The sequence below is a fragment of the Mesoplodon mirus genome (assembly GCF_964341445.2).
Source record: "Mesoplodon mirus genome assembly, chromosome: 6".
Taxonomy (NCBI): Eukaryota; Metazoa; Chordata; class Mammalia; order Artiodactyla; family Ziphiidae; genus Mesoplodon; species Mesoplodon mirus.
In genome coordinates this window covers 6006669-6078757 of record NC_138982.1, presented here as the reverse complement: position 1 = coordinate 6078757, position 72089 = coordinate 6006669, and the positions used below count along the sequence as shown (strand labels likewise).

At 40.5% G+C, this 72089-nt stretch overlaps 2 protein-coding genes across 2 annotated transcripts; one reads left to right on the top strand and one right to left on the bottom strand.

The window, feature by feature from the left end:
* The first annotated feature begins 21474 nt into the window (after window positions 1–21474).
* Window positions 21475–50552, top strand: COPB2 (COPI coat complex subunit beta 2). Its single transcript, XM_082625286.1, has 22 exons — window positions 21475–21566; window positions 25701–25838; window positions 29374–29460; window positions 29666–29792; window positions 30666–30814; window positions 32687–32833; window positions 33522–33621; window positions 34269–34411; window positions 34662–34861; window positions 36179–36289; window positions 39335–39423; window positions 39520–39626; window positions 40691–40834; window positions 41481–41611; window positions 41889–42096; window positions 46113–46223; window positions 47480–47694; window positions 49094–49186; window positions 49275–49455; window positions 49642–49710; window positions 49861–49932; window positions 50186–50552. The coding sequence occupies exons 1-22, from the start codon at window positions 21564–21566 to the stop codon at window positions 50279–50281; spliced, it is 2721 nt and encodes a 906-aa protein (XP_082481412.1). The 5' UTR covers window positions 21475–21563; the 3' UTR covers window positions 50282–50552.
* Window positions 50553–51179: 627 nt separating this feature from the next.
* Window positions 51180–70383, bottom strand: MRPS22 (mitochondrial ribosomal protein S22). The gene is made up of 8 exons (XM_082625287.1): window positions 70200–70383; window positions 63201–63364; window positions 61952–62116; window positions 59980–60123; window positions 59580–59663; window positions 58164–58309; window positions 52317–52425; window positions 51180–51308 (listed from the first exon to the last, which is right to left on the bottom strand). The coding sequence occupies exons 1-8, from the start codon at window positions 70369–70371 to the stop codon at window positions 51213–51215; spliced, it is 1080 nt and encodes a 359-aa protein (XP_082481413.1). The 5' UTR covers window positions 70372–70383; the 3' UTR covers window positions 51180–51212.
* Between the last annotated feature and the right edge of the window lie 1706 nt (window positions 70384–72089).

Sequence of the window (72089 nt, the reverse complement as noted above, 5' to 3'; positions counted from 1 at the left end):
TCCACACCAGCTGAAAAATGAGATGCTTTACTTTTACAGCAACAATAATGATAACCTAAAGGTTTACCTTCCCAAACTATTGACTGCTTGCCAGGAGCTGGGTAAGATGCAAAGAGCCACCAGAGAAGGCCAGTCTTCCATGGCACTTGGCTCTAGGAGTTGTCAGGCATAAGTGGAGAGAGAGCCATGGCTCCCAGCCTCCCAGTGACACGCTGAGCCCTGGGAATCAGAAATGGGAGGGATGCCTGGGATTACATGAATTTCTTGGTAAACAAAGGCTGTGAAGTGCAGAGAGGCAACAGGTCCCTTGGCAGAGAGCAGTACAGGCATTCAGGAGACCTGGCTTCTAAGCCCAACCACCCCTAACAGCAGCCTGCCTTCCTGGACCTTCCCCCCAGTGTATGATGGGGGATATGCCCAGGTGATCTCCACGGTTACCAAATATGACCTTATGGGAGGGCTCAGAAAAAAATGGGGCACGTGACAGGACACACCACCAACCTGAAGGCAACCCCATCGGCCAAAACTGGAACAAAATGAGAAATAAGTAAGGACTGTGTAATAATCCATAAAATAAAATAAACATCCATGATTCCATACTGATATAAATTTTCAATTGCATAAATAAGTAAATGGGGAAGAAAGGATAGCTCTTCCTTAAAGAATTCCAAGAAATAAATGTAGAAGAAATGAGAAATGTAAACAATCACGATTAGGCAAACACCACAGTAATAGTTATCACAGGCAAAACCTACCGATGGATGCTCAAATTAGTATGAGAAAGTTGGAGGAGAAACAGAATATTTGCATAGTTTCAAAGTATTTCCCCCGAGATGTTTATTAATTATAAAGGGAAAATAACAATTTTACAGTAGAGAAACCCAGCAGACACCACCTTAACCAACTGCTCAAGGTTAATTATCACCAGTAAAAAGGCATATTGACATCATCTACCCCCAATATGTATGCTGAGAAGGTCACATCACTCTGAGATATTCCTGCCAAAAATCCTTAACCTCAATCTAGTAGTGAGAAACATCCAACAAACCCCAATTGACAGATATTCTACAATATAACTGACCAGTATGCTTTAAAAACGGCAGTCACCAAAGATGAGGAAAGACTAAGAAACGGTCACAGGCTGGTAGAGACTAGGAGATGTGGCAACTAAATGCAATGTGAGAGCCACGTCAGTGGAAGAAGCGGTGAAATTCAAATCATAATAGTGCTAAGAATAACATTCGTAGTACCGCTGTTAATTTCATGGGGTTTTTTTTTGTTTGTTTGTCTGTTTTGTTTTGTTTTTTTGCGGTACGCGGGCCTCTCACTGTTGTGGCCTCTCCCGTTGCGGAGCACAGGCTCCGGACGCGCAGGCTCAGCGGCCATGGCTCACGGGCCCAGCCGCTCCGCGGCATGTGGGATCTTCCCGGACCGGGGCACGAACCCGTGTCCCCTGAATCGGCAGGCGGACTCTCAACCACTGCGCCACCAGGGAAGCCCAATTTCATGGTTTTGACCACTGGACTACGGCTAGGTAAGATGTTAACATTTACTTCTAGAGAAGCTGAGAGATGGGTCCTTTCGGGGCAACTTTTCTGTAAGTCAAATTTCATTTCAAAATAAAAAGTGAAAAAAAAAATACTGCTGTATACTTAAGTGAAGTAGAAGTTCCCCTAGACACTGCGGTCTGAGGGACACAGGTAGGAGTCCCCTGCTTTCACATTTTCCTCTCCAGCCTGTCAAGATGTCTGAAATCCCATCAGTCAAGACGCATGCCTTTCAACTAAGGTCCAAATAGTCATGCAACAGATATTTATTGAGCACTTTCTACATTCAGGCAACTATTAGGTACTAGGGATAGGTGGAGAAAAAGACAGATGAGACACCTCTTCCCCCGGAGCTTATAAACAGCCATGAACATCTTAGTATGAATTAGTTGGTTTGCTCCATTTTCTACAGCAGCCACAAATCAGGCTACTAAGGAGGGGGAAATTTCAACAAGTAAAAGAGGGAAGGTTTAGAGCATGGGGCAGGTGCCGTATGCAGAAGGTAGGTCTGCATAGGGGCTTCTAGAAGTTCCAAGATCGGAGCATGGCACTGAGACAAACCGGTTGGGGCACTGGGCGGCAATACAGCCCCTACCCTGGGTGTGAAGGCCAGCTAAGAGGTGAGTGCACGTGAGCCCTGAATTGAACCTGAAATAATAGGAATAGCCAACACCTGTAAGGCACTAACTATGCAGCAGGTACTGTTCTCATGGTTTGAGAAATGATGACTCATTTGACCCATCTAGCAACCCTATGAGACAAGGTACTATTACTATCCCCTTTTATAGATAAAGAAACTGAGGCACTAGGAATTTAGAAATTTGCCCAAGGTCCCACAGCGGGTATGTGGTGGAGCTGGGCCATGGACCGGGGCTATTTGGCTCCTGAGTCCATGCACTTAACATCCATGCTCTAATGCTTCTCCCAGAGCTAAGGGGAAACACTTTGGCACAGGGCAGGAAGAAGAGTGCCACAGAGCCAGGACAAAGGCCTTCTCTGCATCTAAAGGAGCAAAGAGAAAAAACCCCGAATCTTGTTTTGTATGAGTGCCTGCTATGTGTTAGACAATGCCCACGGCTTTTCATGTATTAGACATGTAACACTCTGAGGTCCTATCATTCCTTTTTTACAGATGAGAAAGCCGAGGCTTAGAGAGGTTAAGTATTTTGCCCAAGGTCATATAATTCTAGTATTAGGTGAATCTAGGATTTAGCGGATTTGTGGAAAGAGATTTGGAGGCTGTCAGTCTCACCCATGGCCTAGTACTAAATAAGCCCTCTCTCTCTCTCCCTCTCTTTCTTTCCTCCTCTCTTCTCCTCTCCCTCTCTCCCTCCCCTTCACACAATAAAGTTTATTATTTGATGCCCACAATATAGATCTTGAGTATGGCATTGTGCAGCCCCGAGCTTTAACAGTGCATGTTTAAATACATTTAATCCAATGTGTATTTCAAGGTAATTAATCTCCATGCAGTGAGAGAATGCTCAGGTTTCCCAGCACATCATAATACATCTGAGTCTGCAGAGGGAATGATTTGCTCACTCTGCAGTAGGTTGAGAAAGAAGGATTCACTTAAAGGCTTTTAGAGCTGACTCCCCAGTGTTAACAAGCAAAAATGCTGCCACTGAAGAGAACGAAAGCACTGTCTAGTGGCTGAAACTATTTATGCAGAGACAGAATATGGCTAACAATTGTAGGACAGGTTACCGGCTTCTTTGTTTGGGTTTTTTTGGAGGGGATGCCCTGCAAATATCTGAGAAAATAATATATATATGTATATATATATATATACACACATATATATATGTTATGTATCAAATAACATAACCACTTTAAAAAATAAATTTATTTATTTATTTATTTATTTATCTGTCTATATATTTATTTATTTATTTTTGGCTGTGTTGGGTCTTCGTTGCTGTGCACGGGCTTTCTCTAGTTGCTGCAAGCGGGGGCTACTTCTCGTTGCAGTGCACGGGCTTCTCATCACGGTGGCTTCTCTTGTTGCAGAGCACGGGCTTTAGGTGTGGGGGCTCAGTAGTTGTGCCTCGCAAGCTCTAGAGCGCAGGCTCAGTAGTTGTGGCGCGTGGGTTTCGTTGCTCCGCGGCATGTAGGATCTACCCAGACCAGGGCTTGAACCCCTCTCCCCTGCATTGGCAGGCTGATTCTTAACCACTGTACCACCAGGGAAGTCCCCATCACCATTTTTTATGGAGATGAGAGTGGGATGGGGATAAGAATAGGTGAGAATTATGGTCACACATCCACATGTCCCTGCCTGGATCCTGTAACCCTTCTGTGAGGTGTTGAAATGACTGTGTTTGTTGAAGGTTGAGTTTGAGGCCACAGAATTCCATGGAGTTAATAGACCTTCAGTGATTTCCAACCCATGACATTAGTAGTCGTCATAGCCGCCATCAACTGAAGGCTTATGGCTGTGACCATGTGTGTATATAAGTATGTTGTATGCCATATATATATATGGCTCAGAACTTAAGCAACTTGCCCAAGGTCACACAACCTGTCAAAGCCAAGCCTACAAACTCCTGAATGCATGTTATTAGCCTCCATATTACACTGCCTTTGTGGCACATATCACACTGCAGTGAGCTTGTGTTACTGGCATCCAATCAACTAATATTGTATATCCACTTGATGCATGGTACTGTTGAGAGAACACACACACACACACACACGAGTATGATGCCCATCCTTGAGAATTAAATAGTTTTATTGGATAAGGTAATGCATAGTTGGTTAAGAAATTAAGTAAAATCAATGTATATATGCATATGTATTCAAGCCGACAGAACAACCTTAGAAGGTAAGGCATCAAGACAGTGCTTCTTTGATTGCCAAATAGTATTGACAAGAATGGTCGTGATAAAGTTTAATTCAGGGGACGTATGGGGGGGGATTTGAAAGCTGGGTAAGGTTTAGGTGGGCTGGGGGTGCAGGTAGTGGTTTCCCAGGTGGAGGCTACCCCAGAGGGTCATGAAATGTGGTGAAGTAGCCAGAAAACACTGGGATGGGGGCTCAGAGACCCAGAGACTCAGTCACTGGCTTGCTGCCACGCTTAGACCAGGAATCCTTCCCTATTTGTGCCTCAGTCTCTCCACTTGTAAAATCTTTAGGGTGTTGGCTCCTCTAGGAACCTCCTTGGTCTGAAATTCTATCATTCCACAAGCCTGGAAGTCTGAGTCCCAGTCCATAAAGAGCTGCAGGGTGTTGGGGAGTTTTATTGGTGGTGAACTGGCTGAGCTGTCCCTCCAGTGGCTCATCCCTTGGGTGAAGGAGAGGCAAGTCGCCCCACCCACACTCATAAACGTGCTGAGGGCGCCCCCTCATGGTCAATGGCAGTACACCCTCTGGGGTGGTCTGGAGAACCAAAGACATGCAACACCATTGCCCAGATAGTGGGTATGGCATTTCATAAAAAGATGTTTTTCCTGGCATCACAACTTGGTGCGTTGCACCCATGTCACTGTGTAAAAGAAGGAACACAACACAGTATAGATAAGAACCCCACCTGCCAAGTACAGCCAAGTGGTGTGTACTTTCCCATGAATGGTCTGAAGTTCCCAAAATGTACATGCTCACTTCTAGCTCCAGGATTTGAACATGCTGCTCTTTCTGCTCAGAACAGACCACACACTCATACTCATTCATACGTTACTAGGCATATGCATATATATACCTTTATTCACAATATTCACTGTCATTTATTCAATTATTACCAAGGGGTATACAAATATTTATCCCAGTCTGTAGCTTGTCTTTTTATCCTCTTTACAGGGTCTTTCACAGAGCAAACAGTTTTCAATTTTGATGAAGTCCAATTTATCAATTTTTCCTTTTATGGATTGTGCTTTCGGTGCCAAGCTTAAGAACTCTTTGCCTAGCTCTAGATATGAAGATTTTTCTCCTATTTTTCCTCTGTAGTTTCATGTTTTACATTTAAGTCCATGATCCATCTTGAGTCTATTTTTATGCAAAGTATGAGACTTAGTGTGAGGTTCTCTTTTTTCCCTCTATGGATATGCAACTGCTCCAGTACCATTCGTTGAAAAGCCCATATTTCTTCAATTGAATTGTGTTTGCACTTCTGTTAAAAATCAGTACAGCATCTATGTATGCATCTATTTCTGGATTCTCTGTTCTGTTCCTTTGATCTATGTGAATATCCCTCTTCCAATACCACATGGTCTTGTTACTGTAGCTACATAATAAGACTTAAAAAGACCATTCCTCTCACTTTTCCTTTTAAAATTGTTTTAGTCATTCTAGTTCCGTTGCCTTTCAATATAAATTTTAGAATAATCTCGTCTATATGTACAAAATACTTTGCTGGAATTTTGATAGGAATTGCAAATATGTACAAATCTTTGCATCAATCTGGGGAGACTTGACACCTCTACTATGTTGAGTCTTCTAATCCGTGAGCAAGAGATGTCTCTCCACTTATTTTAGATCTTCTTTATTTTATCAATGTTACATAGTTTTCAGCATACAAGTTTTATACATGTTTTGCTACATTTACATCTAAGTATTTAATTTTTAAAGCAATTGTAAATGGTATTGTATTTTTAATTTCATTGTCTACATGTTCATTGCTAGTATATAGCAACAAATTATTCTTGTATGTTTATCTTATATCCTGCAAATTTGCTAAACTCACTTATTAGTTATAGTTATATGGAGATTACTTGAGATTTTCTATATAGACACCCATGTCATCTGTAAATAGGAATAGTTTTATTTCTTCCTTTCCAATATGTATGCTTTTTATTTTTCTTTTCTTGCCTTATTGTATGAGTTAGAACTTCTATCACTATGTTGAATAAGAATGATGAAAATAGACATCTTTGCCTTGTTCCTGATCTTAGGGGGAAAGTATTCAATCCTTTGCCATTAAGTATAATGTTAGCTAAAGGTTTTTATAGATGCTTTGTATCAAGTTGAGGAAGTTTCCCTCTATTCCAACTTTTCTGAGAGAGTTTATCATGAAGAGGTGTTGCAATTTGTCACATGCTTCTTCTGCATCAACTGATACTATCATGTGATTTTTTTGGCCCATTCATGTGGTGGATTACACTTTTTTCAAATATTGAAGCAGCCTTGCATTCCTGGTAAATAAACCCCACTTGGCCCTGGTGTATAATTATTTTTATGCATTGCTGAATTATATGTGCTAATATTTTTTGAGACTTTTTGTTTCTAAGTTCATGAGGGATATTGGTCTGTAGGGTTTTTACTTTTATTTTTGGTACTATCTCTGCCTAGTTTTGGTATTAGGGTAACACTAGCTTTATAAAATGAAGTGAAAAGTTCTCTATTTTCTTTTTTCTAGAAGAGACTGTGTAGAATTAGCGTTAACTTGTCGTTAAACATTTGGTAGAATTCTCCAGTGAAATCATTTGGGCCTGGAGAGTCTCTTTGGAGAGTTTTAAAATTATAAACTCAATTTTCTTAATAGTCATAAAGCTATTCAAATTGTCTATTTCATATTAGATGAGTTGTGGTAATTTATGTTTCTTTTAGAAATTGACCCATTTCATCTAAGTGGTCATATTTATGTAGAGTCATTTGTAGTATTCCTTTATTATCCTTTTGATGTCTGCACAGAGTCTGTATTCATTTCTGTTATCGGTAATTTGCGTCTCCTCTCTTTTTTGTTCCTTCGTCAGTCTTGCTAGAGATTTGTCTGTTATTGATTTCAAAGAACAAGCTCTTTGCTTCATTGATTTTCTCTATTATTTTTCTGTTTTCATTTCACTGATTTCTGCTCTTATCTTTATTTCAGTTGACCCCTGACCAATGCGGGGGCAGAGGGCGCTGACGCTTCACACAGTAAAATATCCCCGTATAACTTTGCAATCGGCCCTCCATATCTGGGTTCCACATCCACAGATTCAACCAACCACAGATCGCGCACTACTGTAGTACATATTAATTGAAAAAAATCTGGACCCACGCAGTTCAAACCCACGTTGTTAAAGGGTCAACTTTTTTTTCTTTCTGCTTAAGCGTTTTGGGTTTATTTTGCTCTTCTTCTTCTAGGTTCTTGAGACGGAAACTTAGGTAATTGATTTGAGATTTCCTCTTTGCTAATGTAGCCATTTAGTGCTATAAACGTCCCTGTCAGCACTGCCTTAGCCGTGATCCACAAATTTTGATATGTTTTATTTTCATTTTCATTCCTTTCAATGTATTTTTGTCTTTCCCTTGAGATTTCCTCTGTGATCCATTGATTATTTAGATGTGTATCATCTAGTTTTCAAGTGTTTGGAGATTTTCCTGTTATCTTGCAGTTATTGATTTCTAGTTTGATTCAATTGTCATCAGATAACACACTCTGTATTATTTAAATTCTTTAAAAATTTTTTCTTTAGAATTTTTGTTCTGTGGCCCAAGATATGGTTTATCTTGGTGTATATTCTGTGAGCATTTGGAAAGAATGGGTATTCTGGTATTGTATGGTAGAATGGTCTATATATGTTGATTAGATACTGTTTGTTGATGATGTTCAGTTCATAGAGTTCTCTTATGTCCTTGCTGACTTTCTGTCTAGTTGTTTTTACCAGTCGTTGAGAGAGGGGTGTTGAAGTCTCCAGCTATCATTTGTTTAATTCTCTGTTCAGTTCTGTCACTTTTTGCCTTACATAGTTTGTGGCACTATTTTTGGTGCATACACATTTGGGATTGCTGTGTCTTTTTTATTGCTATAATCATTATATAATTTCCCTCTCTGTCTCTGGAAACTCTTTGCTCTGAAATCTATCTAATATAATGTTGCCATTTATGCTTTCTGTTGACTAATGTTTGTATGATATATCTTATTCCATCCGTTTCCTTTCAATCTGCCTGTGTCATTATATTTGAAGGGAGTTTCCTATAGATAACATGTCATTGGGTCAGTTTTTAATCCACTCTGCCAATTCTTGTTTTTTAACTAGCGTTATCTATATTCAGACCATTTACATTTAGTGTAACTATTGATCTGTCAAGACATAAGTTTGTCATTTTATTTTTTGTTTTCTATTTGCTCTGTTTTTCACTTGTTTCCTTTTTCCTGCCTACCTGTGGGTTATCTAAACTTTCTAAAGAATTCCATTTTAGCTTATCTATAGTGTTTTTAGGATACCTCTTTGTATAGCTTTTTTAGCAGTTGGTATAGGTATTACACTATATGTATGTAACGTCAAAGTCTACTGATATTATTTTACCAGTTCAAGTGAAGTGTAGAAACTTTATCACCCTTTACATATTTTCACCCTCTCTCACCTATGATATTGATATAATTGTCTTAAATATTTCCTCCACATTCATTAGAACCATATTAGACAGTGGTATACTTTTTGCCTAATTATCAAACATAGTTAGAAAACATAACAGGAAAAGGAAAGTCTATTGTATTTACCCATATTTTGCTTTCAAGTTCCTTTTTTTCACCCTGATGTTTCAAATTTCCTTCTTTTATCATTTCCTTTCTGTTTAGAGAATTTCCTTTAGCCATTCTTTTAGAGCAGCAGTCCCCAACCTTTTTGGCACCAGGGACCAGTTTCATGGAAGACAGTTTTTCCATGGAGTGGCTGTGGGTGTGGCGGAAATGGTTCAGGCAGTAATGCAAGTGTTGGGTAATGATGGGGAGCGGCAGATGAAGCTTTGCTTGCTTGCCCGCTGCGCACCTCCTGCTGTGCAGCCCGGTTCCTAACAGGCTGAGGACCAGTAGCAGTCCATGGCCTGGGGGTTGGGGACCCCTGTTTTAGAGCAGGTCTACTGGTGACAAGTTTTCTTAGTTTTCCTTCATCTGAAAATGTCTTGAGTTTCCCCTTCAATCTTGAAGGTTAGTTTTGCTTGATACACTGTTCTGAGTTGACAGTGCCTTCTTTCAGCATATGAAAAATATTATGCTACTTCCTTTGCCTCCATGGTTTCTGATGAGAAATCTTCCATCCAGATGGTTTTCCCCCTATAAGTTGCATTTCTCTTGCTGCTTTCAAGATTTTTTTCTTTGTCTTCAGTTTTCAAAAGTTTGACTATGATATAGTCTTGGTATGGATTTCTTTGGGTTTATCATGTTTGGCATTCTCTCAGCTTCTTGAATCTGTTGGTTTATGTCTTTTGCCAAATTTAGGAAGTTTATGGTCATTATTTCTTTGAAGATTTTTTCAGCCTCATCCTCTTTTTCCTCTCCTTCCAGGACTCTGATAACACAAATATTCTTCTTGTTATATATTTTGTTTCTTTGCTGGGACTTTCTTTTTACTTTTCATTTATTCAAGCATATTCATAATCGCTTGTGAAGCATTTTTAAGATGGCTGCTTTAAAATCCTTGTCAGGTCATTCTAACAATTCTGGTATCTTGGTGTTGACATCTACTGATTGTATTTTCCCATTCAGTTTGAAATCTTCCTGGTTCTTGGTATGATGAGTGATTTTCCATTGGAATCTGCACATTTTGGGTATTATGTTTGACTCTTGACCTTATTTGAACCTGCTGTTTTAGCTGACTTCCTCTGACACTGCTCTAGTGATAGGGGGAGAAGAGGGGCATCTCATTGCCAGATGCAGAGAGAAGTTCAGGTTCACTATGTAGCCTCCTTTGACACCTAAAAGCAGGACGGGGGGAGCTCCCTGTTACTGTTAGGTGGAGGGAGGCCCCACTAAGCCTCCACTGATACCTCTCTATCTGGGAGGGGTAGGAGTGTCTCATTGTTTTTCCCCACGTGGCCTCCACTAACATCCTGGGGGGGGGTGAGGGGAAGGTGGTCACCTTACTGCCAACTCTCCACTGATATCACTCCAGCAGAATGGAGGGGTACCTCCTTACTAACAGGTAGAGAGGGAAGTCCAGGCTCCCCACATTGTCTCCACACTGTGGAGAGCTGGGCCTCCTTATCATCCAGTGGGGACAAAGGATCCAGCTCCGTGCTGGCCTTCTCTGACACCACTGCAGCAAGAGGGTTGGGACACCTCATCATAGTCTGACCAGGGTGGAAGTCTAGGCTCACTACTTGGTCTTTGCTGGCATGAGTGGGGTGGGGCAGCATTTTTTTCTGTGGTGTTTGGCTAGCGTTGAGTGTTTATCATCTAAAATTTTTCTGTCTCTCTAGACTGCCTCTTTCCTGGTCCATTGATTAGTAAGAACAGGCTCTTATTTGGGCTTTTTTGTTTGTTTGTTTGTGCCCATCAGTGTTTCCAGATTGCTGGCTTCTTCAGCTCCAATTCTGGGATGTATAGTAAATACAAAGAGAGAACACAGGGAACTCACCATTGTGTCATTATTTGGGTCTTGGGGTCCCTAGCTGGTGTCTTATACTTAGGGGGACTAGGGAAAAATCCATCTATTTAATTTTCCTGGAAGTGGAAGTCAAGTACTGATATTTACAAATTTTAAAACATCCAAATTGTTGAGTTCTATGGTCTATGTCCTGTGTCCTTTCTTTTCTCACCTACACCTACTCAGTGACTAAAAGGGACTTCTGTTTTTATACAGTACATCTCATCCCTGTGGTAGTAATCATAGAATAGTTGACCATGAAAAAGGGGATGGGGGTGGGGAATTTTAGCACACTCAAAAAAAGGAAACATGAGGTGCAAAAAAAATGAGTTAATATTTTCAAAACGGTATCCTCATTTCAAATGTATTATCTTTATAACTCTTGCAGCAATCCATGAGTTAGGTATTATTATCAGTTTACACTGAAAAGGCTGAGGTTGCTAGAGGTGGTGAACTCCCCCAAGTTAAGAAGAAGATATGAAGAGACTGAGCCAGCTATGTCTGTCCCCTTTATTAGTAAAAGCAAAGGTTTTCCCAGAACCTTCAGAACGTGGCAGACTTCTATTTGCATATCACTGGTACAATAACTATGTAACATGGCCGTTCCTCACTGCAAGGAAATCTGGAAAATCTAGTCACTGTTTCAAGTGGATGGCTATAAGGAGAAGGTTGAGAATGGCTGTTGGATCCACCACCCTGCAGGTTTGCCGAAATCCATAACTGTTAACCAAGGGCTTCTCCCTATGCTAGCTGACCCAAATCTCCAGGGAATCTACTTCATTTCTAAAAGGCATAGTCAATATGCTTCCATATTTGGGAAGTTTTAAAATAAATGATAGGTTTAAAGAAAATTAAACTTAACATCTTCTTCACATCCAGGAATCTGTGAAAGATGTAATGACCAGTATATGGTATGGGAGAATTTTTACATTGAACCAAAGAGGGCATGAATTTAAGCAGGTTAAAAAACATGATGTCAGGAAGTGAGCACTATGGGCACTATTAAGAGACACCACCTGTATTAGGGTTCTTCATGAAACAGAACAAATACATGTGTGTATATATATATATATACATAAAATGAAATTTATTATGAGGAATACAATTATGGAGGCTTAGAAGTCCTGTGATCTGCCATCTGCAAGCTGGAGACTCAGGTGAGACAGTGGTGTAATTCAATCTGAGTCCAAAGGTCTGAGAACCAGGGAAGCCAAAGGTCTAAGTCTCAGTCCAAAAGCAGGAGAAGATTGATGTCCCAGCTCTAACAGGCAGAGAGCAAATTGTCCCTTCCTCCACTTTTTTGCCCCACACTGGGGAGGGCCATCTGCTTTACTTAGTCCAACTCAAATGTTAATTTCATCTGGAAACACCCCTGCAGACACCCCCTCCCCCCAAGATAATGTTTAGTTAAATAGCTGGGCACCTATGATCCTGTTAAGTTGACACATAAAATTAACAATCACATTATCCTACCTTGAAAGTTACAGGAACTCTAATAGCCATATACAAAGATGAATTGACTGCCCTCTTTGTCAGCTTCAACACATCTATTGAAAGGGGCCAGTGTGTTCTCTGGATCTGTCTAGAGTCAAGCTGCAAGCTGTCACAAATAGTTTGGTGACAGGGTCACCTGTTCCTAAAGTGCAAGGAAGATCCACAGGGGTAGGGAGAAAAGGAGACACATGCTGTCAACCATGGCCAGGGCTAAGTGCCTTGTTTGGCTATGTTTTCCTTCAGGGTCACTTGGCATAGAGAATAGTCAAGCCCAGGATTTGAGGAAAAGCTCTTCCACTCTACATGATTGCTAATTGTCCAAGGAGAAAATCACAGTAGAAATAACAGGCAGATACAAGACTCCAAATGTTGGTGATAACTGTATTTAACCTTTCCTAAAGGAACATTAGAGAGGCTTTAATACTTTGGTTGGGGGAACCCCAATGTGTGAAAAAAGAAACAGCAATTGCTGACAGAGTCACTTTCCACCTGAAGGAACCATGCCAGAATCAGTTTCTAATGGGAGGGAAGGGTACTGAGAGTGCATTGTGGGTAACAGTCACATTCGACATCACATTCTACATCTCTAAAAGCTTCTCTGGACAGACTGTAAATTACTCTGACCTTAAAGAAAATGTTCAAACTAAGGCTTTGGTTTTTATGAACATTCCACCTGGACAGTCTGACCTGGCTTCTGGTAAAATAAGAAACCAACCAAGAACTCAGCTGAGCCCCACAGAGCCAAGGGTCAGGCCTGGTTTGTTGATTGATTCAGACTATTTCCTTACCACCCATATATCTAAGAGAGAAAAGAGCATAAATTCCATAAATGATAACCAAACCCAGGGCTAATGTGGAATGGCTACTTGCTACCCCAAACTTGCTTTGGCTATTGTTAAAATCAGCGTGACATCTGGGGCTTTCTTTCAGGTTTCAAAACTACGGTTGAGAGGACCATACCATCTTTTGTTTGTGGGCAGGTTATTGGATACTGTACTACGCAGGGCTCTTGATTGAAAACAACAGACACTAACTCTAGGTATGTATCACATGCATATTTGCTGGGGAACAAGGCCCACCCATGATTCCACCGAGGATCTGTGTACACAGCATAGTGCCATGGGCACTTTATGGGCATCATGGTCCTGCATCCTGTCCATTGGCGCTACTGCAGCTTATCACCCTGGACATGCCCTCTATACTGTTGGATTCCACTGTGAATTATCACCAGCTGACCAGTCTCTCAAGATTCAGCTCGGGCAGGAACACCTTACAGTTTGCATTGAGGCCACATGGCCATGCTTAAGTCCAAGCTGCCAGGGGATGGGGAAATCCCCCACATGAGAAGGACGTATTGAGCAGCCAAACAATAATGCTCACTGTAGACGAGTTAGAAAAAAATAGGGCCTCCCTGGTGGCGCAGTGGTTGAGAGTCCGCCTGCCGATGCAGGGGACACAGGTTCGTGCCCCCGTCCGGGAAGATCCCACGTGCCGCGGAGCGGCTGGGCCCGTGAGCCATGGCTGCTGAGCCTGCGTGTCCGGAGTCTGTGCTCCACAACGGGAGAGGCCACAGCAGGGAGAGGCCTGCATACCGCAAAAAAATAATAATAAAAAAAATAAAAATAGCTACCCTCACATGATATCCAGATAGATAGATAGATAAATAGATATGGTGTATTAGATATATACCATATATATTAGTGTGTGTGTGTGTGTGTGTGTGTGTGTGTGTATTTTTTCTGGAAATCAGTCAACAAATAATTATAGATAGTAGGTTTAGGTGTCTCTTAAACATTTACTTCTGAGCTAGATGCTGTAAAGGGACACAATATAGAAAGATGGGAAGGGAACTAACATTTACAAATTGCTCGTTTATTACTGAGTGTTCTGGGACCTGGTTAACATTATCCTTATAATAGGTAGGGCTGTTACCTTACAAGACTCATCTGGATTTGAGGCCCAGCTCTTTCACATACTGTGACCTGGAGCAAGTTATTTAAACTTGGCAACCACCAGATTTCTTATCTACAAAATGGAGATACTTTCAGGATTGCTGGATGAAACGCCAAACTCTGTGGCAGATGGCCAACTGTTGTTACTAGCCATCAGCTGAAATCTGGACTATTCTTAAGTGTCTCCTCCTCCCAGAAGCCTTCCTCAATCTCCCAAGGCAGATGGCATCCCACCCTCCTCCTTTTGTCTTTGGTTTTCACCTTCTCGGTGAAGCTCAATACAGGCAGTTAAAACTATTGAATACCAGGACTCTTCACCAAATCCCCAGCAGCACCTAACAATGCTTTGCAAACAGTAGGTCTTCTATAAAAAGCCATTGAATTGAAATAGTCAAACTAAATTCTTCATGGCAAACTATCCTTTTAGCAACCTAAATGTGCTAGTTAGTTGTCTAAATTGCTCTTTCTCAACAAAAAAAGGAGATGTTTTGCACTTAGATTCACACCAGCAAGGTTTCGATTCCACATTTAGCATATTATACAAAACCATGACAAAATAACCCTTAAACACATCCTTAGAAAGGAGCCATGCTGGAGACTGACATATGGCCCTTCCATAAATCCAACATAGCCATTTTCCACTTTGATTACTGTCAAGTACTAGAGGACACAGACGGATTGCATTTAAGGACAAGTGATAGGAATATCACGTGTTTTTTTTTTTTTTTTTTTTTTTTTTTTTTCCCGTACGCGGGCCTCTCACTGTTGTGGCCTCTCCCGTTGCGGAGCACAGGCTCCGGATGCGCAGGCTCAGCGGCCATGGCTCACGGGCCCAGCCGCTCCGCGGCATATGGGATCCTCCCAGACCGGGGCACGAACCCGTATCCCCTGCATCGGCAGGCGGACTCTCAACCACTGCGCCACCAGGGAGGCCCTATCACGTGTTTTTAAACCCCAGACTCTCGTCTCATCCAGTGAAGGAACAGGTTCTCATCATGGGCGGTACAAAGGAACTGAGGTGTTTGGAAGGAAAGGCAGATTCACTTCCGGTTCGTGTTCATCCAAGAGGAGAGAGGTACTGCTAATACTATTTAAATTATTTTTTTATTTCTGAGATCAAATAGCTGAATTTGTATAAATTTAAGTGCATGATGCAATTTCACTCTGCAGTCACAGACTAAGGAACTCACTCTGTCTTAACTCACTGGTGAATCCTACTCAGGGTTTTGTTGTACACATTAGCCTTTCAGCAAATTGCAAAGAAAATGGTAGAGAATAACACAGAGGGAAACATATTTGATCTGAAAATGTTCTAAAGCTGCATTAAGAGCCCTCTTCACTGTAATCTTTTCTTTTTTCTTTGCCATGGCTCACGGGCCCAGCCGTTCCACGGCATGTGGGATCTCCCCAGACCGGGGCACAAACCCGTGTCCCCTGCATAGGCAGGCGGACTCTCAACCACTGTGCCACCAGGGAAGCCCCTCCCTCAGATATTGACTTTACCTATATATGTATGTCTGTCTGTATGTATGAATGGATATATATATATATATATGATCCAATTAACATTCACTTTATATATAAATCTTTTCAGGATAAAGTTATATCTGTATTCATTGTCAATGTCAGATGCACAAAAGTATGGCCATATTTAGCAAAGAAAACACTTTCCTCTCCTATATTTGGATTTTAATGAATGGATCAAGCTTTATCAATATGAAGTTGCTTTGACATCAAGTGAAAAGTCCTGTAGCAGCACAGCTCAATATAATTTGGATTATCATCTCAGGTACAAAAGCATATCATGATTTCAGTGCTCAAGGACTTCATTTTTAAAACTTGGAGCTTTAACTACATTTGAATTCAAATTCAGTAATGCCCTTAGATCAATTTGAGCTGACAAATTCTTTAGAAGACTGTGGAATAAGGCAATTTGATCGAAATTATACTGTGTGGTGCCTTGTCACTCCAGATATTTCACTTTTACATTAAATTTTTTCAATTAATTTAAAGGTAACTGCTATATGCCAGATATCCAGGCTATTTGTCATTATTATTCATTTATTTATATGCAGCACTATCATTTACAAGCACATAATTCTTAAGGAAACATAATTGCTCTAAACCTCTCAATTTGCTTTATATAAGCAACTTTGTAAAGTCTTTTCTCTGGAAAGAAAGTTAAGCATTGGTTGTCAGAGAATGTCCCCCCAGGACCTCTGCATACCGTGCACACTTGGGCCTCTGCTTCTGGTCCCCTTACACCCACCAGGCTCCTTGCCCTGAGCCCCAGGACCCTCAAATTTATACAGCATTGTTTCAAGCATAATAAAGCCTCAACAAACATTTGCTGATTTAAGGTGGCTTCCTGAGAAAAAGAGCAATGCATACTGTAAAATATGCAGGAAGAACTACTTCACTGGCACACGAATGAAGTAAAAAAAGTCTAATATATCCTGCAGCCACTCCCTTTGCCCATTTCATTTGACAAGACTATAGAATCACAGACTCAAAATTCTAAAGAAACTTGGAGTAGAAAGGGACTTTAGAGTTCATTTTTCCAACATTGTTTTGTAGGTAATGAAACTGAGACCCAGAGAGTTCATTCCACAAGACAACCCTGAGTCAAAGAAGTCTCCAGGACCTGCTGGGCATGACTTAACCACAGGTTGTCTTAGCACTCCACATGTGAAGAATAGAATGTCCAGGGTGTGGACCCTTATGGAGGTCACTAAATGACCAAGTCCCCAAACTCTGCTGCAATATTTACAATGTCTAGCAATTCCTACCTATGAAATCACTGCCTTCATTCATTCAAGGCTCACTTTAAACCCTGCCTCCTCCAAATACGTTTATTAAAAAGACAGAGTTAATGCCATTTTTAAGAAGGTAAAAGTATACTCGTGTCGAAAACATGACTAACAATCTGGATTTTTACACTTTCAAGTAAACAAAAGTGAACATTCCCTCTATCCCAAATCCCACGTCAAACTCACACGGAGTAAATTTAACAGATTTTAAATTCTCAGAACGAAATCATACAAAGTGTACAGCACATCGTAGTTGATCAGTGCTTTTGCAATCCGTCAAAGCTTTGCCTCTGTCAGGCAACCTTATTAAGCTTCATTCTTCTTGGAAGACAGCTCAGTGGTTCTCCAATTCAATTCAGTCTCCTGCTGGTTAGTATGTGATTATGTGGTCAAGACTCCCACTTTCATTCACTTCATGCAGAAATCCAGCTGAGAACCTTAACATTTCCTTTAATAGGGAAAGTAACTGGCATGGAATGATGAATCAGTAATAGAGCATGAAGATTACCCTACTTAACATTCTTCAGTGCTTCCCTAGATCCTTCAGGGTAAAGTCCAGACTTCTTAAACTGGCGATCATGGACTTTCAAGGATCTGAGCGTCATCTATCTTTCTAGTCCCATTTCTCACCCCTCTCCCTTCTTACTCTCTGGTCCAAGCATGCCAAACTACTTTTAGTTCTCTGGAAAACTCGAACTCTCAAGTCTCTCCACTTAAAATGCCCTACATATACCCTCTTGACATTTGTCTGGCTAGTTCCTAACTCATACTTGTAAAGGTCCATTCAGTTGCATGCATCCATGTGGAGTGTCATCATGAAGTAATTAACGTCAACTATACCCCAAATATAGGAACAACCAATCCACTTTCAGTGAGACATCAACATTTGTCTTTTCATGAGTAAACTTTTGGTAAAATAGTTTATACCCACCACTTCCACTTCTTTATCATCCAGTCCTTTCTTAATCCCTTGCAAATCTGCTTCCCCTAGCATTACTCAACTGAAAAAAAATTTTTTTTAAGGCTGCTAGTGTCCTCGTAATCATCTAATTCACTGACAATAGGTTTTTTTTTTCTCCAAATACCAAGTTTCCTTAAGTTCTCTAAAGCCATCTAGACTGCTAGTCACCCTATTATATTCTACCTCCCTTCCCTTCTGTGGCATACAGTTTTCCTTGCTGCCTTATTCAAATTGTTCCTTTACTGTGTCATTGACTGGCTCCACTTCTTCCTCTAATTAAAGATATTCCTCTGGGTTCACTATTTTCAAAACATGAGCATTAGGATGCCTCCCAATTCCCTAACTCACAAAACAAATGCAAATTATTTGTGTACCCTGTTGATTCTAGCTTCTTAGCGAGAAAGGAAGAACTCACAGTCCAGTAAAAAGAGCATTCATTTTGGAGATAAACTTGGGTTCAGATCTCAAGTATGTCACCAACTCTTGAGCAGTGTGGCATGGAGCATATTACTCAACTCATTTGGGCCTCAGTGTTTCATCTATAAGTTGAAGAAAGTAATGGCTATCTTTCAGTATTACTATATGAACTTCAGTACGCAAAGTGCATATTTCAATGTTGGGTACAAAATTGGACACTCAATGAAATCTATTCAATATTATTATTTCCACACCCACTTCCTCCAAACTTGTATAGTATCTCACTGTTCCAATCCATTTCTTCATATGCATCAACAAAAGATAAATCTTATAGAGGGCATATATGAACACGTTTTTTTTCTGGCTTAATTTTTCCCGAGTGCTTACTGAATCAAAGCCCAATTCCTCCCTATTTAAGTAAATTTTCAGATTTAAGCCCCATCCTTCCTTTCCAGCCTTCTCTCTCACTGCCATTCTAAATGAATACCATTTTCCAAACAAACTGGATTTTTGTGGTCCAATGGTCCACCTCAAATTCTGCCTCCTTTATGAAAATTATCTCCCCAGCTGGATATTTTATCCTGAGTATTTTATTGGTACTTCTTATAAATTGTAAACCTTTTGAAGGGAGAAACTAGGTTCTTATTCATTCTCCTACTCACCACTTTGCTAAGTGATGAGACATGTATATATTTTAAAAATACCAACTAGACTTTTCCTCAAGGAATTATTTTCACTTCCTCAACTTCTCATGAAAGGGTGGGAATAGAATAGGGAGGGAAGGGTGTATGTAGAGTACTGACAGAGACACTGCTGGCTGAACTTCCACTTGGAATTCTCCCAGCAGCAGCAAAAAGGCAGGGTTGAAACAGTCATCCTAGAAACTGACCAGATGAGACTTTAAGATCTGTTGATCAATTGCACCCAAACTCTTGGGAAACCCTTTCCCAATTTGCTAAGCTTGTCCATATTTCTTTTCTTTCCCAGAGTTATTTTTCTACCTTCTAGTCTTCTCTAAACTGAAGAGTAAACAAAAGGTTTTATTTTAAACCTACAGTTGAACACGCAGGAATATACACACATATATTTAATGTTATTTTATGTATTAGTTCATATTGGAGAATCTTATTTCTTTAAAGTGAAATTTCTTTCAACCCAAATCCAAGACTAAATTTTTATAGGTATAATCTTCAGGCAACTCCTAGTATAGTGCTTTGGATACAGTACAAATTCATTATGTAATGTCTGAAAGAAGAATGAATTTATAATGCACAACTCCAGAACTTAATGTTGGTTAACTGCCATGGAAAAAAATGAGAAAATATATAGTCAAGGTGAGTGTGATACTTCGGGACTCAGCATCTTGTGTGCCTAGCGTTGTATAAAGACATTTTTTTTTTTTAAGATGAGGAAAACTAAGACCCACAAAGAGGCCACATTGGCAACAAATCTCCTGCTAAAGGCAAATTACCTGATGCAGAGTCCATATGTCTCCCTCTGAATATTATTTTCCACACACACACACTTCTTTTTTTTTTTTTTACTTTCTGATAATCTAGAGGTCTAAAAAATCCCCAAGGCTACTCTCAGGCCTGAGGTACACGTTTATATGTAGCAAAAGGACAAGTGTTACTTGGCTCACGGTGTTTAAAAAATAAAATAAAATTTTAAAATAAATAAATTTATTTTAAAAAGCGGGAAGAGATTTCCCTGATGGCGCAGTGGTTAAGGATCTGCCTGACAATGCAGGGGACACAGGTTCGAGCCCTGGTCCGGGAAGATCCCACATGCCGCGGAGCAACTAAGCCTGTGCGCCACAACTACTGAGCCTGTGCTCTAGAGCCTGCGAGCCACAACTACTGAGACTGTATGCCACAGCTACTGAAGCCCACGTGCCTAGAGCCCGTGCTCCGCAACAAGAGAAGCCGCCACAGTGAGAAGCCCGTGCACCGCTACGAAGAGTAGCCCCCGCTCACCGCAACTAGAGAAAGACAGGGTGCAGCAACGAAGACCCAACACAGCCAAAAATAAACAAAATTTAAAAAAAGAAAAGGCGGGAAGAGGGTGCGGGTAGGCAAAAGCTGTAGCACTTTACTTTGCAACCGCTGTGGCTCAGGTCCTTATTCTAGAGTTCAACTACCTTAATGAAGATATACTTTGGTGTAATAGAAAGAGCACAGGACTTGGAGGACTTATCAGTCTGGTATCAAATCCTGACTCTACCATTTAGTGTGGCCTTGGTGGGGACCCTTAACTTCTTTGAGCCTTAGTTTCCTCATCAGTAAAATGGAGATAATTCAGATTCGATGGGAAGATTTGAGAGGAAAGTATTCTGGCACACAGCCGAAGATCAATAAATAGTTATAAATTAATGTACAACGCGGTCGACGCTCAATAGAAGGAGATCCTGCAGGGTCGGATACTCCCATCTCCTGGGGAGCTCCAGAGCTGAAGGCTCTTCGCAGCCCTCTGACCACCAATGCCTGAAGCTCAGCCCAGAAGCCGGCCCACATCCTTCCAGCCTCAATCAGGGCCCCGAGCAGGCCCCGCAGAGGACTCTCTGGGCCTCGTTCTCAGGCCCACCAGGGTACAGCAGGCTTAGAGCCTAGCTTCGCCTTCCCTTCTCTTCCCCGCCCTCTCCTCGGAGCCAGAATCAGAGGAAGCCTCACAGCGCTTCTCAGCCCCTGCGACACAACTCCACTATAGGGGAGTTTCTCCGGCCGTTAGCATTCGGATGAGGCATTTCGCTTTTTCTCATCTCATTTAACTCGCGGTTTTCTGATTCTCGTACACGCTCATCAGCCCCAGGACACTGCAGCAGGTAGCGGAGGCCACACACCCCCTTCCGCAGCAGCGCCAGGTGGGCTCGAGGCCATTTAGGAGGCCTTGTTGCCTTGGAAATTTGGGCGGGGCTTGGGAAACGTCAGCCCCCGTGCCGCGTTTGCGCAGGCGCTCGGGCCCTGGACCCGAGTTCTATCGCGAGAACTCCTCCCGGAAGTTCCACGTCAAGCAGTCGGCCGGTCAGCGGGTTGGTGGGTCTCTCACGGACTGCTTCGTCGACAGCGAGTAAAGGCGCCCAGGCTTGGACCAACGGAGCCATGGTAGGTCCAGGCCCTGCAGGAGGGAGTGGGGCCCCTGCGGCCAAGGCCAATTTCTGGGGCTCCTGGCCTGAGGACCATAGTCAGCACCTGAGCACCTGGGCTCCCGCTACGGCCGCCGCCTCAGGCCTTGCGGGGTCCTGGTCCAGTTTGAACTCTGGGAGGGAGGAGGCGATGGGTGGTTTGAGGAGGCAGTGCCTGGAATTGAGGGGTCCCTGACTCCTCCGGTGCTTACGGCGTTTGCCAGAGGTCCTGCGGTCTGCAGCGGGGTCCTTGGTGTAGGGAAATAGAAGAGACCGAAAACGTTGAACTCCGTAGAAGGCATTGACGAAACTGCCTCATTGTGCCTTTAAAACGGCGACAGCTGATTTTGCACTCATGTTGGGCCTGTTCTGGTATAGTATGTGCTGACCGCAAACTACGAACTTAAACAGGCAAGCCCCGCTCCCCCCCAAAAACGTAAATAAAATGCATAGAGAGTCAAGAGTGGAATTTCAGATGCTTTGGGACCCCAGCTTAGGTTTCTAGGGAGAAACGAAGAGTTGGGGAGTTGTTTATAAAACTGGTTGGCGTACTTTTCTGCATTTGCAAATATAGCGGCTGATAAGAATGACAGTCATGACAGCATTTTTTATTATCACCCCCAAACATACTCTAAAATATTTTTGCACAAAATGAGTTATAATAGTAAGAAAAACAGTACGATAGTGTGAGAATTTCTTTCCAAAAAGATGTAAGAAATTCAATATTTTGTATTTAAACATTTTCCTGCTTTTTTTTCACTTGTTAGGAAGCACAGGTTCAAGGATTTTGGAGCTTGAAGACCGTAGGGATTAATAAGTCCAAGTTCCTCACCTTGCAGTTAAAGGAAAAAAATAAATAAAAACTTAAAATCAAGTTAGTTGAAGGCTCATTGCTGCAGAGTTTTAACTACAGCAGAAGTTGATTCCCTGGGGAAACTTGTGAACATTATGGATACTTCCAGAAAAATGCATAGAGAAACACAGCATTACATAAAATTTTAGTGGGTTCACTCACAGATACCGCCCCCCCACCCCAGTCCTCATGCATGAACTTCCTTGGGTCCCTAGGTTAAGAGCCTCTGAACAATACTCAAGTCACTTAATTATGCCACCTCGTATTACCAGCCACCTGCTCTGGGGTGTGCTGTGCTTTCAGCACTGGACATTTTTGGAAACAGCCCTTGCACCTGCCTAATTTAGTTTTCTTTTGCAATGTTTAAGAGTATTTTTATAATTACATATTTCATTCTTTAACACATTTAAAATCTTTTATATAACTACAAAATGTGAATTTATTTATTCACTCATTTACCATAGAGTGTTACTATGCGCCATGGATTTTGCTAAACATTTGCCTCCTAATTCTCACAACAGCTGGGAGAGTGAGTTATAAATGCTTATGGAGTGGTTACAATAGGCCAGGCACTGTTCTAACTGTTTAACACTGAATTTAATTCTCATTATACTAAGCGGTAGATAATAGCCAATGGTTTTACATTTTTCAAACCTGAGAGAAGTTAAGTAAACTTACCCACTGTTGTACGTTTGAAGTGAGTAGTGGAACTGAAGTTTGAGTCCCTCATGATTCTTTAGACCTCGATTATACTGTCTGTACTTAAACCCCTATACCCAAATATATAAGATGCTGTGGAGATAAACACATGAATAAGCAGTGACCCCGCCCTTAAGGAGCATCTATTCTAGAAAGCAGAAACAGACATGCGCACCAAGGTTAAATGTTAACATTAAAACCTGTAGGATCCCGTAGGAAAGGATGCTTCTGGTAGGGTCATCTGGAAGATCACAGTAGTAGCAGCGGCAGGTAAGCCGAGCCCTAAATGCATCCGGCTTTGGGGAGATATAAGGAGACATTTAGAGTTAAGGCTGCAGTATGAGTACCTCACTCGTTTTGGTATTCCACGGCGCCTAGTACAACGTCTCATTCAAAGTAGGCACTAAGATCTTGGGAGGACTACAGCAGGAGCTCTTGGCTGTGCTTCTTAAACTGAGATTGTGCACTGGGGGTATGTAGAGTTATACTGGGGTTGCTCAGTCCCCTGGACCACCTTCCTGAAGTGTCACTTTTACTCAGTAATCAAGCGTTTAAAACATTTTTAATGGTAAAATATACATAGTTTGTAAGTGTACAGTTTCCTCATTTACTAGAGGAAAAAGCCTCCACCGTGGTTCCTGGCATATGATAGACACATCATGTTTGCTAACTCTGAAGAGACCAGAAAAAAAGAGTTAACATTTGTGATGGTAATTAATGGGACAAAATTCAGAAATGAGTGAAGTAAGAGGTCCTGCTTCAGCAAGGTATGTGAAGATGATGGTTTGAGAGTAGCAAGTTTGAGATGGAGAAGAAAGTAAGACAGTGGAAACCTTTTTGTGGCTATTGTAGAGAAGAGCCAGAGAACTCGGATCTTTTAAAGGAAAGTAAGAGGTATAGGTTGTTGCCAAAAGTGAGGGAGGCCTGTATAGAAGTCAGAGCAAGGTTCGAAGCAGTCAGTGACCCAGATTTGATAGAGATCGAAATCGATGAATAAAAGCCTTGTGAGGTGTTTGCTTTGTCTCAGGAAATAATCTCTGCGGAAATTATCTAGCAGTCTTCATTTGTGTAGGAAAGTAACGTTAAATTCCTGTCCCATTCATGATCATCACGGAAGATCGCAAAAATAAAAATTTGATGGTAACTCAACTTGCCAAATAAACTTTTAGGTTGTGTGTAAAACCTGTTGAAGGAGAAACATATTTTAAATCCGTCTTCCTCAGATCTGCTTCCAAGAGAGGATTAAGACTACTGCCCTAAGCCATCATTATATATAATGAGTTAACTTTTCTCCTAGAAAGGTATCCTTGGGAGAATTGAGAAAATAGTTATTCAGATCATTTTCTTTCTGTGGTTTAGATGAGGAATCCAGGTTGAAAAAGGCTGTTTTAAACTATTAGTATTTTATGACTCGAGAGAGTATTTTAGCTTCGGTTTAAAATTGTAATTTCCATTTGGTTCTTGTAACTTAAATACATTAAAACATTATAAACATTCCCATTTGGCTCCAAAGCCCTTCATGGACATGGATATAACCCCTATTGATCCCACATTACATTGCCTAGCATTTACTAATATTATTGCCAAAATAAATCTAATACTTTTCTCTGAAGAACTCAGTTTTTTAAAAAAATAATTGAGGTATAATTGACATATGTTATATTAGTTTTAGGTGTCCAATATAATGATTTGATATTTGTGTATATTGTGAAACAATCACCACAATAAGTCTAAACACCTGTCACCATACATAGTTACAAAAATGTGTTTTTTCTTGCAATGAAAACGTTTAAGATCTACTCTCTTAGCAACTGTCAGATATGCAACACTGTATTATTAACTACTGTGCTGTACATTACATCTCCATGACCTACTTATTTTATAACTGGAAGTTTGTACCCTTTGACCCCCTTCACCCACTTATCCCTCTTCCACACTCCACCTCTGGGAGTTACCAATCTGTTCTCAGTATCTGTGAGCCAGGTTTTTGTGTTTTGTTTTTGGGGTTTTTTTTCATATACATCAACCAGAACAATATATCACAACATATTGAGGGCCGAAGCAGATATGGGAAAACAAATGTCTTCTATTAAGTCAGAATTTAAAGAGTTTTGCAAAAATGTGAAACATTGCTACTCTTCTCACTAAATTTCTTTTGAAACTATAGTTTTCATAACAATATCTTACTTAACATGTAATGGGTTTAGTTCATTTTTAAAAATGAATTAATACACAAATATTTTAATGTCTCAGTTTTAATTTTTAACATGGTAAATATTAATAAATATAATCTACCTGAAAAGAAGCTTTTTAGTGTCCTCAAAAATAAAGACTGTAAAGGCGTCCTAAGACCAAAAAGTTTGACAAGTGCTGCTACAAATTAAAAAATTTTTAATACCCATATTTTTCATATATATGAGTGAATAAGTAGGTGTCTGTAACTTAGCAAAGTAAAAACTGAATTGTTTTGTAGGCATGATAATGCACTGTTTGTAGTTAAGATCTCAAGCATGTTTTATTTGGCATAGCAATTTAATGTTTGTGTTTTATGTTTGTCCTTAGCCTCTGCGACTCGATATCAAGAGAAAGCTAACTGCTCGATCTGATCGAGTTAAGAGTGTGGATTTGCATCCTTCAGAGCCGTGGATGTTGGCGAGTCTTTACAATGGCAGTGTGTGCGTTTGGAATCATGAAACACAGGTAGGAATTTTCAAAGACTTTATTAGAAATACTTTCTTAATCTGTTTATAATGAAAGAGAAGAAATATAACAGAGTTCAGTAGTATATGCATACTGCTTTCTTAAATAAATTGGTACGAAGTATTTTTAATAAAGATAAACTAATACTTATGAGGGTAGAGCTTGTGGGAGAAACTGTCTAGGCTCATTGTATCCAATATTTAAGTGTTAAGTTCTGAGATAGGTAGTTTTAGCTCTACTTTGAAATTAAGGAAACTGACACCAATATAAGATCACTTGCTCTAGATGAAAGTATTTAATGGTACTTAATTTTCCATTCAGTGAGTATTCTACCCATCTTAAGAATGGGATTTTTACTTTTATTAAATTTTCCCCAAGTGCTCACTGTAATGCATGATGCAGGTAACTTTCAGTCAGCCATACAAATTATAGATTATATCAGAGAGAGATTTGTAGTCAGCTTTTCATTACACATGACAATGTGCCTTTTACAGATTATATCCCTTAGATGCTTTCATCTGAGTAAATAATAGGTCTTTCAGCTTAGTTTGTCTTATCTTTTCCAGTCTTTGTTGGCCATCCTTAATCTTTTTCTTTCAAAGTACAGAACATACCATACAGTTTTGAGTCTATTTATACAGTAATTATCCCCAACATCCAAGATTAAGTTCTTAAAATCCAGATAAAATTCACATTTGAGGGACTTAAGATGGCAAAAATAGGCCTTAGGGAACCAAGTTCAGGAGTAAACCTAAAAACACCCTTACAGCGTATATCACTCTAATGAAACAGTAAGGACTACACAGTCAGCCAAGTCCCACCAGTGACATTTTATTCACATTAACCACTTTGTCCTCTGCTGTATCCCAGTGCCTATGACATTACCTGACACACAGTAAGGGCTCAGTAATTATTTGTTGACCTAGTGAATAATAAACTTTCCTTTTATCAGTATATCACTAGTTCAGAATTTCTGTCCTGTGACTTCAAATCTTTATCTTGTGAATTCCTTTTGCCCTGATGCGGAGAGTATGCTTGTTAACTGCTTTTGTGTGGGTGGGTGGGGGGGAAGATCTACTCTCTCCATGTGTTTAAAACCTTTCAGATTTTATGCTTAGCCAGATACACTGGTACCTGCTCCACCCCCACCGTGCTTCCTGATGCTCCCTGGAGTCCCCTCTGTCAGCTCCATTTAACCATTTCTCAGTTCTGTCGTCTCACTGTAGTTGTGCTCTAAAGCCCAGGTGTACTTCCCTTATCTTTCTCCAGGCTTTACTGTAACATAACTCTGCTTTATCTGGGTCATGTACTTTGCTTCGTTTTTCTTTCTGTACCCTTCTGTGCCCTCCTGCAGGGCCACCTACTTCCCCTTTCATAATTCATCTCATTGGTAATTTTTTGTTTAATTTCCTTCTTTCCTTCAAATATGGAGGTTTTATGAGGACGGATTATCCTAGTGTTAATTCCCATTGTTATTCCAAGTGGGTACCTGGCAGACAGGCTCATAGTAGATACTCAGTTTTTGTTGAATGGTTGATCTGTTTTTGGTTCTCCCTGCTTTTCCTCCTCTTTTTATCACCAACAGAAGTTACTTGCCACTTGTGTATTGAGAGCAAAATTCTTGAAAGAGCCAAAAAGGTTTTTGGAAGTAAATTCAAATGTACTTGAATTTCAAATAAGGAGATATTATACTCTTTGAGGTGATGGGTGCAGCAGTTAAAAAATCAGTATGTTATATACACAATGGAATGTTTCTCAGTCACGAAAAGGAACGAAACTGAGTTATTTGTAGTGAGGTGGATGGACCTAGAGTCTGTCGTATAGAGTGAAGTCAGTCAGAGAGAAAAACAAATACCGTACGCTAACGCGTATACGTGGAAGCTAAAAAATTGGTCCTGATGAACCTAGTGGCAGGGTAGGAATAAAGACACAGATATGGAGAATGGACTTGGGGACACAGTGGGGCAAGGGGAAGCTGGGACGAAGCGAGAGAGTAGCATTGACATATATACGCTACCAAATGTACAATAGATAGCGAGTGGGAAACTGCTGCATAGTTTCCCTGCTAATTAAATGATGTGGGCAAGCCTTTTAACCACGTTGAGGCTCGGTTTACTTACCTGAATGAAGATGATATGTCGCCTTCTTTACTTCGCAGGATTGTCAGAAGGATTAAATGAAATTGATAAAATTGTGTCCGAGACCTATAAGGCACCATACAAGTGTTTCTTTCTTTTCTTACATTTCGCTGGTGGTTTACATGTTGAGTGTGTAGCGTTTCCTCCTGTTTAGCTTGTGTAGATTCTGCAGTGGGAGGACCATCCCTTAGGTCATTTGTGTCAGCCACAGCACTTAACGTGGACCTGAAACATGACTGTTAGTTCTGTGGCTGCTTTGTCTTTTATTGCTCAGCAGACCCCTGAATGTGTTGGCTCCTCGTGAGCTTTCGTGCATTTGTCTGTCATCTTACAGGTCGCATGTTCTACCTGTTGGCCGTGTCTGCATCACAGTCAGCTGCTAGAGGTGTGCAGGTTGGAGCTTATGTCCCCACTTATTCAGCCTTTGGCTGAAGAATCTTTGAAGTCTTGCTCAGGAAGCCAGAGTGGGCTCAACAGTTCTTGTGAACCAGTCCCTATTTTTAAATTTGGTGCACATGGTTAATCAATCAGAATATGCTCTTTTCATTATTGTCTTGTACAGAAAGATAGATTGAAAAGTGATAGTTTGATTTTCAGAATTTTAAAGAACAAGGCATCAAAGTGGGAGGACAAAGAGATGCATTCATCCCTGCTCTTTCTAGCAGGGTCTCCTAGTTTGCCACCTTTACCCTGTGTATATAATTCTATTCTGAGCAGCTTTAGGGACATCTAAATCACTGTGTTCTCATACTTCACTAAAAGGAAACGGCATCTGTATGGAAGCATATTGCTGAAGTGTACAAAAGAATTGTATCTTGTTTATAAGTTTATTTTACGAGTTTATGGGTTTAATTTTTAAAAGAAGAAAACTAGGGGCTAATTCATTCAACAAATACTTATTACACATTCATTGTTTTTCAGCCGCTGTTCTAGGCTCTAGGTATACAGTGGTGATCAAGATTCCTGCCCTCAGGGGGCTTAGCAGGAAAGATTAATACTAAACACATAATTCTGAAGGTGCTATGTTGTGAAAGTGGAGTATAAGGTCCTCTGGGTGGGTTTTCAGGCGGAGGGAACATGAGCAAAGGTAAGGCACTGGGAGTAGCCAAGGCTGAAGCTAGAGAAGTAGGGAAGGGCTGGAGCACAGAGGATGGGGAACTTCATCTTGTTGACATTTGCTTTCTTTTGTCATTTATAAATATCTGCACTTTGAATCTGTTAAAGAAAAGATCTTTGGTCTATGTTTTTCATTTGACTGTTGCACTTTTATATTTTAGCCTGAGAACATTTTATGATTAGTAGTGATATAAAAAAATCAGATGTTTTAAATATAACAGGATAGATTTTTCATTTACTTTCTCATGACTCAAAGTGTATATTCTTGTGAAATTTTTAAGACACTGGTGAAAACATTTGAAGTATGTGATCTTCCTGTTCGAGCTGCCAAGTTTGTTGCGAGGAAGAATTGGGCTGTGACAGGGGCGGTAAGTAATTCCCTGCGCTTCTAACCCATCTCTGAACCTGTCAGTGGCTGCTTTGGCGGCGAGTCGCAGAGCTTTGACTCTTGCTTTGTTTTGTTAATTAGTGCATTGTTTTGGAACCTGGGCTTTATACCCTGAGCCTATAATATACTTTTCTGTGCAGTTTATTTCATAACAGTAACGATGGTGTTAAACTTTCCATTTCTAGGATGACATGCAGATTAGAGTGTTCAACTACAACACTCTGGAGAGAGTTCATATGTTTGAAGCTCATTCAGACTACATTCGCTGTATTGCTGTTCATCCAACCCAGCCTTTCATTCTAACTAGCAGCGGTAAGAGATGACCCCTTTGGTCGTGTGCATCTCTTTGAGTCATGCATTTTCATTCAGTGAGACATGCAATTCTTTTACTGCTGTTACAAGCGGAGTTCTAATTCCAAGCAGCCTTCAAACTATTTAAATCCATTTACGTGCCGTCAGTGCTGCTTACTTTTGTATTTTAATGAACATCCGCTCTGCTTAGGATTTGTATAGCAGTTGCTCCCATTCCCGTCAGGGAAGACCTGAAGGTCTAGATGCTGAAACGTCTGCTGAACGGAAAGCTAATTTACATGCTGATTGCGTGAGGTTCTGGCAGATTGCCATGTGCCCTAGTCAATTTTATCTTTATACTCAGACTAGTTTCTCCTTGGTATTATGTATAAAACAGTGGAGCTTTAGGAAGGCATTTAAAACCAGTTGCACTGAACTGGTAATAGCACTTTGAAACGTTTTTAATTTAGAGATTGTGAAGTAACTCAAAACTTTTTTTTTTTTTTAACCAATCTCGTATTAAAAGAGAAATGCTTATTTCTGAAATAGTCATTGCCGTCATTATTCATTCATACTTAGACTGTAATCAGACTTGTCCCTCTTTCATCATTCTGTAAAGCCCATTGAGTCTGTCTCAAGTTTTTTTCCATGAAATTTGTATATTTGCTATTAGTAATCTCTCTCTTTTATCTCCACTCTTTAGAGAGTTAAATTTATTCTTAGAATTAATAAGCATTTTGAAAAATCTGTTCAATTCCGATTCTGTTTCTTTAAGACGTGGAATATATGATTTGTGTTAGATTTGCTGCCTTAAAAGACACAGAGACTCTGCACCTTAGTTCTGAATGAAAGAAATAGAAATTGCAGCTAACTGGAGACTTTCTTTTGGTCTAGATGACATGCTTATTAAACTCTGGGACTGGGAAAAAAAATGGTCTTGCTCACAAGTGTTTGAAGGACACACCCATTATGTTATGCAGATTGTGATCAACCCCAAAGATAACAATCAGTTTGCCAGTGCTTCTTTGGACAGGACTATCAAGGTAGGATGTCCACTGTTGGTGTCAGTTATGATTGTTGGTGAAATATAGTTGTGTCAGGTATTTTACTACTGGCTGCCCAGAAAGTTATTCCTGTCTGAGAAGTTTCTCTCAAAAGCTCATTCTGAAGCAAAATAGGACTTCTCATTTTGATCCAGAAGGGCATATTCTGTTGAAGAAGAACAGTGTGGCAGCTCTGTGCTCTTAATGAAGGAGTGTTTTTCCATGTGGAAGCAATATGATGTAAGACCTTTTAAACCTTTGCACACCCAGAATAAGAAAATGCCTGTATCTTCTCTAGGTCACTGTTTCCTCTCCTTGAGTATATTTGTTGTTGACTTCTGCTGATTATTAATCTGTTTTATATTTAAATGTCATCTGCCTCCATTCTTTTTCTTACTTCATTTCTCCATACTGCTTCCAGTTATCTTTCTAAAACATGGATTCCATCTTGTCAGTTCCCAGTCTAAGGATAAAGTCCAAATGCCTTGGTGTGGAATACAAGCGTTTCCAAGACTAGCCTTAGCTAATGTTATGAAATATCTCCAGTAACCCTGGTCTAACTCACCATTTTCTAGAGAAGCCCTGAATGTTCACAGAACCTTACCTAATTCAGCTGGTCCTTCTGCCTGCAGTATTCTTTATTCTGCCATTTTGATTTCTTTTCCTCTGGAGAATTACTCATCTTTCAAGGCTTATAAGCACAGTTATTTACTCTGAGAAGCTCTCTTCAGACATTCATTTCACCTCTAGACAGAGCCAGTCATTTTCATCCCATTCCTTCCATCGCTTTTTGCCTCTATTATGGCCTTCATGTTGAAAATAATGAACGTGTCTCCGGAAATTTTTATCCCTGAAATGTTGATGTTTGGGGCAGGAGCTGTGTGTTACCCCCTCCCCCAAACAGACACACGTTACCAAGCAGCACAGTGCCTTGCCTATACTAGATGCTTAATACATGTTGCAGTGAGTGTAAATACATTCCTTTTCCCACTGTAATATTTAAATTATTTCTATATGCATAGATTTAAAATATACATTACATAAACTTTTGCTTGCATGTATAGACTTACATCTATATAACATTTTTATTAGTTTTCCTTTAACTTTTATAAAATGTTATATGCTGTTTGTCTGACAATTTATTATTAAATGTTATATGTTGAATATCTTAGGACTTCGGCTTACTTTATTTTTTTTCCTTTCACTGGATTGTCCCTGCTTTTGACATAGGTTGAAACTTTGAAATTAGTTTTAAACTTTCTTCACTAAATTAGGTATATCTTGAAGACAAAAATTGTCTTATCTTTGGCTCTAGTAAAGTTTGTTTACACATCTTTATACTCCCCACAGGGCCTCCCATGTAGTAGGCATACAAAATAAATATTTGTAAAGGTAAAGCTCGATACCAGTGCTGTAGTAATATTTGACTACATTTCCATACTTTTAATTTTTTGACTAAACAGTAGTTTTCTCCTTTTAATACATCCTACTAAGTCCACTTTCATTAGCTTTATATTAAATCTCTCATGAAGTCATTTCCTGCCCTTAAAGTAGTGTTTCTCAAAGTCAAGACACCTGGAGTGTCTGTTAAAAAAATCTAGATTCCTGGGCTTCCTTGTAGATCCACTGAATCATAATCTCTAGGGATAAAGCCTGGAAATGGGCATTTTTCAGAGAATGCTATAGTGATTCTGCCCCCTGGAAATTCAAGGAAAGTGAGAAAAAACAAACACAAGTGGGTGAAAAAATGAGCATTCTTCAGCGCCTCTCCCCCCGGCTTTGGCATTTATATGACCTGTCAGGGGTGTGGTGGAGCTGCCTTCTGAAAAGCAAGGCCCCATATTGACTAGCAGATGCTGTTGCTCTCTGAAGGTGTGGCAGCTGGGCTCCTCGTCACCAAACTTCACTCTGGAGGGACATGAAAAAGGTGTGAACTGCATTGATTACTACAGTGGGGGCGACAAACCATACCTCATTTCAGGTGCAGATGACCGTCTTGTGAAAATATGGGACTATCAGGTACAGTTTTTTCATAACTCACTTGCCATATGTTAGATATGCTTCTTACTGTTTCTTACAGGACAGTTAAAACTTGGGTTGTTGAACTCTGTTTATAGCATAATAACTTAAGGCATCAGAATTTGCACCTAAACTGTGGTCTCAGACTTTCATTTATATTTGAAAACTAGCAGACAAATGAATAATGTCATGACATCACCATGGTACAATCATTTTGCCACAAAGACTCTTGTAAACCTAGGTATGTTACTACACTTTTTATCTCCAAGAGTATGTTAAATTTTTATTTTTTTGTTTCTCACATCAAAATTTCAATAAACAGTTAATAAAATGAGGCCTAGAAACCAGTTGTACTGAGATACTCAAATTTGTGTTTAAATACAGGATAAAAATATTAAAGACATTATCTTAGGAATTTGAGGGAATGATACTTAGATGAAGACCACATCTTTCGGGGGTGTGTTGTGTTTTCTTCTTTAAATGTGATAGTTACATTTACATTTGCCTGTACTATCAACTAATTAGAGAAAATGTGTACACAGTAAGATGGTTCTATTTCAAAAATCTCTGTATTGAATACTGTTAAGAGTCATAACCACTCTTATTTATATGTATCTGTGCACTGGGAAAATTAAGGATGAGTTATTGTTTGCCACTAATAAAAGTGTTTTCTGTGCACTGATTACAGAATAAAACATGTGTACAGACACTGGAGGGACACGCCCAAAATGTGTCTTGTGCCAGTTTTCATCCTGAGCTGCCAATTATCATCACAGGTTCAGAAGATGGTAAGTTAGAAATGAATATTTATTCCTGTGTTTAATCTCATTACTAAGTGGGTATTTAAGCTGACTAGTGCCCTGCATTTTCACTGGAAGTTTCAAAGGATTTTGATATTTTATTAGAGTAGACTACTTAAGCTATAAAAGAGTAAAGGGGCATTATTATCAGCATCATTCTAACGTGTTTTGACTCTGTTACTTAAATAAGAGGACACCCAGAAGTGCTAGAGAAAAGCTGAAAAAGCCTGTGCTTTGGAGTCTAAAAGCCCGGGGTCAAATTCAGCCTCTGCCACTTCATAGATGTGTGGTTTGGGTACATTATGAAATGGGCATAGATATACCTGCCTCATATGATTACAGTGAAAGGATGTGAAGAAATCACGTATAGAAAGCATCTGGCACATAGTGGGCACTGTACCCAGGAATCCTGTCATTATTTCACACTTAAGATCACATTTCTTAGTTTTAGTTTCTTATAAATTTTCTATTATTTATTTATGTTGTTTTATAAAATCACAGACTGTAGATCAAGAAATGAAGCTGTCAGGAAGTGTGTTCTGTTTGAATATAAAGACTTCTATGTGGCTGGTTCACCTGACAGTTCATTCTTGGTTGTTCAAATCAAAAGGGCATATTCACATGGTTGTTTTCAGGAACCGTGCGTATTTGGCATTCAAGCACCTATCGCCTCGAGAGCACATTGAATTATGGCATGGAGAGGGTATGGTGTGTGGCCAGCCTGCGAGGGTCCAACAACGTTGCTTTGGGCTATGATGAAGGGAGCATCATTGTGAAGGTAATCTCTCATTACACTGTCTCTGAATAGATGGACATAGGGGAAGCAGTTATCTTCCAAGTCACCAGTTTTGTTAAACTGGCACTTCTGTCATTAAGCTCAAGAGATTAAGCTCCGGAGATTTAAAGTGCAAGAAAGGAGCCCTCCATTAAATGAAAATAGAAAATGTTTATTTTTTCGTGGTTTTATTTTGTTGTGGTTTTATTTTGTTTTCCTTTTCGTTGCTAAGAGTCATTTGTCATTCCTCCAGCTTGGTCGGGAGGAACCTGCCATGTCCATGGATGCCAATGGAAAGATAATTTGGGCCAAACATTCAGAAGTCCAGCAGGCCAACCTAAAAGCAATGGGAGATGCTGAAATTAAAGATGGAGAAAGATTGCCACTGGCAGTAAAGGATATGGGCAGTTGTGAAATATACCCTCAGACTATCCAGCACAATCCTAATGGGCGGTAAGCCACCACCAAAATCTCTCTCTGGGCTTCTGTGTATGTTTGCATATCCACAGCATGTCCCACCCCTGCCCTTTGGTGGGCATTCCTCATTGAGCTTTTGCCGTGGCCTCACAATCCTCAACACAGCAGCAGGCAGCCATGCTTCTGGTCGGGTTGGCGTGCAAGGTGAAGCACAGTTGCCTTCTTGGCCTCATCCCACCACGCAGTTTTGAACAGTTGAATAGTTTTGTGTTGACTCTTTATTTCAAATGTGTTGGTATGTGTCCTTCCGCTCCTTCGAGGCATAGAATCATGTCTTATCCTGAGACTTAGTGGGTGCTCTCTAAATACTTGCTGACTCATTGCTCTTAAGGAGAAGAGTTGTGAGGTCTTTGTCTTTTGAAACAATATGGGGACTGCTAATAATTCTGCTTCTTCTCTGTAATTTGAATCGTCAGCTCTGTTTCTCCCTTAAGATTTGTAAAGCACTGAACATCTTGTGAAAGGAGAGTTTCTAGTACAATAAGTTTAAACCTGTGAGTTTTAAAAATTACTTTACAATAGATCTTGGCATTTTATAATGCTGTCCTGAGTATTAAAAAAGACAGAGTATATAAACCAAGTATGCTGCCTAGTTCAGTAAATGGTACCCATAATTACTTGTAATAAAATTTTCTTATGAAGATTAAGAACGCATTGCATTTTTCCCCTTAATATCATAAAATGTTTCTTGCTTAAGTTTTACATTTCACCTTGGCAATCTACTAACAGCCAATATGTCTATTGAGAAAATTTTGACTATGCAACATTCTTTTTTTCTTATATTTAAATGTCAAAATATCCTGTTTATTTTGATAAATTTAACAGTCATTAAAAACTGGGGTAAGATATCTTTATTCATTTGAATGATCAGCTTTAAAATGAAGACAGCCTTGCAACAAGATAGTGCCTTCCTATGGTGTAAATGTAATGAGCAAACTGCCAAGCATCTTGGTGCTCAACAGATGCTCGTCGAATTAGGGGAATCTTCCCCTGTGTGCCTCCACCCTTTCTCATCTTCCTGACCCTTTGTTTATAAGAGAGGCCACTGCAGTAACATTTTCAGCAGTAACCCCCTCTTCATAATCTGCTTTTGATTTGTTGGGTGGAATATTTATGTCTAGCTCCGTATTCAGAGAAATATATAACTTTAAAAGATAATAGGTTCATTGTAACGGTCAACTGAAATAATGTTTGTTATTAGAAATATTTCACCATAAAGATGAATCATTGTTTCTTAACTTTTACATGTCATTGGTCCTCTGTGCTTCCCTCCCTGGGTTCTATAATTTCTAGGTTTGTTGTGGTGTGCGGTGATGGCGAATATATCATCTACACAGCAATGGCCCTGAGAAACAAGAGCTTTGGGTCTGCCCAGGAGTTTGCGTGGGCCCACGATTCTTCAGAGTAAGTTTTGGCTGTGTCATATCCAGCTTGCCCTGATTGCCAATGGGTGTTCTCTGTGCAGCTGTATTAAAAAGGTTTGCAAGGCTCAGTGTAGGCTGTGCTTCACCATGTTAAGGAACAGTTCTCACCAGAGCTGTGTTAGAAGATTGGTCAGGGGCAGCTATGCAGCCTGAGCTGCCTCTGCCTTTTCTGTGTTCAGTATTTAGCTGGCTCACTCAATCTGATACAATAATCACATTAAACCGGGGACCCAGCACCTATTTCCTTGGTGGAGCCCAAGGCAGGGCCTGGTACTTACGGGCTGAAGGCAAAGGAGGCCCTCAAATCAAGACCATGGCAGGCCCTCCCCAGGACCTGGCATCCTGAGCTGCCGCTGCCCTTTTCTGAGCTACTGGGGAGAGATGCTAGATTCTGATGTAATCTTGATGAAAACCTCAATGAATCTTTTTTTTTAATATCTTTATTGGAGTATAAATGATTTACAATGTTGTGTTGGTTTCTACTGTACAACAAAGTGAATCAGCTCTATGTATACATATATCTCCATATCCCCTCCCTCTTGAGCCTCCCTCCCACCCTCCCTATCCCACCCCTCTAGGTTGTCACAAAACATCAAACGGAATCCCTGTGCTATGCAGCAGCTTCCCACTAGCCATCCATTTTACATTTGGTCGTGTATATATGTCAGGGCTACTCTCTCACTTCATCCCAGCTTCCCCTCCCCGCCGTGTCCTCAAGTCAGTTCTCTACGTCTGCATCTTTATTCCTGCCCTGCCATTGCAGGTCTATTTACAATAGCCAGGACATGGAAGCAACCTAAGTGTCCATCAACAGATGAATGGTTAAAGAAGATGTGGCACATATATACAATGGAATATTACTCAGCCATAAAAAAAAACGAAATTGAGTTATTTGTAGTGAGGTGGATGGACCTAGAGTCTGTCATACAGAGTGAAGTAAGTCAGAAAGAGAAAAACAAATACCGTATGCTAACACATATATGTGGAATCTTTAAAAAACCAAAAAGGTTCTGATGAACCTAGGGGCAGGAAAGGAATAAAGACACAGATGTAGAGAGTGGATTTGAGGACACGGGGAGGGGGAAGGGTAAGCTGGGATGAAGCGAGAGAGTGGCATGGACATATATACACTACCAAATGTAAAATAGATAGCTAGTGGGAAGCAGCCGCATAGCACAGGGGGATCATCTCGGTGCTTTGTGACCACCTAAAGGTGTGGGATAAGGAGAGTGGGAGGGAGATGCAAGAGGGAGGGGATGGGGGATATACATATGCATATAGCTGATTCACTTTGTTATACAGCAGAAGCTAACAACATTGTAAAGCAATTATACTCCAATAAAGATATTTAAAAAAAAAACTCGTTTTCTGTAATGTTACCTCCCATTCTTTTTTTTTTTTTTTTTTACTATCTTAGAATTCATTTCATTTTATTTAAATATATCATTATCCTCCTTGAGAATCTAAATCAAGGACTTGGGATCCTAATTTGAAAATGAAACAGAACAACACAGAGGAACCTGTTTCCTCGAAACAGTAGTGGGCTTACAGAATGCCTTTTAGGAACTTATACCTAATTAAATCTGTTCATTCCTTGCATAAACTTTAAGCATCCTCAAATTTTATACATCTCTAAATAAAGTGGAGAAAAGGGGAAAAACCACATTTATCTGCGTAATTCAAATAAAAGTATTTCTTTACTCACGTCCCATTCTTAACGAAACAAATTCTGTCTGAATTCCGAATGTTCATAAAATAGTCTCATTAAAAACAGGAAAAATTTATGTCTCAATTATTATAGTCACTGACCAATTCCATTTTGATTCCTGTTTGGTGCATGTAATAAACTTCGGGGCTTACACGTCTTTTTCAGACACTGAATTACATCTTTACAGTTCTCTTAGTTTTGTTTTCCCCATATTTTGTGTTGCCTCTTCTACCAGCAGTGGGTAACTTAAGCCTCATTGTTGCATAGTAAGATGCATGCTTTTTATTTTTTAACAAAAAGGTCACTGAGAGGTAAGATCTTTTCATAAATTTCCTAAATAAATTCACTCATGCACAGTTCCGTATACTAAAAAGTACGTTGTTACCATCTTAAGCATGGTTGCCTTACCTCTCTCAACATACCTCTCCCTCCGTTTTGATAGTTTCCTCTTTTCAGCTTTATCCAGCCCAGACCCTGTACAGCATCTTTCCCGTCTTGAGCAAAGTACTTGTCAGATCACTTCCTCATATACTCCCGAGTATCCAACCACAGCCCCTTTTCAAGGCAGAGGCCTGAGTATATATGATTTATTAAGTTGTTGCCAAACATGGCTGACTAATGAGCCACTTATAATAAAAGTTTTTATTTTTTAAGTTACTTTTATTGAGGTATAATTTATACCTAATAAAATGCACTGTTTTAAGTGTATATTTCAGTGAATTTGGACAAATGGATATAATCCGTAACCACCAGCACAATCAAGATATATAGAACAATTCTGTCATCTCAAAAACAATCCCCTTGTGTCCCTTAACAGTCAGCACCCCAGCCCCTACTCCCCAGTAGATTAGATTTGTCTTCTTCAGGGTTTCATGTCAGTGGAGTTGTGTGGTATGCACTCTTAGTCTGGCTTGTTTTGCTCAGCATAATGTTTTTGAGATGCATCCATGTCGTTGCATGGATGGGTAATTGGTTCCCTTTTTTGCAGAGTAGTGTTCCATTGTATGAACAGACCACAGTTGGTTTAGGTATTCACCTATTGAGGAACATTTGGATCTTTTCAGCTTCTAAAATAGTTTGTAAGCCCTAGTAATTTGTGTAATAGACCTTGTGAAACCCATTCATTATTTGTCCAACTGTAAGCAGGTCACTGATCTCTGAGGAAAAAATATAATATTGAATTTTCAACTATTAATTTTATATTTTTGCATAATTCACTACTCACATATATTTGAAGATATTTGTAACATTTGGTGGAATTGCAGTTTAGTATATACATAATATGCTGTGTTTGCTTTCCTTTTTCCCCCCCCCCAGATATGCAATAAGAGAGAGCAACAGTGTTGTAAAGATATTTAAGAACTTTAAGGAAAAAAAATCATTTAAACCAGATTTTGGAGCTGAAAGTGAGTGCTGTTTGTATATGATACAATTTTAGAAGCTTTGTAATGGCTCAAAAACATCTGAAGATCTACATTTTTTTTTTTTTTTGTTCTTCTTAGGTATCTATGGAGGCTTCTTACTGGGAGTCAGATCTGTAAATGGCTTAGCTTTCTATGACTGGGACAATACAGAACTCATACGCAGAATTGAAATTCAGCCCAAACACGTGAGCTCCCTCCATTGCTGTTTTTGGAGTGTACATCTTTGTGACAAGCTCTGAGTCCCTGAGGCCAGAAAACACCCTTGTACCCTGCTGTCCCTGTTCCATTGTGCTGGACACAGTGCCACGTACCTCAGGATTGCTTAGAGAAGTAGAGTCGTGGTATTTGCGTGAGGTAGTAGATGTTGGGCTTTTTGAAAAGTATAAAAAGTTATACAAGTGCCAAGTGCTGTTCATAGTTTAAATGGCTTTAATGCTTTGAAGATAAGTAGCCAAGGAGTTCTTGACCCGGAAGGGCCTACAAGTCTCCCACTCAGTTCAGAAAGCCTTTTCATGCTTTACCTGATAATGGCTGTTTAAAATTTAGGTAGCCGTTCTGCAGTGACAACGTTTTCAACCTTTAGATCTGCCTGCTTCTTTGACAGCTTTAACTGTCGGGAAATTATCTGTAAAGACAAATCCACCTCCCCAGGGTCCTGGTTCTGTCTTCTAGAGCATGCATTTTCAGCAGGGGGATGTCATCCCCTAGGGGGAGGAAATTGGTTCCTGAAACCAATTGATGAAAAAAAGTGCTCTCTCTATAAAGCATAGATGCTCATATGTTTATACACATTATGTGTTTGTGTACCTTATGTATATGTTTATGTATTAATATATGTATAGACATATAGTATCTGTGATACTAAAACTTCAGGGGAAGACGATTGGGAAAAAAATGCCTTAAAAAGGTTTGGGGTGGGGGTCATAACGGGAAAGAAAAAAAAGAGTGAGAAACACTATTCTAGAGCAATAAGGAACAGGCTAGGGCCCTTCTCAATCTCAGCACCCCTGGCGCTTACTGCCAGCGCTCCTTGCTGCTTCCCTTAGGTCTTTCCATTTCTATGAATAGGACAGTAGTGCCCTTCCACCCTCCCAGATATGTGTGTATATACATGACAGAATTGTTAAGTGTATACTTAGTATCTTAATGTAGGGAGATAAAGCTTGTAGGAAACAAAGTGTATGCAGTTTGTCATACCCACTCAGAAATCCGAAATCATTTATCTGTGTTTTTGTTTGTTATGTTGCAGATTTTCTGGTCTGACTCTGGAGAGCTCGTCTGTATTGCCACTGAAGAGTCATTTTTTATCCTTAAATATCTGTCGGAAAAAGTTTTGGCTGCACAGGAAACACGTGAGGGAGTTACTGAAGATGGCATTGAAGATGGCTTTGAAGTAATTGCATCAGCCCAACTTTAGCTTTGTTTTTAAATGATTTATATTCTTATAGCAGAACTTCACTCCTTGTAACATTTTACTATAAAATAGGTTTGGGGAAACTAATAGGCATTTAAGGAGTTACGGTAAAATGTGAGAATTAAAATCTTGGCTCAGAGATCAGGGTCTGAAAGTATTTGTTCAAAAGAAATTTGTGCTTTGATTTTAGGAAACCTTTAGACTAACTTTGATTATCTTTCAGTAAGGAAGTTAGAAGGTGTTTTGGTCTTAAGACAGTTTAGCCAGAGTTATTTAAAATGAGCTCTCAAATGTAAAGATGAATCATCCATTGTGGAGGTGTCTTGGAAGACTTTTTGAAATACTTATTACGCCAGTCTCATGTATGTTAGGAGTTTAGATCAACACATTCTTAGATTACAGCTTTGATGCAACAGTGAGATTTTACAGTACAGATACTCATCCAGGAATCTGTTCTTAAGTGAAGAAAGTAGAAATTCCAAGGAAAGATTTTCTTTCTTGAAATAGGATTCTTTCTTTGCATTTCTTATTCTACGTATCACCCCTAATTATATTCAGTTTTTTGTCATTGACAGGATTCCTATTGCTGAATAAGATAATAATAGACTTTATTTTTTTCCTGCAGGTTCTTGGTGAGATTCAGGAAATTGTGAAAACAGGGCTGTGGGTAGGCGACTGCTTCATTTACACAAGTTCTGTGAACAGATTAAATTATTATGTCGGAGGAGAAATAGTCACCATTGCCCACTTGGACAGGTAGCTGAGTATCGTTTTGCTTTTTGTCTTTAGCATCCTAAATTTAAAAGCATACTTGTTAAACATAAACAAAACCAATTGCTGGCTTTTAACAATGATAGGCCTGATTTTTCAGCGTTATCGTTTTAATAGGTGGCAATTGCTAACCAAACTTGCATCAATCAAATGGAAAGATTTTGAGCAAGAGGCAGAGTGAGTGAGTGACTGCAAGAGAGAGAGAGTGTGTGTATGTACTGATTTGGGCTTAGTTCTAAATTAGTTTCCGTTTCTCTTACAGGACGATGTATCTCCTGGGCTATATCCCTAAAGACAACAGGCTTTATCTGGGGGATAAGGAGCTCAACATCGTTAGCTACTCCCTGCTGGTCTCAGTGCTGGAATACCAGACAGCTGTCATGCGGAGAGACTTCAGCATGGCTGATAAGGTCCTCCCGACCATCCCGAAAGAGCAAAGGACCAGGGTTGCTCACTTTTTGGAAAAGCAGGTACGGGGGTGGGGGTCGGTGGTTTGTTTTGTGTGCGTGTTTGAAAACCAGCAATTTGAACGAATGTTAATACGAATTTGAAGAACTTTATTTCTTAACTGCCACTGATTTCCTTATGGCAATGGAATTTCTCTTGTGAATTTAAGTCACTTGTTACACTCCTCCTCCTCCTTTCTCATTGCCCTTCGCATCCCCTTTAAATGTTGGAGGTGATTATTAGTCTTCCCTTTTTGTAGACTTCTTTTCTGTTCTATCAGTATTTTCATTTTTATGCTGCATTTTTCTCTATCCTAGCTGGCTTCTCTCTCTCTCTCTGTCTCTTGTCTCTCTCCCTTTGTAAAATATACATAAAATTTACCATTACTGATAAGCCTTTTCCTTACTGTAGCAATTTTTAGTGTAAATTCAAAGTTATATGTGCACAAAGTATAACGTTTTGCAAGGCTTAGGAAAAAAACAGCCCTCCCTCTCTCTCTCATTTCTACTCCCTAGTGGTAATCACTTGTAATTATTTTAGCTGACTCTGTTGGCATTTATTTCCACATGTCTAACACGCTTATATTGCTGTTTCTCAGCTTTAGGCATTTCTTGGGACTTTCCACTCTATACAAGATGAGGAATTTATCTTTCTTTCACTCCCCCTGCTTCTACCAATACATGCCACTTTCCTATTCCTTATCCTCCCAATATAGTTACATCATAATTTTGATTAAATTGGTATTCATTGTTTATATTACTGTGGCTGTGTAAACACTGTTCATAGCTGAGCCATGTGATATATTATAGCAATAGCTTTCTCTTCTTGCAGTTGTTTTTTTCCCTGGAGTTAATAATTGTTTCTTTTTTTTAAACTTTGCTTATTTTTCTATGTGCTTAGGGTTATTCTCCCCACTCTGATGGTTCTCCAGATTTCCTTGAAATCTCCTTTCAGTATGTTCAGTCTGCTTCAGGCTGAACTGGTTTCTGCCCTCATCACGGATATCCCCTCACCATCATGTTGGGGCTTCCCTTTGGCTCTCTTGAGTTGGATCCGTTGTTTCCTATATTCCCTATCTTCTTTCCTGGTTTACTCCCTCATTTTGCTGGAGTACGTCCTTCAGTAGTTTCCTGAGAAAAGGGTTATTTATTAATAGCAAGTAAATTTTTTTGTGACCTCGATTATCTGAAAGTGCCATTGTTCTACTTTAAAACATATTTGGCCATTTAACTGGATATAGAATTCTAGGTTGGAGATGATTTTCTCTCAGAATTTTGAAGACGAAATTCTATTTTGCCTTCTGCCTTCTAGCTTCTAGTTGTTGAGGTCTAAAGCCATTTATATGCCTGATTCTTGGTACCTGATCTGTTTTTTCCTCTTTGGAAGTTTTTTTGATCTTGTCCCTATTGTCCTGTGATGTTATCATGATGGTGGGCCTTGGTGTAGGGGTCAATTATTGTTCATTCTGCTGGGTATTAGATGAGCTCTCTTAATTGGAAACTCATTCCTTCATTTTTGAGAGATTTTCTTGAATCATTTCTCTGTTGATTTCCTTCCTTTGTTTTCTAAATTCTCTCTGTGCAACTGTTATTCAGATGTTGGACCTCTTGCACTGGTTTTCTCATTTTGTTATTCTTGGACTTTTAAAATCTTGTTTATGGATCAAAGTTTCTCTTCATACCCTCTGTAAGGGTATGAATGATAGTTTTTGTTGTTGAGTTTTCTGTTCCCTTTATGTGGTATGCTTTCTTCAGATTGCTTATTGGTTCATTTTGATCTCTGTCTTTCCTTTTAAAGATTTTCCTCAGGTATCTGATGATCTTTGGGCACTCATTTAAGAGTGGAGGTCTAAGAAGCAGGTCAAAAGATCTGAGTTTATGGGTGAATTTATTGGCTGGACTAAAAATAATGTGATGTGGCTGGACCTTTTGATTGGGGAGCCTCAATCAGTGTCAGTATCTTCATCTAATGAATTTAATGACTCTTCATTTATTCATTTAGTGAAATTAATGAGCACTTCATATTGTACCAGGCACTGTTCAGGCTGGCATATGGCCCTCATTGACATTTTAGTATTTTTAAGTCTTACCCCTTTGGCTGGTTAGTTTACAGAGAAGCTCCCCAATCACCATCCTTGTGCGGGCTGAGCAGAGTATGGCTTGGTGTCTCAGTATTTAGTATTTCAAATATTTAGTCTCAACATCCATTCTTATAATCTCCTGTTTTCCTTTTGCCACTCAGCACTCCTTCTGGGTGTTCAGGGATCCCTCAGACTGGGGACCCTCTAGTTTACCCTCTCCAAAGAACAAGATTCCTGTCTTCTGTGTGTGTCAAGAGTTCGGGGCGGGGAGAGGAGTGGGGACCTGGGGTATGTAACTGCTTCTTATATAGACTTTCAGGCAGTTTTGTTTATTTGCTGGTTTTAGCACTACCCTTCACGAGACACCTCTGGGGATTCTGAGGTGTGCATCAGGTTGTTTCTATGCTGTCTTCACTCCTGGTTTAGGGATTAGTCTTCTCTAGTGTTTTAACTTGAATGTTTGTACTCCTCCACCAGCTTTCGAGCTTCCAAAATTGTTACTAATGTCTCTGCTGCCTTTCTGTGTGTCCTTGGGAGTTTATGCTTTTAAAAAAGAACCCCCTAAGTGTCATTTCAGCGGGGATTTGCAGGAAAGCAAAAGTAAGTGTATACAGCCCACTCGTTCCATCTGCTTTGCCCTCACCTGTATCTGGCTAGTTCTAGGGACCTTCCGTCCCCCACTCTTGGATTTGGTATCGTCTGCATCAGTGCTAGGGAAGAAAGGGAGTACTGCAGGTTATTCAGAATGCCTTGTTACGTTGGACTCCTGGGGGAGTGGGGGGAGGGCAGCTTGCGTAGTCTGGGCAGCTGTCTTAAGCACAGTGACACAGCAGTGCTCAGCGTCTACCCAGACAGGAGCTCAGACAGCTGTCCAGCTTCTCCACCCTGACCGCCCCACAGAGCACTCACTCTCAGTCTGAGGAAGTCTTCTGCAGCCTGAGCTTTTCGTCTCATATACCACATCCCTGGGGCTGAGGGCCTTGCCCGGAGGGAAGACCCCATCAGCCCTGCTGCTCTTGAGGGAGAAGCTAATATAGTAATTACACTGGTCGGTTTAAAAGCTTGTTGCCGGGCCTCCCTGGTGGCGCAGTGGTTGAGAGTCCGCCTGCCGATGCGGGGGACACGGGTTCGTGCCCCGGTCCGGGAAGGTCCCACATGGCGCGGAGCGGCTGGGCCCGTGAGCCACGGCCGCTGAGCCTGCGCGTCCGGAGCCTGTGCTCTGCAACGGGGGAGGCCACAGCAGTGAGAGGCCCGCGTACAGCAAAAAAAACAAAAAAAAGCTTGTTGCTGTTGACTGGAGCATGGGAAGGCAGTTTTAGGCTTCTGTGCTCTGGAATACTTGCTGATGAGTAAACTGGACATGAGACCAACAGTAAAGGCATAGGTAATGAAACCAGATCAATATCAGGACCTGAAAGCAAAATGTTTGCTAAATGACCTGCCGATGATAGAAAATTGGAAGGTTTTACATTCGACTTCCTTTTCTCCGAGGCACTGGACTACATCGCTAAGGCCCAGCTCAGGGGATTACGGACAGCTAGGTTTACACCACTGTGCCTGTCTTTCTCTTTTTGAAGTGGCTCTTGTTCAGTCAACTTTCCAAAATCCTTTTCTTTTTGACATTTGTTTACTTTTACGTTTCTAAATTTTACTGGTGGTGGTTTTACTTGAGTTTATCAAGCATTGGTCAGCTTCCACTGCTTAGAAAACAGTAGACGTTGTGTGACTGAATTTTGTCGGCCCTGTTTTTTACCAGTTAATTTAACAGCTCCTTAATTTTTCTGTCTTCTAATTGAAGAGTATTTTTTGTTTGTTACTTTGTTTAAGTAATGGGGCTTCCAGTGTCAGCAGCGTATTTGGTTTGAGAGAGCAATGGATTGTTTGCCATGTGTGTGCACTGTATATGTAGACTACACACACAGGTTCTTCTGTACATAAACACATATTTCATCTGTTTAGGGCTTCAAGCAGCAAGCTCTTACAGTATCCACAGACCCCGAGCATCGCTTTGAACTTGCTCTTCAGCTTGGAGAACTAAAAATTGCGTACCAATTAGCAGTGGAAGCAGAGGTATGTACTAATTTATGATTTTTTGTAACTGATGGAAGGGTCAGTAGGTACTTATATGTGTTTACTGTAAGTTGTGTTTTAAAGTTTTCTGAAATGCAAATTAGTGACTCATTTTGGTGAGGTTGTTGCCTTTCTTGGGTCTTCTTAAAAAATGAATTATGTTTATCTTTGCATAAATTAAATGGATTATATTGGAGATATATATTATTATATTCTTATTAATATATTCTTAGCATTGTAATTTAAGAAAAGGTTTTTTTTTTTTAATCTTACATGAGATCTGTTTTGGAAGAGAAGGAAAGCTAGAAGATAGTAGATAAAGGAGTCTGGAACTCTAAAAGGATGCAGACACAGCAGTAATTTGCCAATATCCCAAACTAGTGAGGAAGATGTTGTTTTTTGTTTGTTTGTTTGTTTGTTTGCGGTACGCGGGCCTCTCACTGCTGTGGCCTCTCCCGTTGCGGAGCACAGGCTCCGGACGCGCAGGCTCAGCGGCCATGGTTCACGGGCCCAGCCGCTCTGCGGCATGTGGGATCCTCCCGGACCGGGGCAGGAACCCACGTCCCCTGCATCGGCAGGCAGACTGTCAAATACTGCGCTACCAGGGAAGCCCGAAGATGTTGGTTTTAAAGAAGGGTTCTGACATTTTGAGACAGTTTAATGACATTTTTATGGATTTATGGTTGTATATTTTGTATATTGAGGGCTCCCAGTTGTGGTTTAAGTCTAGCATTTACTGGTAAATTCATTTCAGATGTACTAAATAAATTTTAGCTATGTTAAGATCCAAATGAGCAGCATATTATTTGATTTCTGAGAAGCTACAAATGACAGAAATAATATTTATTATTAAATATTTAAGGACATGAAAAGTTTTTTCTGCTTTCAAAAAATGGTATTAAATCGTTCCTTAAAATAGTCTAATTACGTTAAAACTTGTTAGTCTTAGTTTCACTATGTAATTACAAAATAAAAATGGGCTGATGATTATTCACATGCAGCATTAAATTTGTGTTTGAATTAATCTTATGTATGTGAATAATTTCAATTTCCTCATTATACATTTTGTCATTCCGTTCTTATTTTGATAGAACCTACTTAAGCACAGCTCAGTATACATAAAGTATGTATTTTATAATTATAGAAAATATAAAATTGTTAGTACAGTAATGTTCAGACTAACAGAACAAGGTTGATGTTGGAAATTCAAATGTTTATTTGAGAGATACTTTAATGTGGAGTCTCTTTTCTTACAGTCAGAACAGAAGTGGAAACAACTTGCTGAACTTGCCATTAGTAAATGCCAGTTTGGCCTAGCCCAGGAGTGCCTGCACCACGCACAGGATTATGGGGGTCTGTTGCTTTTGGCCACTGCCTCTGGAAATGCTACTATGGTGAACAAGCTGGCAGAGGGTGCGGAGAGAGACGGCAAGAGTAACGTGGCATTCATGAGCTACCTTTTACAGGGCAGGTGAGTACTAACCCACGGTCTGACAGAGGCGGGCACAGTACTAAAGCACTGACTTCTGCACTGACGCCAAGGGTGGCCTTCGGAGGGGAACATGAAGGAGGAGCCGTGGAGAGAGCGCTGATGCCTGGCCGAGTGGTGCTGCTGATGGGAGCAGGCAGGAGGACAGTGCTGCCTTGGAAGAACTCAAAGGATGCTCTTCAGCAAAGGGTGCTCTTACCACTAACATGTGGTCTAAATGTTTGAGCAAAATGAGCTGCTCAGGGAGGCTCAACTGGGAGAAACGTTAAACCCCTTTCTCAACAGCCCTGCCACTTACTGGCTAAGGTATTTTATTTAATGAAGGCAGGAGGCTGTTGGGCTGCTTGCTTTATTTGGTACCTGAACGGCAGGTGATTTTACCTAAGTGGAATAATTCTGATCTGCTTACAACAAAAATAAGGTGGATGAGGATGCCAGTTACTTTTAGATTTGATTTCAACTATAAAGCATAAAAATGTCATGTATTAAAAAGTCTAGCAGTTAGTGCATATCAGATGATTAGTTGACCGTATTATGAAATAAAATACAAAAGTATTAACTTTGCCCTACATACTTTTTAAACCTCACACTTAATCATAAAAACTTTGAATGTGTGTTTTATAACATGTATGTGTAAATTTATATACCTATAAGAATAGGTCCACTATTTCTTATCAATAACTCAAAAACCCCAAAACATTCTGAGAATATTTTATTTGGTGGCAAAACTTGGCCTAAACGCTGAAGTATTATTATTAGTTGCTTTTATGCCACTTGGTTTGTTTTTATTGCATTTAGTATTCATGTGTTATAGCAGAATATTGATGTTTGTGACTCTGATGCTGAGGGTATTATGTAACGTATGGTATACGTACTTTCTAAAATCCAAAAGGTATTACCTTTTTAAAATCCAAAAAATTCTGAGTTCTAAAGCACGTTATCCACTTTATCAAACTTACACAGGAAAAAGTTAAAAAAGAAAATGGACACCTGGATATTTTCCTACTGGGCACCACTGGATTGTCCAGCACAGTCCATGTTAGGGACGCTGCCCGCAAAACTATATTTGTGAAACCGAGTTTCTGCTCTTCATATTCTGAAGCCCTTAAATGTGCTCATCTAAGCTACCTTGTTTTAAAAAGCCCCTTTAGATTCTTCTTAGGGAAGTTAAGGCGATTGAAAAATCTCTCACACTTCTGGAGTCCATTATGTAACACACTGGTGATGACAGGTAGTGGCTCAGTGACAGAAGAGAGGTGTATGTGTGAGTTGGAGAGGGAGTGCTGACTTGCAGCACTAAACCCACATTTCTTTAATGTGGTAAGTGCCATTATTATAGCGTTTATTCTTGGTAACAGTGCCTCTCCTTTTTAATCTTTAGGCTTGATGCTTGCCTGGAGCTCTTGATTAGAACTGGACGACTGCCAGAAGCTGCCTTCCTGGCACGGACTTACTTACCCAGTCAGGTTTCAAGGTACAGACTTTTCATTTTAGGAAGAAATGTTTCAGATAAAAACAGAGCCCCTAACAGTCTCCCAATGGTTCTATGATATCTGTAATAGGGTGGTGAAACTCTGGAGAGAAAATCTCTCAAAAGTCAATCAGAAAGCAGCAGAATCCCTTGCTGATCCAACAGAATATGAAAACCTTTTTCCTGGATTAAAAGAAGCCTTCGTTGTAGAAGAATGGGTGAAGGAAACACATGCTGACCTGTGGCCGGCCAAACAATACCCACTTGTCACGGTGAGTGCCTGGGGTGCCTCATCCCGTGTGACTACAGGGTGGAAAGGCATTCACGACTTAAGGTTTTGAACTGCACCACATACATTATGGTTCGATTAAGAGCTAGTATCTGGGATTTAGGCCAAGTTTATAGATGAATTATGCTTTCAGAATATTTCATTTCATCATTCTTTTATTCTTTGATAGCCAAATGAAGAAAGAAATGTTATGGAAGAGGCAAAAGGCTTTGAGCCCTCAAGATCTGCATCTCAGCAGGTCAGTCAGACATGAGAGAGTCTGGTTGAGATCTGTTGATTTTAAGTACCATTTCCCACTTCCCAATCCTGATCTGCCTTCCCTTTGGGAAAAATTTCAAATTCCTGAACAAATTCCTTTGTTTTCATGTGTTTCTACTTGGGTTTTCAGGAACTTGATGGGAAACCTGCTTCTCCTACTCCTGTTATTGTGGCCCCCCACACAGACAACAAAGAAGAAAAGGTACGGACATCATACCCAACTTCCTATTGGACCCCAGCCTCACCCTCCCTCCCCGCAAATGTCTGCAGGATGTGCAGGCCTCTGCATTTTAAGTGATGGAATCAGTTTCAGAGCAGGGGTTTTGAAATGAGAAGATGCCCCTTTTTGACTGTTGTTTTAGTTCTCTTTGGATCATGAATCACAGATAACTTTTCTTTAATAACTTTGCTTTAACACAGTACCATATAACTCACCCTCTTCCTTTTCTTTGCAGAGTTTACTTGAACTGGAAGTAGATTTGGATAATTTGGAATTAGAAGATATTGACACAACAGATATCAACCTGGATGAAGATATTTTGGATGACTGAATAATGTTTCCCATTTACTCAACTAAACAGATCATTATTATGGACAGGTATTGATCATCACCCTGACCACAGTGCTTTGGACTCTTGAGAAACTCCTTAGATTTTTATATGTAGATGCTGTGGCCCTCTGGGAGCACAATGCCCTCATCTTCAGAGGAGTTTATGTGCAGCATCTAAATCACAATGTTTCCTTGTTAACTAAGACTGCTGTGGGCTTTGATTTTTTTCATACTGTCATTAAGACCATATCTCATAAAATCTTTTGAATTAATGAAGATACTTCAAAGTTTCCTTTCTGCATAATGAAAATAGGATTCTAGTTTTAGAAGGCTGAGCCAAAACTACACCTCACCTAGGGATCAGCCAGCATTCTCTTTTCTTTGAATAACTAGTTTCAAACACCATCAATCACATTTTTCTTAGAACTGAATATCCGTGCTAAACCATTTTCCTTGACCTCCTGGCATTATTCCTCTCTATGTAGCTTTCTTATGCCTTGCCCTGACTTTGGTAGGTTCCCGTTTCTGGAATCAGGGTCTGAAACTCCAGCTCCTCTGACCTCATTAAGCTGGGCTCTAGTTAAATTACCGACTGGCCCATTTGGTAACACAGAGAGGCATAGTACTTTTTTTTCCCCTTTCTTGTTACACTGTACTCATCTGACATGATTAGAAAAATTCATAACCAGGCACTAAGATGTACTTCTCAGTTATCCCCTTGTAGCCTAGGAAAGTGAGCAGAGTAACAAGTTTTTGAGTAACAAGTTTTTCTTTGTATTTCTGATAGAGGCACTACTTGGAATTTAAAAAACAAAAGAAGTAATTTTATAGGGAGAGAACTCCCAATTTTGACATTTTTAAACCGCTCAGTATTTATTAACAGAGAAAACTAGCCAGTATTTAGTAAAGTGAAATTTATTTTAAAAATATTTTTAGGAAGCTGCAGAATTGCTAATGAATGCTTCTTGATAAGCTTGCAGTGTTAATTCTATATATGCTCCCTTCTGTGCTTCTGTTTCTGCAAAGACCTGTTTAAAAAAAAAAGTTTGAAAATAATAGAGCACATACTATTGATAAAGTTTTTAGTTTTGAGACATCACTAACAAACATTTCTGTAGTAGCAAAGGAAAGTCCCAGTTTAAAAAAAAGCCTTCCACATTTCCAGTATTTTTCTGATTACCAAACAATAAGCATACTACATGGACAGAAAACAGTATCACAGTTAAAGTAAAGTAATACTAATTCTAAACACCAGAGGTATCCAAATATGGATGCCATCTTTCAGAAAAAAATTAAGAAACCTGACATTGCTGGATCAAAATAAAAACCATTAGGTTCAAGAGAAATCTGGAGGATGAGAGTTAGCAAACTGATTTGTCACTTTAAAGAATGGTCTTTTTCTACCCCACCTATGATGTCATCATCACTGGTTGTTTTTATCCTTAGTAAGCTCTATAACTGCTTTGAAGTATGCATGAAGTAATATTGGGATAGAAGCCAGATCCACAAATACACGTCTACCCTGAGCATTAGAATCTAGAGATGAAAATTACACAATGGTCTCCCCTTCCCTTCCTGAAAAAAATCGTCTCTCAACATTTACAGAGACATCTATGTTAGCCCATAGTTTTGAGAGGTATGCAGTTCCAAAATGATAGCGCAGCTAAGGCTTGGTATTATACAAGCACTACGCTCCCAACTTCTGGACACCTGAACAGGAATGTGACCGAACTGGAGGACAGGAAGCGGCACTGGGGACATGTGCTACCCAGCAGTCCTCCACCACACCCTGCTGGTGACCTGACCACTTAGTTGCCAGTACTGTAAAAAATAAGGAGGTTACTGCCCCACTGTCTGAACTTCTTGGACTCCAGCAGCAGCTCTGTTTCTACTGTCCAGGCTAAAGAAATATGGGAGCTCTGATCACTCTGGTTCAAGGCCACAAATCTGTTTAGTTACCATTAAATATGACCCACTTAAAAATTCTTTCCAACTCAGTCACCCACAGTAGCTAATGTGAAAAAAAGTCCCTTTACCTTAACTAAATGTAATCCTTCGGCAGCCTGCTCTTTGGCCTGTTGAGCTGACTGGCCATCTGGATGGAGGATGTGATAGAGCTGGACCAAGCTGGTGGCATCATCGACTCTAGAGGGAAAGGGTTTACTGTTAAAAGGGTTTATTGCTTTCTTCTTTTTAAATTTTTGTTTGTACTGTTTTCTTCTTTTGCTTCACAGTCCTATAAAATGTGCCAAACTTTAAATTACATTTCAAACTTTCCTTGGGCCAGAAAAAATTTTTTTACTGCCTTCAGTTTCATATTTTCAAAGGCACTTTCAGGAATACTGGCTAGTTTAGGCTTCATACCAACTCTGAGATAGGTAGGGCAGGAGTCAATACAGGCAGGGCCCAATTTATGACAGTGAATATATTCTAAATGTGGCTGTATCCTTTTTGGAAGCAGAACATCATTTCTTGTAGAAACAGCATTCTAATGGTAGATGATTTCCAAGCCAGCCCACATCATCACCAGATAACATAATCCAACTCAGAGGGTGTGACTGTACCTTCATCCTACATAAGCCGGAGGCTGGTGGTCATGGGGATTGCTCAATGCCACTTGCTTTTAGGTGCATGAGCAGTGACATCTGCTAACGAACTTTCATTGAGACTCTGAATTAGCGGACAGATGCCTCTGTATGAGGCATTTTAGGAGTCCAAGGCAAGACTCCCAGGCCCCCTGTATTCACAGGGACCCATCCGTTAAAAATCAGCATCCTAGGGAAGCAGACTTGAAATTATGCATACCAAACAAAAGGAAAGTCCGGTTCTACCTCAGCAACCTATCTTGTGTCACACGACTATCTATGATGAAGCCGTAACAAAAGCTCAATTCTTACAGTTTGTACTTATCTTTTGTGAAACCTATGAACAATTTTTATCAACCTTAAAACTTACCTAGCCTTCCCCAACTAAATAATCTCTGTGCTCTCACATAGTCAATACCTTTCTACCATTTGCCACCTCAAAGCTGAGAGGGTATATAAAAATAACCCTTCTAATGGCTTCACAGGCAAATTCTATCAAACATTTAGAGAAGAGCTAACACCTACCCTTCTCAAACTCTTCCAAAATATAGCAGAGGGAGGAACACTCCCAAACTCATTCTACGAGGCCACCATCACCCCAATACCAAGACCAGACAAAGATGTCACAAAGAAAACTACAGGCCAGTTATCTCTGATGAACACAGATGCAAAAATCCTCAACAAAATACTAGCAAACAGAATCCAACAGCACATTAAAAGGATCATACACCATGAGCAAGTAGGGTTTATCCCAGGAATGCAAGGATTCTTCAATATATGCATATCAATGTGATACACCATATTAACAAATTGAAGGGTAAAAACCATATGATCATCTCAATTGCTGCAGAAAGAGCTTTTGACAAAATTCAACAGCCATTTATGATAAAAACTCTCCAGAAAGTAGGCATAGAGGGAACCTACCTCAACATAATAAAGGCCATATAAGACAAACCCACAGCCAACATCGTTCTCAGTGGTGAGAAACTGAAACCATTTCAGCTAAGATCAGGAACAAGACAAGGTTACCCACTCTCACCACTATTATTCAATATAGGTTGGAAGTTTTAGCCACAGCAGTCAGAGAAGAAAAATAAATAAAAGGAATCCACATCAGAAAAGTATAACTGTCACTGTCTGCAGATGACATGATACTATACATAGAGAATTCTAAAGATGCTACCAGAAAACTTCTAGAGCTAATCAAGGAATTTGTTGAGTAGCACGATACAAGATGCACAGCAATCTCTTGCATTCCTATACACTAATGATGAAAAATCTGAAAGAGAAATTAAGGAAACACTCCCATTTACCACTGCAACAGAAAGAATAAAATAGAAACCTACCTAAGGAGACAAAAGACCTGTATGCAGAAAACTGTAAGACACTGATGAAAGAAAGATGATACAAACAGATATACCATGTTCTTGGGTTGGAAGAATCAACATTGTGAAAATGACTATACTACCCAAAGCAATCTACAGATTCAATGCAATCCCTATCAAACTACCAATGGCATTTTTCACAGAGCTAGAACAAAAAATTTCACAATTTGTATGGAAACACAGAAGACCCCGAATAGCCAAAGCAATCTTGAGAAAGAAAAATGGAGCTAGAGGAGTCAGGCTCCCGGACTTTAGACTACTACAAAGCTATGGTAATCAAGACAGCATGGTACTGGCACAAAAACAGAAATAAAAGATCAATGGAACAGGACAGAAAGCCCAGAGATAAACCCATGCACATATGGTCACCTTATCTTTGATAAAGGAGGCAAGAAGGTACAGTGGAGAAAGGACAGTCTCTTCAATAAGTGGTGCTGGGAAAACAGGACAGCTACATGTAAAAGAATGGAATTAGAACACTCCCTAACAGCTATACAAAAATAAACTCAAAATAGATTAAAGACCTAAATGTAAGTCCAGACACTATAAAACTCTTAGAGGAAAACAGGCAAAACACTCTCTGACATAAATCAAAGCAACATCTTTTTGGACCCACCTCCTAGAGAAATGGAAATTAAAAATAAATGAATGGGACCTAATTAAATTTAAAAGCTTTTGCACAGCGAAGGAGACCATAAACAAGATGAAAAGATAACTCTCAGAATGGGAGAAAATATTTGCAAATGAAGCAACTGACAAAGGATTAATCTCCAAAATATACAAGAAGCTCATGCAGCTCAATATCAAAAAAACAAACCATCCAAAAATGGGCAGAAGACCTAAATAGACATTTCTCCAAAGAAGATATACAGACTGCAACAAACATGAAAAGACGCTCAACATCACTAATCATTAGAGAAATGAAAATCAAAACTACAATGAGGTATCACCTCACACCAGTCAGAATGGCCATCATCAAAAAATCTAGAAACAATAAATGCAGGAGAGGGTGTGGAGAAAAGGGAACCCTCTTGCACTGTTGGTGGGAATGTGAATTGGTACAGCCACTATGGAGAACGGTATGGAGGTTCCTTAAAAAACTACAAATAGAACTACCGTACGACCCAGCAATACCGCTACTGGGCATATACCCTGAGAAAACCATAATTCAAAAAGAGTCATGTACCAAAATGTTCATAGCAGCTGTATTTACAACTGCCAGGACATGGAAGCAACCTAAGTGTCCACTGACAGACGAATGGATAAAGAAGATGTGGCACATATATACAATGGAATATTAGCCATAAAAAGAAATGAAGTTGAATTATTTGTAGTGAGGTGGACGGACCTAGAGTCAGTCATACAGAGTGAAGTAAGTCAGAAAGAGAAAAATACTGTATGCTAACACATATATATGGAATCAAAAAAAAAATTGGTTCTGAAGAACCTAGGGGCAGGACAGGAATAAAGACACAGACGTGGAGAATGGTCTTGAGGACACAGGGAGGGGGAAGAGTAAGCTGGGACGAAGTGAGAGAGTGGCATGGACATATAGACACTACCAAACGTGAAATAGCTGGTGGGAAGCAGCCGCATAGCACAGGGAGATCAGCTTGGTGCTTTGCGACCACTTTAGAGGGGTGGGATAAGGAGGGTGGGAGGGTGGTGCCAGAGGGAGGGGATACAGAGATATATGTATGCATATAGCTGATTCACTTTGTTATAGAGCAGAAACTAACACAACATTGTAAAGCAATTATACTCCAATAAAGATGTTAAAGGGGAAAAAAAGACCCTTCTAGAGTGGGGTAAAGAATTTCTTAAGACATGGTGACCTTTGAGAGATGCTCTGGGCTCATTCCAAGGCCCATCCACCCTAAATGCCATGTCTTGGTAGAACTGAGAAGCCAGAGGTGAGAAACTAAAACTTTCCAGAGGAAAAATATTTTTTAAATGTTTAGTATAAATCTGTTGTGTTTGCTGTAATCTAATAGTCCAATAAATCTGACAACAAAAGATAACAGTAATTCTCTTTAGAGCATAACCATGTGAACCCATAAAGAGCTTAAATGGGTTTCTATATCTTAGTCATGCTTAGGGCTTCTTTACGTTCATGCTACGGTACAATGCCTGTGTCTCACAGAATAATTTAGCTTCACACCCAGCTCATATTTGAAAGTAAAAAAAAAAATTGTACATGTAAAGATTTTAAAGACATCTCAATTCAAAACCAACAGTGGAACTTCAGTTTGAAATAAATGTGCAGAATCTCAATTCTGGCCTGGGCTCCGTTCACTGAGGACATGCACCCTCTACTGTTTAGCCTGGGATTTGCAGCAAACTGTCCTGTTCAGCATTCCCACAGGAAGTTTTACTTAAGCAGATCAGGAAATTCAGGGAACTCAAAATTCCCTCCCAGTATGCAAACGAACTGCTTCAGAGGTAAAGCGTACGTGTGATGAGTATTACTATAATATTGCTTATTAGTACTCCTCGATAAAGAACTTTAATTTTCAAAGAAATACATTTTTTTAAAATTTATTCCTTTTTGGCTGTATTGGGTCTTCATTGCTGCACATGGGCTTTCTCTAGTTGCGGTGAACAGGGGCTACTCTTCACAGCGGTGCGCGGGCTTACTGCGGTGGCTTCTCGTTGCAGAGCACGGGCTCTAGGCAAGTGGGCTTCAGTAGTTGTGGCTCACGGGCTCTAGAGCACAGGCTTGTGACACACGGGCTTAGTTGCTCCTCGGCACGTGGGATCTTCCCGGACCAGGGCACGAACCCGTGTCCCCTGCATCGGCAGGCGGACTCTCAGCCACTGCGCCACCAGGGAAGCCCCAAAATGTTAAATTCTTTTTATGGTAAAATGATTTCAGAATATTTACATTTGAGAAGCTTTATAAGAAACTTCATTCACAGGAGATGTCATTGCTAATGCACCTAAAGGCAAGTCATTTTTGAGCACCCTCGTGACCACCAGCAGCCTCCCGCTTATGTGGGATGCAGGCATATTTCTGCCCTCTGAATTGGGTTACACTACGTATGCTGGAGAAGAGGGCTAGCCCGGAAATCACTTGCCATTAGGAATCATGTTTCTATGAGAAATGACACTGTTTCCATATGGGCTGTAATTCTTAGACAATATGGAACCTTCTAGTTCCAAATGCCTTACCATTGTGTGCACGGTTCAGATTACACGGAGGATAGTCTGAGTCAAAACTCCTTACATTCAAGATGGCAGTAATCACTAAGCTGTCTGGTGACTTTCTTACTACAGCCATGCTGGTTTCTTTTCCTTGTTATTTTGCCCTTTCTCTAACTCAACCAACGGAAAGATACTCGAAAACAATCTTCTCCTCAGTTCATCACAAGTTGTAAAGTATTATTTCAGCTAGAAGGCTGGGTGCACACCAGTTGCATGCTAAAATACAACAGACATTCTTTGTTTCACGCAACTTTGAAAAAAACCTGTAACCTTTTTAATGCCTTAAGAATCTTGCAAAAACAAGGAGGATCAAAAGCAAGGGTATTTTCATAAATTAAATGATGACTTTTACTGAAAAGCACCCATCAGAGCTTATGTCTACTTCTTTACATTTCCTATTTAATCCCCTTTGAGTCTATGGAAAGTTCACTGGTGTCCAGGAGCACCAGTAAGGCCAGGGATAAGTCAATATCCAGGGTATACAGTACAGATCTAAAGCCATTTACTCTTTCAAAGAATACAGCCCTGTTTACACAACACAGAAGCAAAGACTGAGAAAACTGGGTTATACTGGAAAAACAAACCCATAAGTAAACTGAGGTAAGTGAAATCTATCACTGACAGTACATTGTTATCACTGGAAAAGTAACAGATTAAATACAAGTTTAATGATAATAAGAATTTCTTTACTTCCTAAGATCATACTTACAAATCTCTCTGAATCTGGTCAATCACTAAACCATCAATCTTTTTCTTATTCACAAAATACCAAGCCATTCCACCGAAGTGTCTTGTTGAACGTAAAAGGTCATACTTTCCATATTTATCTATATCTTCGTAGGTCTGATGATGAATCTATCCACACAAAATGCAACTTTTCAGAAACGTGAAAATAAATAGAAGTGAGCAGCATTACTGGGTATACATCTACTAGCATGTGAGCTGCCCAAGAAAGTATCAGTAAACGAGGTCTACTTATACCGGCCTCCACTGTCACTAACCAGCAGATATGATTTAGACCAGACCTCCACTGTAGAAGTATATAGGGCCTGGAACAAGTCTGCCAAACATTTATGGCCAGATCTATTACTCTTCAGCAGCCACGCACTATTTATGAAGCTCCTATTACATATGTATATATGGACCACTGGAAATAATGGGCCCCCACTCCCTTTTTTCCCTATCCAATCAACTACCCCATTCCAACTTATTAACTAACGTTCCTTCAGTTCTTCTAGAGTGATCTTCCTAAATGAGGACTTTGATGAGGGCATTCTTGTGTTCAAAAGGCTGCTGACTGAAGTCCAGATTCGTCAGCCTAGCATCTGAGGTCACCTGTGATACGGCCCCATCTACCTTTCTAGCTTAATCTTGAACCACTCCCCTACATACACACTGCCTGTGCCAGCAAACCAGATGACTGGCCACTTCTCAAGTATACTTTGTTTCCTGCCTGTTGTTCATACTTTCCCCTCTACCTGAAACACCTCTCCTCATCCAACTCCACCAGCCATAATGTTCCCTGCCCTTCTAGAACCCTCTTCAAGAACCCTATGACGCCTGAGAGCACATTGTAACCTTCTCTTAGCACCTAACACCTTAGCCCTACAGTGGTAATTATGTGTATACTTAACTAGCACTCTTCCCCACAATCATTTCTGGACTTTGACAGGGCTCCCTATCCTAGATCATGCCATAACCTATACCTCCACAATAATACCTTATACGTGGAAGGTACTATATGATCATTTATTAAACTGAACTGTAAGATACATACACTGCATTTTGGCAAATTTCAGTGAACAACTGTTTCCTGTGTGAGAAACTGAAAAAAGAATAGTCTCTGCCATCAAGTTTGGGTCTTATCTCTACCACTGACTAGCTGTGCAACTTTCAACAAGTTACTTAACTCTCCAAGCTTAAGTTCTCCCATCCTTCAGTCAAGGGCGGTTGTGAGGATGAAAATATCTATCTGGTATACATCAGGCACTGGACAGGTGTTCAGGCATTTCCCTTCTCTTCCCCCTGTATCAAAGCTTATAACCTAACTCATTGTGCTGGATTAAAACATCATACTCGTAATCCTATTTGAGCCCATACTTTAGAAACTGTAAAATATACTCACTTTGATATATTCAGCAGAATCTGGCTCAAACTGGGCAACGCAGAGATTGAGGACATCAACATGCCGGTCCTGGCTGTACATGGTCTAAACCAACACAGCAGAGGTGGAATTAGATGAGAGGAACATGAGAGTGCAACACCTGTCCTGACGCCATGCCGGGCCTGCCCATCCACACACAGGCCACATCTGTGCCCAGCACTCTTGCTGGATGCAGAAACAACACAGGCTTCCGAACTGTCACACCTGGATTCAAATCCTAGCTAAGCCAATTACAAGATAAATAACCCTCCTTATCATTAGAAATGTCTGTTTCTCAAAGCAAAATGCCCAGCAGCACCAGAGCCAACTGTTCCACAAAGAAACCATCAGCACTGCCTCTACGAGACCCAAATCCCCGTACCTGAAGGTTTTCTTCCTTGAAAATTACTGGCGGTAAAATTCCACGACCTTCTTTGGGGAAATAAACCTGAATCATCCGGTCCCTTTCTTCCCAAGAGGCTTTGCGTAGTGTGCCACTTGGTTCTCTGACGACAATAAAACGCTCCTGAAATAGAAAACATAATCAAGGATGAGTTCGTGAGGCCTTAATTTTTAGTTCCAGTGTCCCACTAAGCACCATTATAAGAATAACTTGCAATCAACAATATAAAATGCAACCAGGAAACATAAGATGCAATCATCTGTATGATTTCAATGATAATTGTAAGCCTCAAAGACCTGGCGAGATTTGATACTCCCTTCACTAATCACTGCCGTGCCTCTGACAAGCAGAAACCTAAATGAAAGTATGTACTAAATGTGATCTATAGCCCTCAAGTGGGTTCAATACATAAAACGGTTCAACTAAAAAAAGGTGACCTGAGATTCATCTAAATCCATTTCAGAAGAAGTGCTATAAAACCTTTCTGAATTATTTCATTTCCCCATCCTGAAGTCTCACACAGACAGACTTTACTACTGTATGATTTATGTTTAAAGTCCCAGGGACTGAAGGAACAAACCCACAGGTGTGGAGTCTTAATCCCACACCTCTGTGATGCCTCATACTGGAGACAAAAGTGTCAGAGAGACTGGCTGGTCCACCTGCCAAATCCCAGGCCACAGGACTGCTTCCGCCACTGAATTCCACCCACTGTGTGTACCACCCAACTGGCCATTTATCACGTGCAGGATTCTTAACACCTCTCAGATATTGTTAATATTGTTACAGAACTGGAAGAGGTCAGGAACTGTGGATTACAATTCTTTGCAACACCCAGAGTGACTTACACAGAGCTTTGCACATAGCAGATAAATGAGACCCATCTGATTAATGTTTAAATTAACCAGATGGTACTGACACTCAACTCTTCAGAGATGTAAGAGTCTCTGAATGTGTTCTGAGGATAATATAATTAAAACTTTCATCAAGCACTGCAAATAGAAAAAACAATAGCAGATGGCAAAGTAACACAGTTGTTCCTCAAAAGGATTCTGGTAATTTGAATTCCAAGTTCCTTTCTCCCTCTCAGGTTATAGAATGCTCCCACAACCAGCCTGCACAGCACTGCACACATATATAAAAGCAAAAACTCTAATTAAAAATGAAACTCTGATCCCTGTTCATTATGTCAGATATAGAGGTGACTGATGTACAGACATGGACTTTGCTCAAATCATGTCTTCTAACGAAAATCACATATGATAAAAAGATTAGTACAGGGTGGCCCTTTTCCCAGCCCTATCACTATGCAATATTCTACTGCATTTTGTGGGCTGAACTGTAAATTACTCTTTTACTCTTTACTTGAAAAGGCTCAAACAACAACTAATATATTTTGTAAGTGCCAGAGTATTCTTTTGGAACTGGGGATCAGAGGAAGAGGAGCTAGACAATAAAAACTACAACAGATGAAGTGGTGCCTGAAAATTATCTGGGGAAACCTGCCATTTTTACTGCAAATTCTAAACAGTGAAAATCCTTCAGGAAGTCTGAGCTTTTTGGGCTTCAGCAAGAATTTCCATCTTAAAATTCAGTCTAACTTGAGCAGAAAGAATCTCCCTTCTCCTATATTGCCTTGAAGATACTTTCCTATTTGTGGTTTGAGGGCAGGTTTCTGTCTTGTTCTGTCTCAGCACACCTGTCTCTTTTTCTGCAGTCAATCTGGAAATACTGTGTCCATAATCTGTAAGGAAATGGTGACAGGACGATGTGGTGCTGGTTTGCATTTTTCTTCTTTGTGCTGTATCTGCCAGGTCTCATTCAGTCGCAGAAATTCTGGTTTGGAAGATTCAGAGACAGCTGGGTCACACGATGTTGACCCTTGTCCCTCAGGCCCATCTCTACACAGTATTTCAAATAAAAATCATTTTGCAATTAGACATATACTTACCCGGTGTGGTATGCTATAGGATATATCAGTAAACACGTATTTGGCTGTTTCTGTTCCTTCCAAAATCTTATCTTCAGCTAACACGTCATTTATTGGCGCTCGCTCTTCCAGAACTGGTGGCATTTTTAATCGGACTTTAGCCGCCTCGACTGCCTGTCTTGTAGCCTAATGAAATAAAATATTCCTTGGGAAAGCCACAAGGTTACAGAACAAAAGGATCACCTGACAAAAGCAGATACTAATGAAAAATGCTAAAGACTGCAAAGAGAAGAAGCTGTAGCCATGAATAAGTGAGTAAAAAGCCAAACTTGGGCTCCTGGGCCCTGGTCTTTGCCTCTGTGGTGTGGCTGAGAGCACTAGCTACAGGCTTAACCATTCTCAAAACAGCAAAGGGATGCTCTAAGACGGAGCCAGGCCACAAAAGCTGCCTGAAATAGGACAAAGGATTTCACTTCTTGGGTGCTTACTCTGTGTTTAACTATTTTGTATTATATTTGGCGCATTTAATGCCCACAACTACCTTACGAGCTAAGTGCTTCTGTCATGTCATTTTATGAGAGAGAAACTAGAGGCACACGAATGCTAAGTGAATTGCTGAGAAGCTGCAGCACTAGGAGTTGAACCCAGGCCACGTAACTCCAGAGTCCACGCCCGTAACCCCTGAGCACGCCGCTCCATGCCACACTGTTGACGGCGGTCACCTCTGAGAGGTGACAGGGGCCCTTCCTGTGATACGCTATTGGGTATGTGAATTGTTTGCTATGACTCTTAATTATTTTTGAATTAGAAAGAGGAGCTATTGCTCTTCACATATTCATACAGCAAAGCATTTTCCACAAAGCATTCAATACCCACGACTCCAGGAGCACCCTTGCCTGGAGTTGGACGCTGTCCAGAAGGATCTCATAATCTCACCAAAGCCTCAGCCTCAAAGTACTCACAACAAGTGTTCCTCTACGAAGGATGCTGGAACAGGCAGCACAAAGGGAGGCTGATCAAGCTGGCTGTGGAGCAGAAGCGGCTCTGCCGGACAGCCAGGCCTGGCCCACACGCCCAGCCTGCCCACTTTGGGCCATACCCCCTGCTCCTCTCTGCCCACCTGCTCACATTTCTTTTCTCACTTCTGTGCCTGCAACTCCCCCTCACTAGCACCTGTGGAAGAGCAGCTACCAGCATCTGAAGGGGTCCTGGAAATCTTGTTTAATCCTTTAAAGGAAGGTATTATACCAATATCCTTACATTCACATACCTCTTCCAACTGTGCTTGGGTCATCAGCTTATAAGTTGGTGGCTTCACTTCTTGTACAGCTGGCTTAAAAATCTTCTGCAGATCTAAGCCTGTCATCTTGATGAGTATCCTTTGGACTTCCTCATCCATAAAGGTAGGTTTCTTGATCTTTGAGCTACCAGATTCTGTTAAAATGAATTTTTAGTAAATAAGATGTCAAAAATGACAAACCAACAAGACCTCTAAATGGAGAAGTCAACAATAAAAATTAACACAAGGTCTACCTCAGTATGCATAATACTAATACCTACAAGATTCCTTCATTCATTCACTTAAAATTACTGAGCATTCACTATGATAAAGATACAGTTTCTGCCAAAAAGGTACTGAAAGTGTACAGTGAAGAAAGCAACATGAAAAAAGCAGCTAATGCAACATTAACAATCGTGGTTACTGCCATCTACAGAGTTGTCTCCTATGTGCGACTCAGTACATACAACTTCAGGAGTGCTTACAAGAACCCACAAAATACTGATGTCCCAGGTTTGCAGATGAGGATCTCGGATGCTGGAGTCTTCCTAAAGACAACTAGCTATTAAATGACAGAGCCAGGATTTAAACCGCAGTTTATCTGATGCCAGAGCCTAGATCAATTCCACTCTTCCATTACGCTCCTTAGAGCAAGTGCTACATACAAGGAAGGTACAGGGGGTTGTGTGATTACAGAGGCAGAAACTAAACGTAGCCTGGGAGCAGAGAAGGGCATGGTAGGGTCAAAGAAGGCTTCCCAGGGGCCTCAATAGAGCAGAGAAAAAAGGGAAGGAAATTCTAGGCTGAGGGGACCCAGCTAGGAAAAAGAGGCCCGGGTCACTGGACATGATACTGAAGAGGTCATCTGGCATCATGGAAGAAAGCTGGACAGAAGAGGAGGAGACTCAGATCTCAGCTCTGCCTTATGCAGCCTGCCTATCCCTCTGCCCAACCTCCATTTCCATTAGAAAAAAAAAAAAAAGCCACTCCTTCCCAACCACCTCTTCCTCTGCTAGTCCTATAAATGCTGGCATCCTGGTGTGCCTCAGGATTCTGAGCTACATTCTTCTTTTCTCCCTTCTCACATTCTTGATGGATGATCTCCTAACCTCCTATAATTACTTCTATATGCTGGAGACTCTAAAATCTGAATCTCCAGCCAAGATCATCTTCCATCCAACTACCCAATGGATATCTCACATGCAGTTCAATACTGCCAAAGCAGAACCCATAACTTCTCTCCTGTCACAAACCTGCTTTTCCTATTATCCTTAGCACTATCCAATAGGTCTCGTGGGCCAGAAGCCTACAGTCATTCTTGACTTCTCCTTTACCCTCCACATCTAGCCAACAGCAGGAGTAATGTTAGCAGCTGACACTTGTTAGATATTTACTACGTGCCAGTACTAACTACTTTACATACTTGGCACCTTTAATCCTCCTAACAACCCCACAAATACTATGATTATCCCCATTTTACAAAAAAAGGATACTGATACAAAACATACTGCCTATTACACCTCATAAATCAGTCTTTAATCCTCCATTTCCCACTGCCACTACTCTAGTCAAGGCCATCCTATCTCTTGCCTTAGCCTCCTAACCTATCCCCCTGCCTCCATTCTGACCGTTCTCCACAGAACAATCACAGTCATCTCTTAAAAATGTAATTCAAACAACAGAAAAGATTAACAAAGAGTTGGTTCATTGAAAAGTTAAGCAAAATTGACAAACCTTTAGCTAGACCAAGGAAAAAAGAGGACCCAAACCAACAAAATTGTAACTGAAAAACACATTACAACTGATACTACAGAATTTCAAAGGATCATAAGAGGCACGAACAACTATATGCCAACAAACTGGACAGCCTAGAAGAAATGGAAAAATCCTTAGAAACATACAATCTACCGAGACTAAATCGGGAAGAAATAGAAAATCAAAACAGACCAATTACTAGTAAGAAGACTGAATCAGTAATAAAAAATTCTCCCAATGAAGAAAAGCCCAGGACCAGATGGCTTCACAGATGAATTTTACCAAACATTTAAAGAATTAATGCCCATCCTTCTCAAACTCTTCCAAAAAATCGAAGAGGGAACACTCCCAAACTCATGTTATGAGTCCAGCATTAACCTGATACCAAAGCCAATAAAGGATACTAACAGAAAACTATAGGCCAGGACTTCCCTGGTGGTGCAGTGGTTAAGAATCCGCCTGCCAATGCAGGGGATATGGGTTCGAGCCCTGGTCCAGGAAGATCCCACAAGTCGCGAAGCAACTAAGCCCGTGCACCCCAACTACTGAGCCTGTGCTCTAGGGCCTGCGCATTGCAACTACCAAGCCCACATGCTGCAACTACTGAAGCCCGTGAGCCTAGAGCTCAGGCTCCGCAACAGAAGAAGCCACCACAATGAGAAGCCCACGCGCCACAACGAAAAGTAGCTCCCGCTCGCTGCAACTAGAGAAAGCCCGTGCGCACAGCAACAAAGACCCAACAATCAATCAATCAATCAATCAATAAAACTACAGGTCAAACATTCTCAATAAAATACTAGCAAATTGATTCAGCATAACATTAAAAAGATCATTCACCATGATCAAATGGGATTTATTTCTTGGGCTGCGAAGACGATTCAACATACTCAGGTCAATCAATCAATATTCATAGAATGAAAGGGAAAAAACATGATTACTTTGACAGATGCAGAAAAAGCATTTGACAAAATTCAAAATTCACGATTAAAAACTCCTAACAAATTGAGTACAGAAGGATCACACCTCAACGTAATAAAGGCCATATATGACAAACCCACAGCTAACAATCTACTCAATGGTGAAAGGTTGAAAGCCTCTCCTCCAAGATCAGGAACAAGACAGGGCTGTCCAATCTCATCACTCCTATTCAACACAGTACTGGAAGTTCTAGCCAGAGTACTCAGGCAAGAAAAAGAAATAAAATGCAACAGAATTGAAAAGGAAACTGTCTCTATTTGCAGATGACATGATTTTATCTATAAAAATATCCTAAAGACTCCATCAATAAACTGTTAGATCTAATCAACAAATTCAGTAAAGTTGCAGGACACAAAATTAATATACCAATACCATTTCCGTACACTAACAACAAATTATCTGAAAAAGAAAGCATCAGGGCTTCCCTGGTGGCGCAGTGGTTGAGAGTCCGCCTGCGGATGCAGGGGACACGGGTTTGTGCCCGGGTCTGGGAGGATTCCACATGCCGCGGAGCGGCTGGGCTGGTGAGCCATGGCCGCTGAGCCTGCGCTCCGCAACGGGAGAGGCCACAACAGTGAGAGGCCTGCGTTAACGCAAAAAAAAAAAAAAAAAAAAAAAAAAAAAGAAAGCATCAAAAACAATACAATATTTAGTAATAAATTTAACCAAGGAGGTGAAAGATTGCTATACTGAAAACCACAAAACACTACTGAAAAGAAATCAAAGAAGACACAAATAAATGGAAAGGTATCCTGTGTTCATGGATTAGAAGAATCAATATTGTTAAAATGTCTATACTACCCAACATCATCTATAGATTCAATGCAATCCCTATCGAGGGTCCAATGGCATTTTTTTACAGAGGCAGAAAAAACAAACCTAAAATTTGTATGGAACCACAAAAGACCTTGAATAGCCAAAGTAATCCTAAGAAAGAACAACAAAGCAGGAGGCATCACGCTTCCTGATTTCAAGCTATATAATCAAAACAGTATGGTACTGGCATAAAAACAGACACAGAGACCAAGGGAACAGAACTGAGAGTGCATAAATAAACTCATGCATACAGAGCCAACTAATATTTGACAAAGAAACCAAGAATACTCAAAGGAGAAAAGACAGTCTCTTCAATAAACGGTGCTGGGAAAACTGGATATTCACATGTAAAAGAATGAAACTAGACCCCTAGCTTACACCATTCACAAAAATTAACTCGAGGTGAATTAAAGACTTAAATGTAAGACCAGAAACCATAAAACTCCCAGAAGAAAACACAGGAAAACAGCTCCTCGACATTGGTCTTGGCAATGATTTTTTTGTATATGACACCTAAAGCACAAGCAACAAGATTAAAAATAAACAAGTGGGACCACATCAAACTAAAAAGCTGCTGCACAGCAAAAGAAACAACCAACAAATGAAAAGACAACCTACAAAACGCAAAAAAAAATTTGCAAACCATATATCTGATGAGGAATTAATATCCAAAATATATAAGGAATTCATACAACTCAATATCAAAAAAACCAAATAATCCAGCTAAAAAATGGGCAAAGGACCTGAACAGACATTTCTCCAAAGAAGATGTATGAAAGGTACATGTAAAGTACTCAACATCACTAGTCATTAAAGAAATGCAAATTAAAACCACAATGAGACATCATCTCATACCTGTTAGAATGGCTATCATCAAAAAGACAAGAGAGGGCTTCCCTGGTGGCTCAGTGGTTAGGAATCCGCCTGCCAGTGCAGGGGACACGGGTTCGAGCCCTGGTCCGGGAGGATCCCACATGCCGCAGAGCAACTAAGCCTGTGTGCCACAGCTACTGAGCCTGCGCTCTAGAGCCCGTGCTCCACAGCAGCAGAAGCCACCACAATGAGAAGCCCGCGCACCGCAGTGAAGAGCAGCCCCCACTCGCCGTAAGTAGAGAAAGCCAGCACGCAGTAACGAAGACCCAATGCAGCAATCAATCAATCAATCAATCAATCAATAATAAAATAGTAAGTTAAAAAAAAAAAAAAGACAAGAGATAACAAATGCTGGTGTGGATGTGGAGAAAAAGGAACCCCTGTGCACTGCTGATGGGAATGTAAACTGGTACAGCCACTATGGAAACAGTATGGAGGTTCCTAAAAAAAAAAAAAAAAAAAGAACTACCATATGACCCGGCAATTCCACTTCCGGGAATATATCTGAAGGAAATGAAAACACTATGTTGAAGAGATACCTGCATCCCCATGTTAATAGCAGTATTATTTACAATAGCCAAGACACAGAAACAACCTAAGTACCGATTGATAAACGAATGGATAAAGATGTGAGATATATACCCACTCATTCGTATTTTATATATATATGTAAACATATTTACATACATACGTATATGTTTATGTGTACACAAGAGCGAGATATGTTTATATACCTCACATCTTTATATACACATATACATACACACGTGTATGTAAAATATATATATGTAACATATAGTGAATAACATATAATTTTGTTACAGATACTTCTGAATTTTTCCAGAAAGATAGTTTAAAAACATGTAAAAGGTGGTTCTGTTAGAGTAGGCAGTCCTGATAGCAACCTGTCTTTACAGTTACTAAGAAAGAATATTATTAGTGAGAAGAAAAGCATCCCAAAGACCATGTCCTAGTAGAAAATCATGGCTGTCAGAGTTTAAAATTTAACATGTAAAATAATACACACACACACACAGAATATTTTTCAGCCACAAAAAAGGAGGAAATCCTGCCATCTGTGACAACATGGATGGACCCTGAGGGCATTACTCTAAGATAAGTCAGCCAGAGAAAGACAAATACCGTATGATCTTTGTCACTGTGCGTAAAGCGCAAGGTGCTGGCGGGGGGGGGGGGGGGTCAAAAGGTATAAACTTTCAATTATAAGATAAATTCTAGGAATGCTGTATGGTATACATGAAAGTTGTTGAGAGTAAATCCTAAAAATTCTCATCATAAGAAAAAAATTTTTTTTTCTTTTTTTGGATCTCTGTGAGAAGATGGACGTTAACTTACTGTGGTAACGATTTCACGATATATGTAAATCAAATTACGTTGTACACCTTGAAGTTATACACTGCTGTATATCAAATATATCTCAATAAAACTGGAAAAAAACTTTTATCTTAACAATGTAATCAAGATCACTCCCATACTTAAAACTCACCAATGGCTTTCAACAGCATTTAGAAAAAAAGTTAAGGTGATCTGCTTACTGCACTGTGTTCCCACTAGACTCTGTGTTCTCCCAAGGCCACAATCCTGTTTTGTACTGGTCTCCGGCACCCAGGGTCTCTTACAGTGCCTGGCACACAGTTGTGCTCAGCACTACTCTCCCCTCAGACAATCCCTCCCATTCCGCCAGCTTCAGTTAACATTTTTACTCCAGTGCTTCTCAATTTCTATGTAACTGCATACCCGACACCTCCACCTGAATCTCAAAGGCACCTCAAATTTAATGCGTCCACAACAGACGTTTAACTTTGCTTCCCTTCCCATCTCCTTACCTTATCTACTCCTGCCTTTTCTCCCCCATTTCTCCTCCTCTCATTCCCCTCTAAAAAACTGCCCTGTAATTAATCTTCTCTGTCTTGGTGTAAATGGGACTACTCTCCACTCAACTTGCTCAAGCCAGAAACTTGAGAAGTAACATTGATTTCTCCTTTGATATCCAGATTCAAAGTCATAACCAGCCTCATCAATCCTACCTCCAAAGTGGGTTCCCAAACTACCTGTGTTCAGTCTCATTTCTGGACTTTTGCTTATGCTGTTTCCTCCGCGTGGAATGCTTCTAGTTTTCTCCCTGGCACGATTAACCAGGTCTCAGCGTTGGCCATATTTTCCAGGAATCCTTCCTTGCCTTTTCAACCTAGTTTGAGTGCCACTCTTCTCTGCGTCCCCTATCACTGTCCGGGTCACACTGTACTGCCATTCCCCACTGGGCCGCGAGTTAGCTCAGGGCAAAACCCATGTCAGTCTTAGTCCACCGTATCCCCTAAACCTAGCTCTGTGCTTTACAAAGAGCGGAGCCCAGGCACTGACGCTTAAGTGAAGGAATGAATGAACAAACGCGGTAGACGACAGACCCCCCGAGTACAGGAGAGAGCCGGCTGGGTCTAAGGTCGCGCTGCGGGAAGAGCCGGGGCCCCCGCGTGGGTCTCGCCAGCCTGAAGCAGGCTCTAGATCTCCCAGGAGAACGCCCAAGCGGATGCCCCGCAGGTCACTTACCCGCCTCGGAGCCGAGCCCACGGCATGGCGTTCCCGCCCCGCAGACCCCGGGCAGACGCTGGAACAGCGAACCGGGCCGGGGCCGAGTGCAGGCCCGGAAACAGACCCGCCAGGTGACCCGAGAACCTTCCTGCAGGGTGAACAGCGATACAGACGCTCTGAGGATCGCCATACTTATCCGGGCCACTTACGCCGGAAGCGGCTGAGAGCGATCCCGGGTCTCGCGCGGTTCTTACGGCATTCTGGGAAATGTAGTGTGGAAGAGGGAGGAGGGAGGAGGCAGCGGGAAGCTACGCAATTTCTATTTATAAAACAATAAAGTTCTGCTTATGAAGCAATAGATTGTTTCTTGTAAACCTCTTGTTCATAAGTAGAAGGTGTTTATGTGCTCTTCCTCCTAGACCTTTCCTTCGTTTCCATGACTCTCAATAACAAATTTCCTGCCCAAACCTTTTCTCCCAGCCCCAGGTTTAAATCCAACTGCCTATTCGACTTCTCCGTTCAAACTCCTCACGGGGCCCCACCCCACTAACCCCGCCAAATAACACCTGATTCCAAGCTCTGATTGCCACCACCATTCCCCATCAACTCACGCACCGTTTGCTGTCTTGGAATCTTAAGTCTCTTCTGTAGTAGCTCTTTTCTCAATTTGTGCTCAACTATTTTGCTCATTTACCTGCTTGCTTATTTTTCTCATGCCATGAAGACAAGGACTTTATACACTGTATTATAATATCACCTAGCCTGGTACGTATGTACACAGCAAACATTTGTTGAATAAATGACTAACGGAACAATGAAAGGATCCCGTTATGTTCTTCCCAGCTGTCCAGGATGTGCAGGTTTTGCCCTCCACCAGACTATAGGTTGGTGCCTGTACTAACTTGTCCCAACACCTGGCTAAAGAAGGGTGTTAAGTAAACAACTGTTTGAATTAGCTAGACAGATAGACTCATCTTCTAACCTCACCTCACCCACTGCCCAGTAAGAGCTCTGTTTATGAACTCATTCCCTACTCAGGCAGGGAAGGAGAGAGCCCTAGGCTTGGTGCTGCATTCAGGCATGACTGCTGCCCAGTGCGTCCCAACACCTCCTCTCACACCTATAGGATAAACGGTGTCAGGGAGTGGTAGTGGGATGCACGCAAGTGTCTCCCAGCTATGTCCTTTCTCTGAGAATATACCAACTGTTTTCCCAGAGGATAGGCCTCTGTGGTTGTTCATTTAACATCCCCCTGGATATAACTGATTGGACAGTGAGTGGGCACCTAACGCAGGAGAAGTGAATCCATTGGCTGCTGTATTAGTTCCCTGTAGCTTCTGTAGCAAATCATGACAAATTTGGTTACTTTAAACAACAGAAATTTCTTCTCCCACAGTTCTGGTTGCCAGTCATCTAAAATCAGTAGTACTGGACTGAGGTCAAAGTCTTAGCAGAGCTGTGCTCCCTTCAGAGGCTGTAGGGGAGAATCTGTCTCTTCCAGATTCTTGTGGCTGCAAACATTGCTTGCTTTACGGCTGCATCACTCCAGTCTCTGCTTCATGTCACCTTCCCTTTTGTCTGTGCCCAATCTCTCTTTGCCTCACTCTGTAAGGTTATACATATGATTGCATTTAGGGCCCACCCAGATAAACCAGGGTAATTTCTCCATCTTCAAATCCTTAACACTTCTACAAAGACCCTCTTGCCATACAACATTCACAGGTTCCAGGGATTAGGAACTAAATATCTTTTCAGGAGGGTGGACATTTTTCAGCTGACCCCAGCTGTCTAGGTACCAAGCAGATTTTATCTCAATATTTCAAACTAAGAAACACAGAAACTATAGTTGATGGCAGAAGCTTGAAGTGAGTAACTATTTAGAGTTAGGTTTGGAACAGCCTTTTTCAG

Bases quoted from the DNA above. Each gene is read 5' to 3' on its own strand.
- COPB2 (XM_082625286.1), top strand. The intron at 25,839-29,373 runs GTAGGAATTTTC...GAAATTTTTAAG, and splicing joins TTTGGAATCATGAAACACAG to ACACTGGTGAAAACATTTGA. The intron at 29,793-30,665 runs GTAAGAGATGAC...CTTTTGGTCTAG, and splicing joins TTTCATTCTAACTAGCAGCG to ATGACATGCTTATTAAACTC.
- MRPS22 (XM_082625287.1), bottom strand. From the start codon at position 70,371: ATGGCGATCCTCAGAGCGTCTGTATCGCTGTTCACCCTGCAGGAAGGT. The intron at 63,365-70,199 runs GTAAGTGACCTG...TCATTTTAACAG, and splicing joins TGGGCTCGGCTCCGAGGCGG to AATCTGGTAGCTCAAAGATC. The intron at 62,117-63,200 runs GTATGTGAATGT...TTATTTCATTAG, and splicing joins CCCAAGCACAGTTGGAAGAG to GCTACAAGACAGGCAGTCGA.